This window comes from Prosopis cineraria, unplaced genomic scaffold (assembly GCF_029017545.1).
Source record: "Prosopis cineraria cultivar Desert tree isolate PC_DT_omini unplaced genomic scaffold, ASM2901754v1 PC11, whole genome shotgun sequence".
NCBI lineage: Eukaryota > Viridiplantae > Streptophyta > Magnoliopsida > Fabales > Fabaceae > Prosopis > Prosopis cineraria.
Genome location: NW_026555342.1, coordinates 43,276,815 through 43,348,903, shown reverse-complemented (window position 1 = coordinate 43,348,903; position 72,089 = coordinate 43,276,815). Strand labels below are relative to the sequence as shown.

The following is a 72,089-nucleotide window of genomic DNA, read 5'->3' as shown; positions in this document are numbered from 1 at the left end:
AATGCCAAGATATTGTTGTACTCCCAAAACTAAACAAATATCTAGCTTGTAGTCTGCCTTTATATGAATCTGATTGAAATCCTACATCTGCATGACCAATAAGTTATTATCCAAATTCATTAAAATAAAATAATCTTATATCAATTGTCTCTCAGAGATATCAAAATAAGTGTTTAACTTCACTCCAATGCATTTTTGTTGGAAAAGAACTAAATCTTACCTATAAATTTACAGCAAATATAAGGTCTTATTGAATTGGTAAGATGCATGAGTGCACCTATAGTACTAAGATATGGCACTTTAGGACTAAGAAATTCTTCATCTTTCTCTTGAAGGTAAAAAGGATCTTTTTTCTCATCAATAGATCTTACAACTATTGAAGTAGTTAATAGATGTACTTTATCCATGTAAAATTGCTTTAATATTTTTTCAATGTAAGTTGATTGATGAAGAAAAACTCCATTTGCTAAGTGCTCAATTTGTAATCTAAGGCAAAATTTTGTTCTTCCAGTATTTTTCATTTCAAATTCTTTCTTTAAGCAATCAACTGCCTTTTGGAGCTCTTCAAGAGTGCCAATTATATATATCAAATCATCCATATAGATAGCAATTATAACAAAATCTAATCCATTTCTCTTTATAAAAAAACATATGGAAAGATTGGATCATTTTTATAACCTTCATTCAAAAAAAATTCACTGAGATGATTATACCACATTCTTTTATATTGTTTTAGTCCATACAAAAAAATTATGCAAGCGAATTGCATATTTTTCTCAAGAACCTTTATATGCTTCTAGCAATTGGAATCTTTTAGGGATTTTCATATAAATTTTGGTATCTAAAGAGTCATATAAATAGGTTGTAACAATATACATTAGGCGCATATCAAGTTTTTTATGTACTTTTAGACTAGTCAAATATCTTTAAGTAATTTCATCCACCATAGGAGAATATATCTCCATAATTAATACCAGGTTTTTGAAAAAAAAATCTTATGCTATTAGTCATGCTTTATATCTAACAACTTTATTTTTCTCATTTTGTTTTTGCACAAACACTCATCTATATTCAAGTGGCTCTAATAGACCATTAGATATTCATACTACAAGTCTAAAAACTTCACGTTTTGAAAGTAAATTTAACTTTGCTTGAATTGCATCTTTTCATTTTGGCCAATCATTTCTATTTCTACATTCTTTAATCGATTTTATTTCTAAATTCTCACTTTGATTCATTATTTCAATAGCAACATTATATGAAAATATGTCATCAACAACTATAATTTTTTAGTTCCATCTTTTTCCAATAGTGACATAGCTTACCGAAATCTCTTCATTATCTTTAGGTATGTAGACCTCTTCTTAGGTCTTCTAATTAGTTATACCTTCATACTCTTCTAGAGTATCAGCCTCCTCTACTATGCCATCTTTATTTTGTTCTTCTTTCTTCTTTCTATAAATTTTATCTTTACAACCAATTAGGCTACTATGCTTCAAATGTGGTTTAAATTCATTTGCAATTTCTAATTGTCCTATTGGGACATCAATTCTAATAGAAACATTTTTAGTTGGAATGTGAGACTTGATAATTTTTTTAAAGTTAATAAATGCATTTGACAATTGATTTACAAAATTTTACAGATGAATTATTTTTTTAACTTCAAGTTCACATTACTTTGTATGAGGATCTAGATAAGATAATGATAATACATTTCATGTAATTTCTTTGTGTAGTTGCTTATTTTCTCCCCCTAATGTTGGAAAAATTATTTCATCAAAATGGCAATCATAAAAACGTGCTGTGAATAAATCTCCAGTTAATAATTCTAGATACTTGATTATAGAAAGAGATTCAAAACTAACATATATTCCCAACCTTCTTTGATGTCCCATCTTTATGTATTGTGGTGGAGCAATAGGAATAAACACCGCACATCCAAAGATTTTAAAATGAGAATTATTTGGCTCCTAACCAAAAGCCAATTGTAATGAGGAAAATTTATGATAACTTGTTAGCCTAATGTACACAAGTATTGCTACACATAAAATCACACGTCCCCATGCAGAAATAGGAAGTTTGTTCTCAAAGGCATTGGTTTGGCTATCAATTGGAGATATTTAATAAATGATTTTGCTAGACCATTTTGAGTGTAAACATGAGCAACAGATTTTTAAATTGTTATTCTAGTTGATGTGCAATAATCATAAAAAATTTTGTGATAAAAATTTACTCACATTATCAAGATGAATAGTCTTAATTGCGTAATCTAAAAATTGTTCTGGTAATCAAATTATTTGAGTAAGTAATCTAGCAAATGCTAAATAACGTATTGATAACAAACACACATGTGACCATCTTATAGATGCATATATTAAAACTATAAAATATCTAAGTAGTCCACATAGTGGATGGATAGGTCCACATATATCTCCTTGGATACATTCAAGAGAAGTAAGGGATTTAATTCCCACATTTGTAATTGAAGGTCTTTTAATTAGTTTTCTTTGAGAACAAGTAACACATGAAAAATTCTTAAATTGAAGAATCTTCTGGTTCTTCAATAGATGTCCATATGAATTTTCAATAATTTTTATTCTTCTTTTAGTATTAGAAAATTAGGGTTTTAATTTTAGTAAATAGTCTTCTTTATGAGCCTATAAATATTAGGCATGCTCTCTCTTATAAATGGAAGAAAAATTAAATTAAATTATACATTTTAGAGTTTATAACTCTTCTGAGCCTTAGTGCTTTGTATAACATCTTAGATTTTTGATCTTGAAAATTAATTGTAATGTCATCCCTGACATTATCAAACACACAAAACATATGACACAAGACAATTATGATAACTAAAGCTAATTAAATCCCTTAAGTATAGTTATCATAATAAGGGTTTAAAGGAAGTTTAAGAAATTAGGATCCTAAGAAAACCTTTTTTTAAAATTCATTTGAGCTCAGATTATAATTTGAAATAAATCATGCAAGGTAACAGAAGCATGGAAACTAAAAACAAAACTTAAAAACAATAATAGAATTACTTGAAAATTTTTCAAAAAAATGGCCCATCTGTCAAGGCGCAAGCCTTACCGGCCCAGGCAGATGGGATAGAGAGCTAAGGCTCTCATTGGCACTTGTGTCGTGATGCAAGCCTGCTGTCAGATAGCACTCTGAACTAATTTCTAGAGCATGCTATTTCACCATTCAGTGTCTGATTTGAGTGATTTGAGTGTCTACATGTAGCTTTTTGAGCCACTTAGCTATTGACACCAGTCATACACCCAAATTCTAAATAAAAGGAGAGTTAGATACCTAAACCTAAAATGGTACCTTTTCTTTCCAAAATAACAATCAAGGTGTCCAAACTCACATACCAATTGCTAATAACCGTGAAACTACTTGAACCAACTCAAATGGATAAGAAACAACTTGTTCATACATTCAAACCATAACAATAACATTCTAGACATAATTTGGTCACCAAAACCCATAATGTAGCATAAATTCCCATAAGGGGTAACCACTATTCAATAATTAACTAAATGATTAAACTGACACATGAATCAACACAAAATAACACTTGCACTAGTGTTTCAACTCTCATAGCCTTTACATCTCAAATTACAATATTCTTAGTCAAGTTACCCATAAATTACACCATAGTTCATGCAAGTGACATTAAAATGACTAAATGATCTTAAATTGACATATGCATATATCATTCATTACAAAACCGAAAGAAATAGAAAGGACTATACAAATACTAGCTAGTCCCCTCGATACTCAGTTGCACCTTCCTTTCCCTTACCCTTATCGGAGCCTTCACCTAAAATATGTAATCACGAGGTAAGTCAAAGACTCAGTAACCAAATAGTCTAATCAAACTACTCGTGTGAAAGAATAGATAGTGTACATGTGAAGTGGCATTTAAAACACATAACAAGTTACCCCAACATACATATAGTTATAGAATGATATGCATGATCAACACACTACTTTATAGCCTCCTTAAATCTTTCGACTGAGACTGTGTGCTAACAACTTAATAAAACCAAATTTATATGACTGGAATGGCTTAAGCTCACCATGAATAAGAGGAAGCCTTGGCTAAGAACACCTTCACCCTCTGTAGACCATATATTCCCCCTACTCTTGAATGCTAGGTGTGTCGATGCCCAATCTATCTCACATAGTACTAAGACTTTTAAATAATATAAAATGTACACCGAGGCCTTCATGATGCCAGTATACTATAGAGATTTTCAAACAATATCCCTACACTACATTAAGGTGAACTCTCACTCTCTCACAATAATCATGCCAAACATTTGCTTAATGCTTCCACAAACACACACATATATATAACATATAAATTTCTACTAAAATGTTCATTTATACTTAAACCATAAAATTTCGCAAGTAATTATACTTGAAAATAGAAATTTAGCCTTCAAAACAACAACATTAAAAACAAAACTTTTCATTCCACTTCACATAGTTTTTAAATCATAATCATTTCATATTAATACTATACTAATACAAAACTAAGATATTAATTTTAATAACTCTCACACCACCATCCAAACTGTAACATCTTAAATTTTTAATTCTGCATTAATAATTGATTAAGGAGTGAATTAGTAATTTAATGCGACATTAAGGTTTTGGATAGTGAAGTGTTATTTTAACTCATTGGCATGTTACATAAATAGATATGAGTAGAAGATTGGCATCCTGAAGCAAAGCATGTGAGTATAGTGAGGATTTTTCTTACTGTGCCACACGCCATAGTTGAGGATGAATGTGCCATTGCACATGATACAAAAACTGGCTAAATAGGTGCATTTCTAGCTCTTGAAAACAGAAAGGAAGAGAGGGAAAAAGGGTTCTAGTATGGAGAAGAGGGATATCTCTGTTAGGGAAGCGATTTTAGGGGAAAGGATGATGTTTCTGACCTGTTACTTATTGGGTAAGTCTTGTACTACTTTAATCTCTGATTCTACCCTATTTTTTTTCTTAGTAAAGAAATTGAATTTAAAAGTTTTAAAGAGTTAATTTCTTACCCTATAATAATAGAAAAATTCTCTAGGACTAAAGTAGACCTTTGTGACTAGTTTAAGGTAAAGCGATAAAGTTTTAAAGCTATAAGTTTAATTTGACCTAGTTTAGAGAGAGAGTAATAGGAGGAATTTGATAATGGGTGTATTAATGCTTAAATTGCATAGTAATGCGGAGTAAAATATGGAATGGATAGGAGAAAGGGAAATGATAGTGATTAGATGTTTGATTGTAATAATTAGCACTTTTAATCAATAAAGTAATTGACTTGGGTGCCTAAATTATGTAGACTTCCGTGTATCACAAGTTGAATAGTAAGAGGAAGTAAGATTGAGGAAAACACAGGTAACCTTTCTATTAGACAAAACGGTTGAGGTAACCATATAATTTATTATGTTTATTAACTATTATAACTGTATAAAAATAATTGTATAACTGTGAAATCATTGTTTGCTAGTTTTTATGCGTGAACTTGTATTGTAAACATGAAAGTTCAATGATTACTGATTATGATTGGCATATATATATATATATATAGATATATGTGGTATGGATGGTGAAAAGGCAAAGAAATTGTGTGAAAAGCATGATCATAGGGGATGGGAGTTCACCCAGGGTATGTGTGGATGTGTATGTGTGGAGATGTGAGAGAACAAATCCATATAGTTGGGCTAGCGCCATGGGACATCCAATATAGCATTATATTAAGACTATTACCATGAGATATCCAAGCAATATAAAAACTATGCTTATGTGATTAGGACTAAATGATGCCTCTATCACAAGTGCATGAGAAGAGGGAAACCATAGTTTATAGGTAGGATAGATTACCTTTGGCCGGATATTTTGACCATCAAATGTGAGCTCAGGTCAATATGTGATTAATCCAATACAGTTTATGGTTTTGTGTCGGGAAGCATTAAAGGTTCGGTGGTTAGATGATCATGCTATTGTGGAAATTTTATGGAAATGCTTGAAAAGGGAAAATTCTATATGTTTTGATATATATATATATATATATATATTATTACTTTAGTTTTGTTACTTTGACATGGTTGTTTGTGTTAGTAAGCATTTATGAACTATATTAGTTACTGAAATTTTAATCTCACCTATAGTTATTTATATTTTTTAGGCTTTAGTAGTAGTGGTACAAAAGGAAAAGAATTGGGTCAAGAATAGATATTTCTCTAGAAACCCTTTGTAAGAATTGGTGGAATGACATTAAGTAAATAATAGTAGTTATGTATATAAGTTGCCTTAAGAAACAATACTTGAGCGTAAACTTGTGGTTGTGTATGTATATTTGTGATTTTTGATTTCCTAGCCCTTGTATATATGTGAGTCCATGATGAAACGATAATATGGGCTAGTGGATGGATGGTATTATTTATGGATATGAAGAATGTTTAATGAGTATGTGATATTTGGCCTTAGATGTAAATGCAACGAAAATATGAATTTTGGCCCAAAAGTGTGTAATGGACAGTTCACAGGCCAAATATGTGTATGTATGTCATATTGTTTATGTAATTAGTCTATTTGGTGTTGTTTGTCCATTTAGATGTGGTCAAGGTCCTAGAAGTGGCTAATGACTTATGGTTTCAAATGGTGATGCGCAAATGACAAATTTTAACTTAAAACGGTCAAAATGCACTCAGGTATCTAACTTTTAAATGAAGTATTAGATTAAAATTAAACTAATGTTATTGGTTAGATTATGAAGTAAGCTTCACGTGGGAACTTGAATCACCCTAATCAAACATCGGATGCAAAATTGGCGTATGTCCGAAATTCATATCAGAATTTGAAATTTGGACAATAGATTCTGATAGGTGCGCCATGGTGCATGCCTCAATGAAGGACCACATACCACGGCATATGGCACAAAGCTTATAGCTGGGTTTCTGTGCCACATGCCCTAGTGCATGTGGCACGAGCCGTGGTACAAGCCTACTTTTTTGTGTAAAGTTTTATGTTTTGAGTTGCTATTTGATATGGGTATGTTTGGTACTTTCATTGTGTATTGTTTTGCAACTCGAGTATTGTATAAAATGGTTTTGAAAATATTTGTACTAGGATCCCAACTTTCAAAAATAAATGGTTTTGAATGGATTAGTCGATTGAGTGGAAGATTGTATGGTAATGTTAGTAAGACATTACACAAACACATAAAAAGAGAGTTTAGACAATTTAGTTGCTTCAATCTTTTTGTTACTAAAAAGGTTACAAAGGTCAATACTTAGCTCCATACATGTCCACTAACACCATAATACTCGATCAATAGTTGAATTATAAGATTAAACTTTAAATCATCATTCCTCACTCTAATTAACCCTTTTTTAACACAATTTTGGGTACCTCTATACCTAAAATTTTACTTTAACAATATCAAGTCTCCTTGCACACTTCATTAATTCTATTTAACACCCAAACACATTAATAGCCCTAAAACTCTATCCATATTTCTTTTAATCTCTAAATTTTTACTTAGGGTTCGTCTAAACCCTACCCAAAAATTTTAAATCACTATGTGATCCATAAACCTAAATTTAGAGGCTTGATTTAACTTTTCAAGATCTTAACTAGGTTAATGAGTTCGGTTGCAACCCATGAAAATAGAATTCAAGCCCCACATTGCCCTAAACCTTTGAAAAATCCTCATAAAGGGAGAAGGAGAGATGTAAGAAGCTTATCTAAGGATAAATCTTACTCTAAATGTTCTAAATTAATCCTAAAGTCAAGCCCTAGCAACCACAAGTCACTATCCATTGCCCCCTCATGTTTACTCTTTTCCCACTTCTGATTTTCAATTTGATTCACGAATTTAATAAGTGTAGACTTTGCATATGCGCCACGGCATATGGCGCGTCCATTCCCACACACATTTTTAGTCACTCTCTCCATGCCATGACTTACTCGGACTCTAATCTAGCCCTCTTCTAAAGCTATCTAATTATCTAATAATTACATTAATAAAAAATTTACTTAATTTTACCAATCTACCATTCTTAGTACTTAAAATTCTCAAGATTTAAGATCCAGAATGTTACAATTCTCCCCTCCTTTTAGGAATTTTATCTTTAAAATTTAAAGTCTCATAACCTACATACCTATGGGAATAAATGCGGATACAACTGCCTCATCTTGTCCTCTATCTCCCAAGTCACATTATTAGAAATCATGCCCTTCCAAAAGACTTTAACCAAACAAACAATTTTTCACATCCATAATCCACTCTAGTTTAGCTCAATAGGTTAGATTTTCTTGCAATTTCACCTCTTTCGACTTAATAACATAAGAAAGATCTGGTTGATATTTTTTGAGCTAACTCACATGGAAAACATCATGAACACTAGACAAACTAGGTAGCAAAGCAATCCGATAGGCCACAGATCCTAACATCCCGAGAATCTCAAAGGGACTAGTGAACTTGGGATTCAATTTTTTAGCTTTTATTTGTCTCTCAATTCTAGTCATCAATGTGACCCTCAGAACACATGGTCATCCATCAAGAATTCCAACAGTCTCCTAGACTGATCTGCGTAGCTCTTCTACTGACTTTAGGCTATTAATAACTTTGCTAAATCATTTGGATTTTTTAAATAGTTTGATTTACCAAATAGAGACCTAATAAAATCCTCTCGCTTAATCTCATCCAACACAAAGGCAATTGACGCTTTCTCCCATACAAAGCCTTATATGGAGCCATCCTAATGCTAAAGTGATCACTATTATTGTAGGCAAACTCTGTCAAAGGTAGATGTGTGTCCCAACTACCTCTTAACTCTAGGATACATACTCACAATATGCCTTCTAATGTCTGGATAGTCCTCTCAGTCTAGCCATTCGTTTGTTAATGATAGGCCATACTAAACCTCAACCTAGTTTCCATTGCTCTCTATTACACTCTCCAGAAGTTTGATGTGAACCTTGGATCACGATTAGAGACAATGTCTTTTAGTACTCCATGAAGTCTTACAATCTTATGCACATAGAACTTAGTATACTTCTCTAGTGAATAAATCATCTTCACAGCTTGATTGAGTTCTAGGAAAACCAATGATAAAGTCTATAGATATGATGTCCTATTTTCACTCAAGAATCTCGAGTGGTTGTAACATACTATTTAATCTTTAGTGCTCTATTACATCTTTCTTTATTTCTAGCCACCGCCACCATATTGGCTTTATATCCTTATACATCTTGGTGGCACCTGGGTGAATCATGTACTCACTAAGATGTGATTCCTCTAGGATCATCTTCCTTATCTCCTCATCACTTAGTGTACAGATTTGGTCATGGTAAGTCACATAACTATTATCATTGAATCTAAACTTTATGGTTCTCCTTTCTTTAATATCTTCATGGATTCCAAGTAAATACTCATCCTTAAACTGAGCAGCTCATAATTCTTTCTAGAATTTGTTAGTTATTACTATAGAATGCACATTGCATTACGTCATCTGAGGCACTTTCCTCTGAGTGTCCAAGAAAGTCTTAAGAAATTGATGCTCCTAAATCATCATGTGAGTGACATGTATGTGTTCTAAATTAGTGCATCAGCCACCATGCTAGCTTTACTCAGATTATACTTGATCTCAAAATTGTAGTCTTTTAAGAATTCCATCTATATACGCTGCCTCATATTTAGCTCCTTCTAATCCACTAAGTACTTTAAACTCTTGTGATCGATGAATACCTTAAACATAGAGCCATACAGATAATGTCAATATATTGTTAAAGCAAATACTACCACTGCTAACTCCAAATCATGCATCAGGTAGTTTTCTTCATACGGTCTCAACTGTCAATTTGGTATCAATTTCACGTGTTTTGGCATTGGTATACATGACTGATTATCTTGTTTGTTGCATTCATGTTTAAAAGCTGGCATATATTTTCATTACACTTACCTTCCCTCTGTATAGTTATTTAAATTGTCCACTTACTCTTTTGTAATTACTTCCATCCTTAGGAGGAGAGAGAGGATGGTAAAGAGAAGATCTGCCAAAATTGCTGCTAGTGGTAACCTATCTAACACGAATGTGGTACCTGAGATCAATGAGCTACTACTAGAGAATCACATTCCAGTTGGTCAAAATTTAAGAGAGAGGGCTATTTGAGGTTCGAAAGGCCCTTATAGCTACTAATACTTTAGATTAACAAAATTGGTATTAAAAATAATTAATTGGGTAAAAGAAATATCTACGAAGCTAGTAAGGGATTAATGATTCTAAGTTGCCTAGGACATTTGTAGTTTTTGGCTTGGGAATCTCATTGCATTTTATTCGTTTCACATTTTAATTTTGCTTAAATCAATTGATTCTAACTGTTTTTGCTTAACATGAACAAAAGTGAAAGCTTTATTGCCTAATTGCTTTTATGCTTGATTCCTTATGGGATCGACCTTGATGTACTAATATATTACACTTTGACCCATACACTTGTGGTGAAACATTTTGTTTGCATCATGTTTTTGGCACCATTATTTAAGAATCTAGGTAATTAGTGATTAGCATTAAATGACCCTAAGTAGTCTTCGCTTAAGCATTTATTTTGTTATTTTCTTTTCTTTTTTTTTGTTTAGTTAGATCTTTGATCTTTTCTTGTTCTTATAGGTTTATTTTTGCATGCCACGTAAGGCTAATCAAAAAAGAAACCTATGAGAATAAGGAGTCTCAAAGAAATATTAGAAACTATTTCATCTCAAACTCAACCAACAACCGGTGAAAAAGTAACAAATAAAGAGATGGTTTAGGATAAGAATGATAGGCTATGTGTCATCAATTTTTTGGGTAGACAACCGAGAGGATGCCATTTTAGGATTAAAATACCTAACTTTCAAGAAAAGAACTTTAAGATTAAGCAAACTATACTGAAGATAATTGAGATGAATGGGCAATTTACAGGAAATAAGGATAAGGATGCCAATAGACACTTAGTTAACTTTGTTGATATTTGTGACTCATTCAAGAAAAATAGAGTTCCTCAAGATGTCATCCGCCTTCGACTCTTCCCTTACTTTCTAAAGAGAAAGCTAAAAATTGGCTCAATAATTTGGATGAAGGAAATGTCTCATCATAGGAAGAAATAAAAAGCATGTTTAGATTTAGATTCTTCCTACATAACAAGATGGTTGATGTTAGAGCAAATGTTCTCAATTTTAATTAACAGTTTGGTGAATATTTATATGAAGCTTGGGAATAGTTTAAGTAGCTGGTTAAGCAAAGTACTTGTCATAATCAAGAGAAATGGGTTTTGATTCAAGTTTTTAATAGCCGATTGACTCTTGAGTCTAAGTCTAAAATTAATACAATAACTAATAGTGGGATTGCAAAGAAACCAGTGAACTATGTTTGGAATTGTTTAGATGATCTCGCTGCTGACTATATCCAGAATAATAATGAGAGAAGACCTGAGAGACTACTAAAGAGAGCTACTGATGACTCTTCATCTTCATAAGTGGTAGTCATGCTCTAGACCTTAAGTAAAAGATCTAATCACTTAAAAGCACGTGTCGATAGAAATAATGGTGGGACTATGGGAGCTTATAACATATATGCTCAATGTGATTATTGTGGAGCGCACATGCTACTGAACATTGCTATCTTTCTCAATTGGTTGAGACAGTAAATTATGATGAAAATTATCGTGGGAGCAATCAAGTCAGTCCTTTTTCAAATGCTTACAATGCTAGGTGACTTCAAAATCCTAACTTCTCTTGGAGAAATAGTGTAATTCTTAATGAAGCTTCATCTTTTGGTGCAAAGCCAATTATTCTTTCGGGTTTCCCTCAAGTTAAAATTGCTCCATTCCTATTCAAGATCCAAAAGTTAATTTAGAAGATACAATGGCTAAGTTGATGAGTTCTCAAATTAAGAGCAATCAAGAACAAGCTATCATTAATGCTAGAAGGGATTCATCCCTTAAGGTTTAAATAAGGCAAATTGCAACTACAGTGGCTGCACTTCATAAAGGGGGGTTGCCAAGTAATACAAAGACTAATCCTCATAGAGAAGAATGAAGAGTGCAAAGTAATTACCTTAAGGAGTGTGAAGTAATTATCTAAAATTTCTCCTTATAAATATAAGTCTGCATCTAAGTAACAAGTTGATCGAATTGAGCAAGAGATATCTTATAAACCTTTTAAAGATAAAATTGTGATTGTTAAAGATGATATTGAGAAAGAGTCTCCAAAGGAAGCAGTGACAATATCTAAGAAAAAGGAATCAACTAATGAGCATCATAATTAGGTGCCACCACTACCATTTCCTTAAAAATTTCAAAAGAAGGCCTTAAAGGAGCAATATAAGAAGTTATTGGGAATTTTCAAGCATTTGCATATCAATATTCCTCTCATTGAGGCTTTGGAACAAATGCCTCAACATGCAAAATTCTTGAAAGAGATGTTGAGTAAGAAGTGAAGATTAGGTGAATGTGAAACTGTTGCGCTTACTGAAGTGTGCAATGCTATTCTCTTGAACAAGTTACCTCTTAAATGCCATGATCCAGGTAGTTTCTTAATTCCTTGTGTGATTGGAGATAAATTTCATGGTAAGGCATTATGTGATTTACGCTCAAGTATCAACTTGATGTCACTTTCTGTGTTTGAAAAATTGTAACTTGGTAAAGCTAGTCCTACTTCTATAACTCTCCAATTAGTTAAGAAGTTAGGCTTTTCCTAAAGGTAAAATTAAGGATATGTTGTTCAAGGTTGATAAACTTATCTTTCCCGTTGATTTTATTATCTTGGATTGTGATGAAGATAGAAATCTCCCATTCATTATGGTAGACCATTTCTTGCTACAGCACGAGCTTTCATTAATTTTAAGAGAGGTGAGATCAAACTTAAGGTAAAAGATGAAGAAATTAACTTTAACACATATAAAGCAATGAAATATCCTCAGGATTATGATAATTATTTAAGAATTGATGTTCTAGATGATGTAATTCAAGGGACATTAGAATTCTTTATGGTTAGAGACTCATTACATGCTATGTTACTAGGAAATGATGAGGTTGAATCTGATGATATTATTGAATGTAAGAAATTGCTTCAAGAAACTCCTCAGTTTCTCAATTCAAGATGAGTATTTGAATCTCTAGAGCTGGAATCTAGGCAAGCTTCCACTGAAAGTGCTAAGACCGGGCCATCTGCTATTTATCCAAGGAGGGAGTTTACGAGCTGAAATGAATGAGTTCACCATTGGGCTCTCTAAAACCTTTAATTAAACATTGGAGCTTAAATCCTTGCCATCACACTGCTTTTTTAGGTGAGTCTAAGACATTGCCTATTATTATCTCTTTTGTTTTATCTGATGATTAGAAAGAGAGGTTATTACGAGTTATTTAGGTAACAAGCAAGCTTTAGGATGGACAATTGCATATATTAAAGATATAAGTCCATCTATTGTGATGCACAAGATTCTATTAGAGGAAGATCACAAGAAATCTATTCAAAATTAGAGAAGATTAAATCTTATGATGAAAGAAGTGGTTAAAAAGGAAATACTTAAGTAGTTAGATTCTAGGATAATCTATCCCATTTCTGATAGTGCATGGGTTAAGCTGATACAATGTATTCCTAAGAAAGGAGGAATGATAGTGGTTAGCAATAAATAAAATGAGTTAATTCTAACTTGAACAGTTACTGGATGGTGCATTTGTATAGATTACAGGAAGTTAAGTGATGCCACAAGAAAGGGTTACTTTTCTCTTCCTTTCATTGACCAAATGTTAGATCAATTAGTTAGTAAGCAGTTCTTTTGCTTCTTGGATGGTTATTCAGATTACAATCAGATTGCTATAGCTCCTAAAGACCAAGAGAAAACTACCTTCACATATCCTTATGGCACATTTTCCTTTAGAAGGATGCCATTTGATCTTTGCAATACGCCTGCCACCTTTTAAATGTACATGATAAGCATCTTTTTTGATATGATTAAAGAAATTGTAGAGGTATTTATGGATGACTTCTTTATCTTTAGGGAATCATTTGAAAATTATCTGTCCAACTTGGCAAGAGTCTTGAAACGATATGAGGAGACTAATCTAGTACTTAATTAAAAAAATGCCATTTTATGGTAATTGAAGGTATTGTATTAGGTCATAAAGTCTCCACGAAAGGTCTTAAGGTAGATTAGGAAAAGATTTCAATTATTAAGTAGTTGCCATTGCCTATTAATGTGAAAGCTATGAGGAGTTTCTTAAGGTATGTTGGCTTCTATCATTGGTTCATTAAGGACTTCTCTAAGATTTCAAAGCCTTTATCTCAACTGCTTGAAAAGAACACTCCTTTCAATTTTAATGAAGAGTGTACAAAGGCTTTTAAAGAGCTTAAGAGTTGATTGATTTTTGCTCCCATCGTTATGGTTGCTGATTGGTCATGACTATTTAAGGTTATGTGCAATTCAAGTGACTATGCTGTTGGAGCTATGCTTAGGTAGAGTTATGAGAACATTTTTCTTCCTATCTATTATGCAAGTAAGACTTTAGCTAGAGTACAGGTAAATTACTTAGTTACTAAAAAAGGAATGCTTGCTATTATTTTTGCTTTTGAAAAGTTTAGAGTTTAACTTATGGGTGCTAAGGTTATAGTTCACACTAATCATGCTGCCATTAGATATCTGTGGACTAAAAAGGAATCTAAACCTAGGCTTATTAGATAGCTTATGTTGTTACAAGAGTTTGATGTGCAGATAGTTGATAGGAAAGGAACTAAAAGTCAAATTATTGATCACTTGTCTAAACTTGTGCATGATTCTAGTTATGATGCTGAGATATTGATTGCTGAAAATTTTCTTGATGAACAATTATTTTCTGTTAGCACACGTGATTTTTCATGGTATGCGAATATTGTGAATTTCTTACATGTAGAGTGTTACCTCCTGATTTGAAGTTGTTTTAAAAGAATAAATTCTTGCATAATGTTAACTTTTACATTTGGGAAGAACCATTCTATTCAAAAGATGTGCTGATTTAATTATTCACAAATGTGTTCTTGAAATAGAACAAGATGACATATTGAAGGCATGTCATGTATCTGCATGTAGGAGATAAAAGACTGCATTTAAAGTTCTTGAATCTAGATTTTATTGGTCTTCTTTATTTAAAGATGCTCACCATTTTGTTACCAAGTATGATAGATGTCAAAGGACAGGTGATATTTCAAGGCGACATGAAATGCCTCAATCTAGAATTTTAGAAGTAGAATTGTTTGATGTATGAGGGATGGATTTCATAGGACCATTTCCTTCTTCAAGAAAAAATTAGTACATCTTTGTTATTGTGGAGTATGTAAGCAAGTAGGCAAAAGCTATGGTTTGTCAATCTAATTATGGTAATACTGTGATCTGGTTCTTGAAGAAGAACATCTTTACAAGGTTTACACTCTTAGAGCAATTATTTCCTAGAGCAATTATTATTAATGAGGGAACTCATTTCAACAATAAGCAATTCAAAGCTCTTTTGTCAAAATATGGAGTATACCACTGGATGTATCTAGCTTATCATCCAGAAACCAATGGTCTTGTGAGTTAACTAATAGAGAGATTAAGCAAATACTTGAGAAGACAGTGGGACCTATTAGAAAAGATTGATCAGACAAGATGGATGAAGCTCTTTGGGCATACCATACTACTTTCTGGACTTCAATTGGGATGTCTCCTTATTGCTTGGTATTTGGTAAGGTTTGCCACTTGCCTTTTAAGTTGGAATATAAGGCCTGGTGGGCCAATAAACTAAATATGGATACTAAGCAACCTAGTGCATCAAGAATTTTGCAACTGAATGAGTTAAAAGAGTTTAGATACTATGCTTTTGAAAGTGCAAAGTTACATAAACAGGGGACTATGCGATGGCATGATCAACATATCTTACATCAAACTTTTGAGCTAGGACCACTAGTTCTTCTTTTCAATTCTAGACTAAGGTTGTTTCCTTAGAAGTTGAAATCTCAATGGTCGGGTCCTTTTAAAGTGATTTCTATTGCACCATGTAGAGTTGTGGAAGTTAAGGATGAGAAGGCTGTAAATCAATTTAAAGTGAATGGTCAAAGACTAAAACATTACCATGGGGGTAAGGTGGATAGGCAGACAACTGTTCACCATTTCTCTCAACTTCCTTGATTTATTTACAAATTCTTTTTAGTTTTTGTTTTTTTTTTGTGTTGTTTGGTTTTGTTTTCTTTGATTTTGAATTATTTTAATTTTCTTGTAGGATGTTCAATTCTTAAGGTGTTAAGTTGTTTAAGCAAGTCAAGTTAGAGCAAAGCACAAATCAAAATAGAGCATGGGCAAATTATCTTTAAGGAGATCTCTAAACTCAAATTTTTTCATTATTTATTTTGGATGATGTGATTCTTATGGTTGAATAATTGTGGATTGATTATGTTTAAAGAAGTTGAATGCATTTTTTGGAGTTTGGATTTGGGTTTGATGTATTGATATTTAGGTTGGTAATGGTTTTCGGATAGGATTTTGCTAGCTATGAATTTTTATGCGCAAATGTTGTGACATCTCATTTTGTGTACAAATGAGTGCAGTGACATTTAGCATCTAGGTTGCTCCAGGTTGGGTCCCAAGGGTAATAGTACTGCAACAATGCTTCAATGTATTGTGGGAGTGATGCGTCATCCCTTATTCATTCTAGTCTTTGCTAGCACCTAAGAGCATGGATGTTGTGACATTCTTGCACCATAACATTATGATGTCACGACATTACTAGTGTCAAGACAATACTTGGAAGCCACTATTACAGTTAAAAAAAGTTATTTTTAATTTTAATTCTAGTTTTCCCTCATATGATTACAAATATTCTCTTAGTTGTTGGAGTGACTATTGAAGAATTTAAGCCTCAAACCATACTTAAGGTTCCCATTAAGTATGATTCCTTTTACAATCCTATTGGTCCTGACGTGCATAATGAAGAAGAAAAACCTTAGCACAATTAAGGAGAGAAATTTAATACTTGGGTTAGTGAGAATTTGCCCTTTTATATGAGCAGAACCAGACTATAAGAGAGCAGTTGACACAAGTATTAGCTTAACAGTAATAAATTTTGGAGGCTCTCAAATACCTCCCTTTACATGTCTTAGCTGATCCGAGTTCTTCTCTTAGTTTGGACACTTAGTGGCTACTACACTCGGCACCACCCTTGACTCCTTTTAGTTTATTTTCTTTTTCTTGTTTCTTTTGTTTTTAGGATTTCTACATGTTTTGTTGAAACTATATGTAGTGATATATTTTGATTCCTATAATTGCTTCTGCGTTCATTATTCAGTTTGTAAATTGGTATTGACTATCTTGTCATGCTAACTTGACATATTATGTGCAAGTAACTTTGAAACTTATCCACTTTCTCTATTATTATCTTGCCATAGGTGCAATGTCTTCTCCTACTTAGGTTATGTCTGTTGTCTACTGCCTCTCAATCTGTGTGTTTGTCAGCCTGAGTTGTTTAGAGAATACTAGTGTCCCTTTCTCTCTTTTTGTTTATGTGTTTTACACATTTGGGACAATGCGTAATTTAAGTGTAGGGGAGGGAGTAATTGCATTCACTTTTGTTACATTGCTTGTCGTTGATTTTTTTTTTGTCTTTTTATTAGGAGTTATTATACATATTTGTAAATAGTCTTAAATATTTTAAAATCTAAAAAATATTTTGCTTTGGTCTTTTTATTTGTCTTTAGTGAATTTTGCTAAGGTTGGATTGATTTAGACTTGAAAGAATTAAGTTTAATTAGGAGTTGATCTTTCCTTCTTAAAATTGAGTAAATAGGCAAAGAATTAAGCTCAAATAATTAAATATAGATTGTCTAAAAAGCTTGTAAGAAACTTGAGCCTATATGTCATTTTCCTTTGAGAGAAAGTACATTTATTGCAATTCCATCTCTAGAACTTGTTTTGAATCTTTATTGAGACTTATCATAGCCATTTACATACACAAAAATGATTTAGGCATTCATTTTCTTAGTTAATATGGGCAAATATCCATCCTATTTCATATTGAACTTTTGTTTCACTTATTTGAGCCTTGGCCTTATTAAAAAAAATCATTATCCTTTTTGCTAAGATTTACCCACTTTCATCCATTTTTATTCCCGCTTATTACTTTGGTAAGTGCTAAGTGTTACATTCATGAAAGAAAATGAAGGAATTAGAATTTAGTTGGGGTTTAAAAAGTGGTTCAAGAGAAAAAAGAAAAAAGAAAAAAAAAACAGATAACAAAAGAAGAGAATAGATTGAAACTTTAAAAAAAATGGTAAATAAAAAAATATTTCTTGAAAAAAATATTCATCCTTATCAATCCTCTTGTAATTAAAAGTGGTTGTCCTTCAATTTTTGTTTTTCATTTAAGATGCTTAGCACTAAATAGAGTATGTAATTTTGTCCTTTTGAATAATTTCCTTTCATCACCATATCTTGACATTACAACCTTTGAAAAATCCTTTTGATTTTTGTGTACATTGGCATAATTAAGCAGAGATTAAGATAAGAAACAAGGCTATGGTAGATTATTTGCAATAGATGGAATTGAGTGAAACACTAACCTGTAAACACCTTGAGTGCAAAGTGAAAACATTTAACTAGTGAGGGACATCTTGTTGAAGATTATCTTGTCTTAACTAATTACCTTGTTAATTTTTTTTTTTGAAGGGGAGAAAGGTTTTTAGTTAGACTAAGTTCTTGAAAGTTTGGATTGTATTTGACTTTATAATATTCACAATTTCTTTTGACTATTTTGTATAGTGATTTTCTTTCACTTGAGGACAAGCTAATGTTTCTGTATGGGGGTTTGATGACTTCCAATATTTTAATGAATTTAATAGTGTTTGTAATGCAATTAGAAGTCATTTTGTAGAATTAATTAGCAAACATGTGATTAATTGGATAATTATTTGTAAGATTGGAGGTAAATAAAGTTCAAGACAATCGTAGAAGTTATTGAATCAATTATGGTATTAAATTTAGGTTTTATTCATATAGAAAGACCCAATTTATGGGCCCAACGCTGATAATTTTAAAGGCCACAAGAAATTAAATTCTGCCTAGTGATGCTACAACACCAATTTTGGAGGTTGTAATATCAGATCATTTTTTAGCAAAACACATAGCTTCACTTTAAAATATTGTTTTAAGGGTTTATGGCCATCATTTTTATTCTAGTTCATCTTCAACTAGCATTTGCATGTCTAGGGAGCATTCTAAGGTGGAGAAAGAGTTGAAGAAGCTTAGAGAACACTTGGGTCTTGCAATTTGTGATAAAAATCATCCTTTCTAAGCTTTCTTCTCCCTTTTCTCTTCATTTAGATGTATATTTTGTTGAGTTTTGATATTTTATGCTTGCTAGTGGCTAATTCTATTTGACCTAGAGTAACTATGAATTTGTTGGTGGATAAAAGCTTATTTTACCCATTAGTTATGCTTAATATTGAGTTTGGTTGCTTAATCTTACATTTAATTATTTATTTAATGTTTGGCCACCGTTAAATATGAATTTGGGCATAGGGGTTTTTCCTTGACAAAAGAGAATCTCATTTAGACCCTTAAATTGAGTAATATAGGATTAGATTATTATCTAATTTGCAATTATGATACAAATATACCTAAGTTTTCCATATAATTAAATTAGAATGAGTTAGAATTGAAGTTGCCTCTTAGATAATTATGTTAGAAATGTCATAACTAATTTGAGATAGGGCAATTTGAGATTCGAAAGGCCCTTATAGCTACCAATACTTTAGATTAACAAAATTGGCATTAAAAATAATTAATTGGGTAAAAGTAATATCTATAAAGCTAGTAAGGGATTAGTGATTCTAAGTTTCCTTAGACATTTGTAGTTGTTGGCTTAGGAATCTCATTGCATTTTATTCATTTCATATTTTAATTTTGCTTGATCAATCGATTCTAATTGATTTTGTGTAATGTGGACAAAAATGAAACTTTATTACCTAATTGTTATTATGCTTGATTTTTTATGGAATCAACATTGACATACTAACATATTGCACTTTGACCCGTATAGCTGTGGTGAAACATTTTTTGTGCATCACCAATGCCCTTTCATACAACATCGATAACATTAATTTTCAATAGCTTTTAAAGGACCGTGCCCTTCATTATTTTTATTCTTTTGATGGGTATTAGGATAATAATTAGTCCCTTATCACGACCACATTTATGGCCACAACTGTGATTGCAACTATGGTAATTAGTAATTACCATGTATAGTCATATTCATTTCAGAGAATGGAGCTGATCCAGTAGGACAGATTTGATGATTTTTCATTAGCAAGTCATTATTTTATTCAACCACAAGAAGATATGGAATTAATTCAAAATACTTTTTAAAAACCTTTTTCACAATATTATTGCTGCAAGAGCACATTTGAAGTGCGAAAAGTTAAAAATGTCTTCTCCACTAAGCCCTCATCATTTATTTTCTCACCACATAATTTTAATTAAAAATTTATTTTAAAAAATGATATATTATATTCATTTACATTTTTAGAATCTTGCAATATCAAATGCATCCATTCATATTAAGTTTTAGGTAAAATTACCATTTTTTGGTGATCATACATTTCTTTCAAATTAATCTAGAATTTTAATGGATCTTTTACTGTTAAGTATTCAACTTTTAGCCCTTCATGAAGATGATAACAAGAAATGTTATTACCTTAACCTTATCTTAACTATGTTTTATTTCTAAGTAAAATTGCATTTCCTAAACTTTTGGCATCTAGGTGAATTTCAACATCTAACACTCATAACAAATAATTCTTTCTTGTCATATCAAGAGTTGTAAATTCAAGTTTGGTAAAATTTTCCATGATTCAAACTAAAATAATAATAACAATTAGAGTTATGACAAAATTAATAAATAAATATTATAGTAAAAAATCACACACACACACACTAAAATGATAAATAACCATAGATAGATTATAGAATATAATTAATACTAAGGCACAATATAAAGAAATGCAAATATAAACAACAAAACTTACTAAACAAATAAATAATGAAGATAAAGAAATGCAATAAAGAAAATAAATTGATCAATAAAGCAAACAATTTATATGATATTAACAAATAAAGAAATTTATATTAACAACATAAATTGATCAATATACACACACACACATATAAACAAACACAAAATGTATAATATGTATATATAGTTTTAATTTAGTGGAGGATGAAAAAAAATGACATCAAATACATAAACATAAAGAAAGAAAAATAAATATATCAATCTTCATAAAAATATAGAACAACAAATAATAAAAAATAAAACAATGAATGATTAGTGAGACTTGATTTAATTAAATCACTAATTATATGATTATTTTCAAATGTATAAAATGGAAAAATATAGAATCACTTTGTAGCTAAGAAAAGAAAATGATAAGAAAATAAAACAATAAAATATAATGTAGTAAATATGTAAACAACATAACCATGCATGTTAATAGAACAATAATATAAAAGTTATACTATAAAAAACACATTAATCTAACTAAAATCACATATACCTTATTTTCAAAGCCAATTCATGTTGATAACGTGTTAGAAAAATAAGGAGAAAGAGAGAGAAGAAAAAAGAGAATAGCAAGGTAAGAATTGAAAGAGAAAACAAGGAAGTATATTTTATTCATTTGAGTGCCCAATATTTTGTACATGGCCTCTATTTATAGATATTCAATTATTAAAGCCTAACCTTAATGTTACAAATGAATAACGAATGACATAATAGCATAGTATGTAACCTTTAGAGGTTATAAGGCATTAACTTTGAGAAACTCCTTTTAAGTCATTTATTAGGAAGTTATAAGAGATGAAGAATCCTAAGTATTAGGAGTTATGGACATTCACTCATATAATCATATAATATTTATAATAGTTATTACAACTAAGCATATTTTTTTAATAAATGAATCATTATACTCTTGTTACAATAGAAAATTATTTTTGTTAATAATTTACTTTTAAAAAAATTATTTTTTATTCACAATAATTAAGATCTTAACTGGAATATTGTTGTATTCCTTAAGGGACTGTTAAGTTTAAACACTGTTAAATTTACTTTGCAATATGTTTATTTCTTCTTCATTTGTATAGGCAACACTGTTAAATAGGATCTAGGTTAGTTGATATCTCATTCTTTTTATCAAATTGCATCCATCACTATATGAGTGTGTGTGTATGTATCTTCAATTGTATCCGTTACAAGTTTGGAATTATAAATTTAGATAAATTGAAATCTCTTTTCTTTTCCCGAAATGTGTATTCACAACTGCTTCTATGTATCTCTCTTTAATTATTACTTGATGAATTGCTGTATGATGATCTTGACAACTAAATTTGCTTTACTTCATAATCTTTGACTAACACAATCCCAGTTTGTCCAATACTATACCTTATGTCCTTGTTACAGGACAATTTCTACTATAATTCTTCAATCCTTACTAATATAATGATTAAAGTATATATTTAATCTATTAACTTTATATAACTTTTTATTTTAATTTTTTAATTTTAAAAAGTATCTTTTCAGTTTTTTAACTTTAATATTGTTAATTTTATTATAAAAAGTTTTTATATTAAATTTTTAAATATTGATAAAACATTTTCAAATATTGATATGTTAAGTTTTTTTAAAAAAATAATAATGATTGATACAAAAAATAATTAATGTTATCATTAGAGGATTGAAAATATACTCTTAAAGTTAAGAGTCCAAATTAAACTGTCTATAAAATTAGAGAATCAAAAATACACTTTAACATAATATAATATGAGACACATGGAAGGTTATTATATTATCATTTTCTAATTTTACACCAATTGTAAATTTAATTTTATGATTTATGTATATGTGTGTATTTTTTTTTTATTTTTAATAGAGGTAATGTTAAAAAATTCACTTTAATTAAAATATATTTAATGAGTTAAATATTGTTAGTTCTTACTTAGTTCCAAGAAGTAATTAAAAATATTTTATGATAAGGACGAGAGGGAGCATGATGCAAAACAACATTAACCTTGAAAAGGAAAGTCACCACTCAACTTTTATAGCCTAATTCTCCCTCCCAAAGCGTTCAAAAATGATAATAAAATCAAAGACAAGAAAAATGAAATGCTCAAAACGAAGTTGTGGAGGCAGGCTCCTTTCATTGATAGAGACACGTATACAAAGAATATGGCATATTTGTGCTTTACAAAGGACAAATTCAATCCTATCTATATCTCAACTAATTACAAGATTAACAAATAATCCTATTCTCTAACTAAAAATGATGGCAATCTCATTTTGTGGGGCCAGCCAAGATGAGCAACTAGTTAATTTTGTTATTTAATTAAATTTTTCTCCAATTCTAATTATAGAAAAAGATAAGTATAATGACAGGTTGGTTAATTTAATTTGAAAACAGCAACGCAAACAAGCAAAGAAAGTTTAAAACCAAAAGAAAACGAATAACTAGGCAAAGCTTGACTTGGCATTATCACTGTAAGCAGAAACGACACACATGTGCTCTCATGCTTCATAACTTTTCCATATCATGAACGACACAGAAACTGGGCAGATCCAAGATCATGATTCAGTAGGTTTTAACGAAGAAATCATCATCACAAATTAACCCTATCCTCTCTAATGTAACTTATCACTGATCTACTATGTTTGGATTACCACTGAATAAGTTTTTCAGGGGTTCTAACCTTTGTTTTGAAGAGTAAAAATTCATTAAGTGATTTAAAAATATGTTTGAATGAAAAAAATTCAAAACAGCTTTTACTTCAAAAGGCCATTCAGGTATTGGCTTAAAACTTTAGCTTATGATGAAGGTGAGTGCATTGCACATTATACGAGGCAAATGAATGTTAAATTTTTCTCTTTCCTCCTCTCTTCCAATTATTAGAATACAAACGTCATTATTTTTGCAATCTTTTTCAGATTTAGACGGGGGAAGCCCTGATCAGATGTTTTATTCTTGTTTATTTTTTCTTCAAAAAAAATGAAGGAAAAATTAACTGTAATTTTTAATTTATTTTTATAAAAGAATAAAAAAACTATATATGATACAAATCATGTGAGATTGTTTATGTATGTTGTATAAAGTCTAAAAATCAAATTGTATTATTTTTAATTTAGTATTATTCAATGTTTATTAATTTTATATTTTATATCAAAAGAATATTAATATCAATAATTAATTTTTAATCTATAAATTTATTTTATCATTTCGTTCTACCTTTTTGCTTAAAAATTATGATTTTTTATTTACCAATGTATTTTAGATTTTTTAATTCTGTCTTTCTTAAAAAATATAATTTAAAGTTTATTATTTTTCTTAGAAATACCAAATGAGTTACAAAATATATTTACATATAACAAAGTTTATGTCTATTTTTATCATATTACATTTTAATTAATTTTTAAATTAAATCATCCAAACAAATTTTAATTTAATAAATATTATTCAAATATAAATCACATTAAAATTGCTGACCTTTTTTTTAATCTCGATTTACTAACTCTGTTGATTCCAACTTCAATTGTGAATTATTTTTAATCCAAACACACTAAGTTCAAGGCTGAAACTCATCTGCGTTACCCTCAAACCCCTGATTCTGATATGCTTCAATGGAGTTATTATTCTCATAGTAGTATTTTCCACCTTCCATAAACCTAGTATCACTCATTCATTGCCTCTCACCATTATTGTGGTGATACCTATCATCATATCCGCCATTGTTGCAGTTATAGAACATCTGGTTCTTCTTCCTTGTCATCGGATTCTTCGACATTACAGGCTCGTATCCTCCTTCTGTGTGCCTTGTATTGTCCAGATCATTGCCAATTTGCCATAAGCATCCTTTTAGTAGTTTGTGTTATAAGCATCCCTGTTGTAGTAGGAATAATACTTATTGTTTGGATACTTGCTCATCATGTACTCCTCAGACTCAGTCTTGTACGGCGGGTACGGCGTCATGGTGGTGGTGGTGGTGGTGGCCGGAGGGAACTGGCCGGCGGACTCGTGGCCGTAGAGGCCATAGCTGTCATGAGCCTCAGGGACGAAGACAGGCTCTTGCCCTGGCTGCTTGTTCACTGGTTCTTCTTCTTTGCTGGGGAGATCAGTTTCTTTGATCCCATTAATATTATTGTCGTTGGCATGTGTTACTTTGCTGAAGAACTGACTGTCTCTGGCATGGATTTGCAGAGACAGGAAAAGTACTGTGAAGAACAGAAAAGAGAAGAATTTTGAGAAGAGAGCCATGGAAGTGAAAGGGAAGAAGAAATTAAGAATATGTGGAGTAGTTTGTGGAATACTGACAAGTGTTTTTATATATAGAAGACCTCGAAACAGAATCTATGTAAATAGTCAGACAAACTCAAATGGGACTGAGGCTTTGGTGATGATTGTGGTCCCTATGGACTGTGCTTGATGAACTTTATTATATAATTGAAATGGGCCATTTCTTTTCCTTCATGATTTTTTTCTAAAATCATAGTATACGATATATATATATATATATATATTTAATTATATAATCTTGTCAGGACTCTGCCAATTTCTTCAGTGGAAAACATCATTACAAGTTGCTAATCTTTGTTATAGCACAATAAGAGAAGGCCTCTAAAGTTTGCACGCTGCGCTGCTCAGAGCACTTTAGACGGGAGAAAAAATTACTGTTGAAATAATCACGAAATTCCAGCAATTTATGCTTCAATAATTCACTGACATGAGTCTTTGACGTTGCATCAAATTTGAAAAATGAGCAAATAATATACCGACCGAGTCAGTCACCTCTGATATACCTTTTTTTAATATCTTTTATAATGTTTTAATATTTTAATTTCTTTTTTAAATTATTAATTTTTATATAAAATAAAAGATATTTCAATATTTTAAAATCTTCAGTGAAATGTTATATTTTTTATAATTATTTAAATAAAAATATTACAATTACACATTTTTATTTTTAAAAAATCATAAAAAATGCTAAACTTTACCGTTTTGGGTTTAAAAATAAAAAGGTGTGCTTGTGATATTTTTATTTAAATAATTAAAAAATATAAAATTTTACCATTTTGAGATTTCAAAATATTAAATATCTCTTATTTTGTATAAAAACTAATAATTTAAAGAAAAAAATGAAAAGTTGAAATGTTACAACAAAAAAACATTAAAGAAAAGTATGTTAGAGGCTCATAATCTCTGGTTTTTATGGTGCAAGCAGTGTGTAAGAAGAGAGGAGTGAAACTAGAAAATAGAAATAAAAAGTCTCTGTTTTTGTATCCTCGTTCATATTCCTTACCTTGCAAGCAGATCCTTTTGGCTATGGAGGATTTTAAACAATTGCCAGAAGTTGCACAGTTTTGCCTTTTGCTTGGAACACCATGATCATAACCTCTAAAGCCAGCAAAAGAAAATCCCGAGGTTGATTATATTCATTTATTGTGCTTGCTCACTTGTAAAAACCAGTTGGTAAAATCGATCGACAATTGATTATGTCCCATGAATGGTGGGGAAAATGATGGTCTTCTGAGAAGGATAAGGACAAACGAAAGAATTGTGAATGTTAATATATTAACGAGTAAAAAAAAAAAAAAGCAGAGAGAGAGAGAGAGAGAGAGAGAGCGCGTAAAAATAGGTATGCCAATTACAGGACTTGGGTTAATTTCTAAATTGAATAAAAAAATTATTACTAAAATAACAGTAAAAAAAAAGGAAAATATTATTTTTAAATTTAATATTTTGCTTGAATTTTAGTATAGGTACTTGTATTTTTTTTCAATGTTATGTGCCCCTATACTTTTCTCCATTTACAATATTGGTTTCTATATTTTTAAAGAAACATTGACATGGCACAAAGAGTATTAATAATATTAACATATCAATTAATACTATTGATTTTGTACTCACTTATCAAATTGATACTGATATGAAATTTTTAATAGGCATTTTTTTTAAAGTCTACATGAAATTTATGCGTTTCATTGATCATTTAAAATGTCTAAGTTATTACCTTTTTATTTCATCTGATATAGATTTTCTTTAATTTTTGCTTATTAAATAATTCCATATAAACATTATTGTGACAAATGGTATTAATTGACATATGAGCATTATTAACACTATTTACGCTACATCAACATCATTCTGAAAATCTAGAAATCAATATTGTAGACAGAAGAAAATATAGAAACATAAAACACTAAAAATAAAGCATAGAAATCTATATCAAAACCTAAAAAAAAAAAAATATAAGGACTAAAAGTATTTTTTTTTTCAAAAAGTACTTCAAAATGGTCTAATCATTTTAATTTCATGCCTGATCGGACGGTCACGTGGAGCACATGGTCAGATACAGTATTCCTATATGATTTTTGGATGAGTTAAATGGTAAATTTACCATTAAATTATTGGTTGATTTTATCTAAAACCCTAAATTTATTTTTTATGCAATATTTTCCTTCAATTTAAAAACAATGCAATCTTGCTTACACCATTAATATATGTTAATTTTGACCATAAATTGACCACAAGATTACAACAACAAAAAATTCCTCAAAATTATAGAAAATGATCAAGAAAATTTTTTAGCCTTTCCTATAATTTTTTTGATAATTTTCTGTAATTTTAGGTCTTTGTTATAATTTTTTCTCATTTTTTAAAATTTTTAAATTAATTAATAATTAAAGTTAACTTTTATTAACAATAATAATGATATTATATCATTTTTAAAAATAAAAATAAAATATTTTATCAAAAGTAAATCCAGAATCCTCCTAGATTTAATGTTGAATGGTAAAATTGTCCCGTTTGACCCTTTTCTTCCCATATCATTTTATTTTTCCTTTAAAAAAAAAAAAGTTGAGTTTATATCAAGTCATGTGCACTTGTGCATATCTGCGCATGACTCCATCAAAAACTGTTCATTATGCATTTAGTAATGAGAGCTAGAGGGTGCATGCATGACCCTCCATCATGTAATATTTGATCATCTAAAGCAAAATAATATAATCTCTCCTTTGATTGCTTGTCTAAAACCAATATATATATATATATATATATATCAAACTCAAAAAGAAAAGGAAAAAAAATTTCATAACTCAAGTATTCTTTTATATTGACACTGACTCTTCCCAAGCGATATGTGATAATAATTGGCTAAGATTTTTTATGGTAAATAGAGTAAATCAAGGTGAACGGCATTGTAAAAATGTAATAATGAAGCATATGTAATTAAAGCAAGATCCTTCAAACTTATGAAGTATTATGCCTATATACGTAGATTAATTATCCTTCATAATCAAGTTGATATATATATATATATATATTTATATATTTAAAGACCTTGATACTATAGCATATAGGTGTAGAACAAGAAGCATCCTAGGCTGAAGTCACAGGCATTTGTAAATATGTGCGTGTGAGTGTGTGTGTATTGACATGCAAAAATTCAGGTAAGTTAAATTATGCGAGCGTCCCAAAACCAGCACTACAGGTGCAAATTAAATATGTATATTTATATGATTTTGAAACAAACTAGTGACTCAGTAAATGAAGGAGATATAACTCTAAATGAGAGCACATTTAGTATTAAAGGTGAAAATTAGAGCGGGTTTAGTTCTTAAGGGCTCAAGCTCTTATGAGCCCGGCAACCTAAAATTTAATTTAATTATAAGATCCAATGTTTATTTATGGGACTCAAGGCTAAGCCCTTAAGCTTTTTTTTTTTTTGAAAAAAATCCAGCATTTTAATTTAAACATAATATTTTAAAATACAACATAAAAAAAATTAAAATCTCACATAAAATTCAAAAAATATTTAAAATTTTAAATTTAAAATAAAGATTAAAATTTTTATCAATGTAAATATAAATCCTCCTTATCATCATCTAAAAATAAAATATCAAATCCCTCATATGTATATTCACTTGTTAAAGATGGAGGTGGAGATTTAATGTAAATTATCTCTTCAACTTTTTCTTCATTACCTACAATAAATATTAATCAAATTGTGTCATTATTAATTAAATACATACGTGTGTGTGTTTGTGTGTGTGTGTGTAAATATAAGATAACCCCATATATTAGGGCTTAAAGGGTCGCTTGGGCCAAAATTCTTTTTCACAGGACTTATTAGGACTAGATCCTCAAACTCGATTACTTTAAAAAAATTAATTTTTAAAGCCTAAACCTTTATTAAAATAGGACCTTCAGGCTCGACTCTTATTCTCGGCTCTATTCCGTGCTAATTAGAGGTGATGACCACATGCCTCTGAAATAATTTTGAGGTCCAAATTTAAGAACTTTTTTTAATTTTTTTAAAAATAAAAATTTATATATAAAATTTTGAATAAATTTATTAATATCAATATGTATTGTTCACATTTAATCAAATCGATCCAAATTTAATATTAATTTTTTTACAATTTTTATAAATTAATTATATAAATTTCTCCTATACTATTCAGATTCAAAAATTTTAATTTATTATACTGTCATATTTAAACATTTCAAAGTAAATGTATATAATCAATTTATAAAAATTGTAAAAAAATAATATTAAATTTGAACTCTAATTAAATATGAATTATACATATTGATAATTAATAGATTTATTAAATTTTATAATTTTTTATTCAAAAAAATAAAAAAAATATTTAAATCTGAATCTAGACAATCAAGATTATTTGAAGGGTGATTGATGAGCACAAAATGTGCTCCAACACTAACTCTAACCTACACAAAACATGCAGTTGAACAATCTTAATAGAGAACTAATTCAAGAAGTACAATGGGTATATATGTTGCGTGCCGATCCGGATCTCTTGCAGATATTCAAGAATGCAAATATACAAATCGTGCAAATCAAATCTCATCATTTCATTTTTCTTAAAAAATTATTAAAATAATGGGGAAAAAAACCTTTATAAAGAAATGAACGAGACAGGGAATTGATAGGATCCAACCCACGATTGCCACCAAAACTTAAAGGGGAGAAGAAGAACGAAAAAAAAGAGAAGAAAGTGAATAAGCAAATGTAGGCAGGCAATGATGAAGGGGTCATGAGTGAATTCATAAAAGAGATTAGCAAAGAAGGGTGAAAAAGAGGACAAAACAATTTCCATCAAGTCTTGGAGGAGAGAGGCAACCTATCAGAAAGTTGGAACCTTGTTACATTCTTGAAGATTTACCTCAGTGTATTAATTTTGTTTTTGCCATGCATGTATTTGGACTAATGATTTTAGGGTAAAAAAGTAAATTGATTTTTAAACTATAGATATAAAAAGGTTTGACATCTAAATTTATTTTTTATATAATATTCTCCTTTAAATTTTAAAAATAATATAATATAGTCTGCTAATAAATATTAACTTTGACTATTGGTTGATTGTAAAATAAAAAAAAACCTCAAAAATTGCATAAAAAACCAATAATTTTTTGTCTTTTTCTGTAATTTTTTTGAATTATTGTCTATATTTTTTGAGTTTTTTAACTACAGTTTTTTGTTGTAATTTTTGATATATATTTTTTGTTATTTTCTAATAAGCTAATTGTTAAAATTAACCTTAATTACTGGTAGAAGATAGGTTATATTGATTTTAAAAGTTAAAAAAAATATTATCAAAAAAAATGGGTTTAAAATTTCAAAAGCTACTAAATCTATACTTTAGAGATTAATTTACTATTTTATCCTATAAGTCCATGACTTTATGACCTAGTGATACTAAATTACCAAATTACCCTTCTCATCTAGGAGGCCATCAATAACACTCATTTCGATTACACCAAAGTACTTATGATAGTAGATGCTCTAGTTCATCCGTTCAACTTATGAGCTGATGTTCTAGCCTGCAATCCAAATTCTTCACTCATCAGTTTATAGTCTCTGTTGTTCAGTGTATTGTAGCAAAGGTATATCCATAAGTAGGCTTCGCATCATTTGGAACATTGTCACTGTATTATTTCTTCTCTAGATACTTCTCGTGCTTAGAGGTGGCTTCATCTTATCATTTGGAGAGCGCACTTAGTCTTCATCAATATCAAGTGCTCATCACCGGACAATTTAGATTGATTTAAAATTTCTTTTATTTTTTATTTTTATCAAAATAAAAATTTATAGAAATTTTGAACAAACATAATCTTTAACTCATATACTTTATCGGGTTTTATTTTTAAACTTTATAGTTTCTTTTCAATATTTTTTGTCTTTACAAGGACTAAAAACACTGAAAAAAAATTATAAAAATTTAAAAAATAAATGTCACTTAATATTTCTAAAACTATAAAGACAAAAAATATTAAAAAAATTATATGAATTAAAAGCAAAACTTGATAAAATAATAGGAATTAATGATTGTATTTTTCATCAAATTTTTAATAAATTTAATCATATCAATCAGAGCAGTCTATATTTAATTTAGATAGTTTAAATTTAATTTAATTTTTTTATATTTTTATAAATTAACTATGCAAATTTACTATTAACGGTTTTAAAAAAAAATTGGGAAGAGCTTATCACAAGATTATCTTTACTTTTAATATTGTATTTGCCAAAAATAATTTTAAAAAAACTATAAAAAAGTTAATATTAAATATGAATTGTTCAGATTAAATATGAATAGTTAATTTGTAAAAATTTTAGTATTAAATTTGGGTAATATGGACAATCTAGCTTATTGATAATGAGTATATTTATTATAAAATTTTTATTTTCATAAATATAAAATAAAAAACTTTAAACCTGATCCGTCTAAATTAAACTAAAATAATTTGGATCATATCAAAAGTGATGAGTAACATATTATCCCTATTACTTAAATTAAAACTTTGACTTTTCTCCCAACCCTTTAACTTCGGACAACCATGCTTTCGTAAAAGAATATGCAAGGAGAGAAAAATGAAGGAAAGAATCACATTAAAATTTTACATAAAAAAATTAATTACTATAAGATTCATTGACAACTAAATCAAACTGTATTGACAACTATTTGTCAATATAGTTCAATTCAATTATCAATAGATCTTATAATAATTAATTTTTTTATGTAAAACTTGATTGTAATTTTCTCAAAATGAAACCGTTAAAACTATTTTATTTTTGCAATTAAACATGATCTAATCCAAAGGTGCCTTGAGTTTACCAATGAGTTTTACATAATTTTTCCATTGTCTTCACCATTTAGAAAGCCTTTTTGTTGCTATTTCTTGCCTGTTAACTAAATTTCCCTGAAATATATATATATATATATATATCACATCAGAAAATTACAAATTTCAACCCTGGTTAAACTAAAGGTGTGATTGCGATCATTTTAAAGAAACATTTGTGTCATTTTTCTGACATATCATCAATGTACAAAATAATATACTCCTTAAGAATCTATTTAAAAGGAAAAAAAAACGAAGAAATATCTCAATATTACCTTGTACACATGTCCAAGGCCTCTTTTCTTTCCTCAATATATTAACAGAAAGTTATCAGTCGCAATGACATGTGACATATATACTTTCAAGTTTCAAATTCATCTGAATATCTGATTGCTTCTGCTTCAATCTTTCTTCAGCTTGATATACATACGGTACATCAATCTAATGTAGTGTGTTGTTTCATTCTTTCTAATTAAATATGACGTCAAACCCAATTAGTATGGGAATCATCAAGCATGTATTATTGACTTATGACCATTCATCTGCAAGTATAACATTGAAGATGGCATCTCAATGAACAGACCCCATACAAAGGATAAAAATCATGTGAATAGGTTGTATAGCAAAAGCAAGAAATACAGTATGAATTACACAACCATAAAACTGATTGACCTGAAAATAATATTGAAGAGGGACGATTCAAAACTTTAAGTGTCTGAGCATACTATTGAGAAGAAACTTTGTAAATAGATAATAAACATGCAGCCAAGATGTGTGCCATTTGTTGTTTAACTTCAACAATTTATAACATTCAGTGTATTTTTAAACTTCACAGCAATCCACATTATTTTAATTTTTATTTATGTATAGTTTATAATTTAGTGTATATAGATTTAAAAAAAAAAAAGGTCTCTTTGCGCCTGATTTGATTAGGGTGCACAACAGATTTGCTCGTCTGCTCATTTGACTTTATCTATACAGGGAATGTGTGACTTCTTATAAATTGATAGTTATTGCAGAGATCGTACTCATATACTTATATACAAACAAGGAAAATAGCACCAAAACATCAACTACTAAGTTGCACTTCATTACACATATCAAAAGGAAGAAATCATAAACACATCTTAAAAGACTAGCCTATTAGATGAAAAAATTTCCCACACTTATAAACCTCATTCAACTTATAAAATTTCTCAATATGAAACTCATGACAATGCCACCTCGTTTGAGAGCCGACGACTTCACTTCACAATACTTTACTTAGCCTCCTGTTGGTCAAAACACTATGTAGGTAGCCCTTTCTATAAGGTCGCTCTCCCAATAAAAGCACTATTTGTCAAGAGCATAAATCTAAAGGGAGAGCCCATTTCAAAAGATTACACTATTGAGTGGGGGAGCCCTTCACATTTATAAGCCTCACTCAACTTATGACCGAAGACAGAAGACAAGGAGCATTAGACTAAGGCACAATGCATACCAAACGTACAATGTACATACTAGATATTTCTCTTTCTTTCAAGGTTTATCCATACATAATACTGAATTACCACTAAGCAGATTATAATAAAGTATAAGGCTGTGAATGAAAAGAATCGATCTTCAGATTCAATGTGAATTAATCAACCCCCCTTTATCATGTACTGTCATGCCAGGAACACTGCCATATACCAGAACATAGATATAACAAGAATAACTGGCATTTCTTATAGAGATTGAGTTAAACAACAACGATAGGTGCTTGACAAGATGCAGCCCAAGCTGATTAGAAATAAACACAACTTTCACTTGATTAACTTCAAAATTTTTATCAGATGTTATGACACTTACCTAAAGTATCAGGACTGTACCAACAGAATGTTTTCAGTAAATGACTTCAATGGATAATAGAGGAAAAGCTTACATTGATCATATGTTTGAAAAACTTGCCTTCAGAGTATAGTTGAATTACTACCTAGCCATGAAATTCTTCCATCCTAAACTTGAGATCATGACAAGTAGTTATTCTGGCTGATGGAAAACTAAACATTCTCTATGGGAAAACTTGATGACATGTATTTACCAAAATTTCAACATATATTCCTCTGCAACGTCAGAAGGTCCCAATTCATGAATGTAAACAGGAACTGAGATCCTCTGGGCCATGGTAGGACAAGAACCAATGTTTCAACAAAATTCATAGTGGGAGTCAAAGAAGAGAGGTTTAAGTCATTCGGGGACAAATTTACAGACAAGAGAGAAACTTAACAAGTCATACCAGTCATGAAACATAAACGACATACTCATTTTTCAGACTCTCACATTATTTAATTCAGAGAAGAATTAAGAAGCCCTGGGCAAAATATGTTTTAATGCTAATTGTACAAGTACCACTTCTTCCAACCAGACAGAGTAGACGCAGTTTCTTAGGTGCCAGCATGAGAAATAATACTTTCAATTTGGACCATGTTAATTTCTCTCTCAATCATGAGATATTCATTCTCCTTTTCTCTCAGACAATTAGGGTAAGAAATCATATGGGCGAAATTAAGAGGAACGTTTCTATGGCAGACGGTTTATCAGCTTCTTTCTCATAACGTAAGCACCCTTTCCTGGATATTCAGAGGACTAAAGTGCCAATGATTAAGCTTAAAATTCAGTTAAGGTATATGCTTCCTCTTCAATTTTGATCATCAACTCCTAAAAAATTCAATGTTTTCATGAGCAGAGTTATCAGCAATCCACACGTTCTTTAGGAGAAAGAAAGAAATTTTATTTAAATCATACAGAAACGCCTTGAAGGTTTATTTTACAGAGAGAGCGTGTTGAAGCCTCTGACAATCGAGCAAATAAGCAAACCCATAAGCCATGTTCTTCAAAGTGGCCTCGTGGAGTTCCGAATTCGATGTCGCCGTGGCATCCGCAGAGAAGAAAACCCTAAACCCTCTCACGAAAGCCTCGCGCGCCGTCGTCTCGCAGCACAGGTTCGTCATCACCCCCGTCACAATCACTTCCTTTACCCCCATCTCCTCAAGCTTCTCCTCCAAATGAGTGTTCCTAAACGCGCTGTAAGTGTTCTTCTCCACCACCATGTCCGCCGGCTTCCGATCGAGTGTCGGTATAAGCTCCGCCTCCGGTGTGCCGTCAAAGACGAGGTCGTCGTTCCACCACTCACCGAGCATGCCGTAGTCGGCGGGGGATTTGTGGCAGTGGCGCGTGAAGATGACGGGGATGGAGGCGTTCCGGCAGAGACGGATTGTGGTGGAGAGATTGGAGAGGATGGGTTTGGCTATGGAAGAGAAGTAGTTTTGCATGTCAATGACCAAAAGAGCACATGATTTAGGATCTGGGTTCCTCTTCCTTATCTCATATTTATTGTATGGAGATGATTTGTTCAGAGAAGACGCCATTGATGAAAGCTCCCTCTGGTTCTAGTTCTGGTTCAGTGTTCTCTCTCCTCTTCCCTCAGCTGCTCCTTTGGAATTCAAAGGAGTTTTGATCACATTAAATCAACAAATTTAATCCAACAGACTACAGTCAAACAAATAACATGCTTCCTCTGTCAAAAATATATATATATATATATATATATATAATTTTTAATTAAATGTTATCTTTTTAATAAAATAATTATTTTTTTTAAATTAATTTTATTTTTTATATTTATTTCTATCAAATATTCTATAATAAATACATAGTCATTGATTAATAGAAGTACTTTTAAAAAAAAATAATAATTATATCTCGAAAGATTAAAAATATTTTACATTTTTGAACATACAACTCCTAAAAAAATACCTTATATTTTTAAACGGAGAGAGTAACTTTTAGGAGGATGACACTTAGGTGGCAAAGATGATTTTATTTAAAAGAAAGGATAAATGTACAAATTAACTACTTACTATTTTTTTTAGGAGTTTGTGGTATAGTTAAACTATGATGTGGTATAAAATAAATCCTTAATTTTAAAAAACGCAACATCAAGTAACTTATCATTAATTTCACCTAACGAACGTTATGTGAGACCCACAAATGACATGTGACGGTGCAAATTTAATCATATGCTATTTTTCGATCTACATTAGGTAGCCTCTACTATAACAAATAAACCATCCAATATCTTTTCATTAATTTTGATCAAATATCATTTATTTCTAAATTTATGAGACCTACAATGTGTCGATCTTTTCAATTTTCTGCCTTTTTTCTTAGTCTTTGCTTGAAAAGAAGAGATTCAAAGAATTTTCATTTAAAGACATTAACAAGGAAGACATCAACAAAATAGAAGCAATAATTTATGGCTAAATTAAGCTAGAATCAACCTTTTTCTATACGTAGTAAAATTAAGCTTTTATTTCATTAACATCGTTTTTATGAATGTTTTTAGATATGAACTCTTTGAACATCTTTTTTTTAAGTTGAAAATGAAGATTAGAAAGATTGAAAATGAAAGCAAAAAGATTAGAGAGATTGACACCTTATGGGTTTTATAAGTATGAAAATAAATAATGTTTGGTCAAAATTATCAAAAAAATGTTGGATGGTTCACTTTTATTATAGCAAAGGTTGCCCAATATTTCTTAAAAAATAGTTTGAGATTATATTTACATCTTTACACATGCAGACATGGAGTGTTAGTAAAATGTCACATGTCATTTGCGGCCCCACATAATGTCCATCGATTGAACTTAATTGTGGGTTGCTGGATGTTCTATTTTTAAAAGTTGATGATTTATTTTATACAACCCGATATTTTAAACGACCAAATAATTTTTAAAAAATAGTTCATAATTAAATTTGCTACTTTAACCCAAAATAAATCCCAATAAATTTTAAAATATAAAATAAATTTTTAAGTTTTTAATTGATATTTTTATATAATGTAATTTATTTTAAATTTTAAAATTAAAAAAATAAATTACAAGTTAAAAAAATAAATTGTAAGTTTAAGAGGTAATGTCACACATTTTTAATGCATCCAATTAATGACATGTTATTTTTCATATTTAATTATTAAATTTGTGTTTCCTAAAATGGGAAAGCGTGCTACAAATTAAAGATTATGAAATTGTAAACTTGAGAAATAAAATTATAAATTAATTAAAACACAAAGCTTGATGATTAAATAAATTAAATTTGCAATTTTGTTTGCCTTCAATTTGCAGCTCACTTTTTCATTTTAACAGGATATAAATTTTAATAATTAAACATATCATTATTTAATATTTTCAAGAACTTGTAAATTTATCTCCTAAATTTATATTTTTGGCTTAGTAAATTTATAACTCATTTTTAATTTTAAAATAAAAACATATAATATTATATGAAAATATCATTTAAACATAAAAAAAAATTTACTTTACATTTTAAAATTTATATAAAAATTCTACCCTAAGGTTCTAATTTCAATTTTCAAGGTCACTGCTTTCCTAATTTTTGTTTTCTTTACACCCACAGGCCTCAAGCCGCGCTCTTCTCGTCGCGCTCTCGCAGAAGGGAGAGAAATATCCCCGAGGTCCTATTCTCTCTCTCGTGTAAAGTATCTCCTTTTAATCTACATATCTCCTTCTGGTTTCGGTTCTGCAGTTATCGCCGCTGAATCTCGTTCTTTGTTTCTCTTTGTCAATCTACGTCGAAGATTTTATCTTCAAGTGAAAGGTCCTGAATCCTGAGGTATGCAGCAATATGGTCAAACGGTGATAAACTTGAGGCCTGGTGGTGGTCGAGGAAGAGGCGGTGGCGGCGGAAGCAGGCTATTCGGTCCTCGATAGGTTCGGATCTCATACCAACTTCATTGAATTTGATGCTCAAGTTGGTTTCTTTCCATTTTCTTTAATACTAATTTTTTTAGTTATTATGAGAACAAAATCATCTGCTGAAGTAAATTAAAACTTGTATGCATTGCTATTGTGCAATATATATAGTGAAGGTGACTAGCTTTAATACTATAATGATATGAAATTTAAATTAAATGATTTATTTGGAAGTTCCTCCCTCATTCGAATGTGAAAACCTAAAGAAAATCGCTCGAACAAAATAAGAAATAGAACTATAGTCAGTTAATTGAGAAAGATATTCCTGACAATTCCTGTGTTTTTTAATTGTTATATTGTAGCATAATTATAACTAATATAAGACATGTAAAATGAAGAATTAACTCAGTTGAATGTCCTAATTCTTGGTGGGGCATTGAGTACAAAAAGTTACACGTGAACTTTACGTGGGCTTGATTAAGTCATAGATTGCCCATAAAGGACTCACATACATTAAAACTCCTTTTATTTTTGCTAATGCCATTGGAGTTGACTTATAGTATTCATTTAACTAAAATCAATTTTTTCCCCGGTTAGTATCTTGTTGTATTCCTTCATGAGTTTATCTGATTTTATGGTGAAAATTCAACTGGCCAGTCGTGGAGGGAGGGGAGACCAACAAGGGCTGTGAACCCCCAATTTTTTAAATTTTTTTGGTATTATATAAATGTTACATACTTTCGACCCCCCAAAAATTTATGAAAATTTTGTAGTATATATGTTTTTTAATCTTGGCTCCCATTATTCTTAAATCCTAGCTCCACCCTTGCAACTGGTAATTATACTTAGAGACTTATATTCTTGTTCTTCTGCTTTTGTAGGCTGGTGAGTTTACCAGAGATCAACTGTGACAGCATAAAGAGGTAACTGCTATGTATCCTTGATCAATTATCCTTTTCTTTGTTATTTAGGAATATCTGATCAGCATTCTTTCCTTGTTGCATATATAGTTTTATCATTTGTGTGCGCTCCTGGGTTTAAATTCTGTTTTATGCCATTTAAATGGCAGCTGTAAGGAATTTGTTTCTGAATCTGATTCATCAGAAAGCTATCTGTGATATTCTTGAAGCTCCTGAATAGTTGATCTGTATATTCTAATGTTCATTCCTCCCCTCTGGTTGGTTGCTGCTAGAACAGCATAATGTTGCTTTGGATACTTTAATAGAAATTCTGATTAGTAACACTGATATCGGGTTAAGTACCTTATTTTCTCGCCTTTCCTAAAGAATTGTAGCTTAAAATTGAGTCTTTAAAACTAAACTCATTTTAGGTTAATTATCTTTACTCAAATAATTATATGATAATTTTCATTTATCATGAAATAATTTTTTCGTAATATTACTTAAATTATGGGAATAAAATTGAGTTGTTACACCAGGAACAACCTATTTTAAAATAAATAAATTGTTATTTATGTCTTTAATATCAATGGACAAAACAAATTTTAAAATAGAATAAATTATTATTTAGATTTTAATTTAAATAGATAACAAATTATGAGTATACTAAAATAAATTATTTTTTTAAATTTTTACAATTTTATTTTATATTTACCTTTCAAATGTTAAAAAGTGTTCACAAGTTACATGTATAATATGTCCCAAACATAATTCTTTAACACTTATGTACAAGAAAAAAATAAATTTGACCCCTCTCGGTTCTTATTATTGAGCACTTTTAGAAGAATTAAAAATAAATTTGACCCCCCTCGGTTCTTTTTATTGAGAACTTTTAGAAGAATTTTTTAAGTCTTAATACAAGATACGTGGAGAATTATTTGTTACAATTTTTCAATTTCATAACTATTGTAAATTTAATTTTATGGCTTATATTTCTCTCTCTATATTTTTAAAGGCAAAGTTAAAAAAATTATTTAAAAATGTATATAATGAGTTAATTGTTATTCATAGATTCTAGTAAAAGTAGTTCTTGTACCAGGTACAGCGCAGTTCAGGATCTCGAACGGGGACAAATCTAGTGTAGATTTTATATTATGTATAAGAATTTTAATTCTTTCAACTTGATTGTTGAGAATATGATATTTTGGTACTGAATATAAGTAAAGAGAAAGCAATGTGGACTACAGAAGAAACTAAACTCTTTATCAAGTTAGCTCTACAATAAGTTAGAAAAAATGAGCGTAAAGGGTCTACTCTATTAAAGAAGGGTTGGTAGGTGCTAATGCAACGTTTCAATGCATTAAGCTCAAGAAGTTATGATAAAAAGCAATTGAAAAACAAGTGAAATAATTTGAGGAAAGATTGGAATTTATGGGACAAATTGTTGAACAAAAAGACTGGCTTGGGATGGGATAGGAAAAAGAATATTGTATTAGCACCAGAAGAGTGGTAGGATCATAAGATTAAGGCATACAATTTTAAATGCAATGTTCTGTGTTTGATGTTTTATGCCAATAACAGACCTACTAAGTTGTTATAAATGTGCAGGGGAATCCGGACTGCAAAAAGTTCAAACAAAAACCACTTTCATATGTGTATGAATTGATAGAGTTATTCCTGCTTGTTACAATGCGGGGCACATACATGTGGACACCTACAGTTGATGATCATGAGGATGTATATAGGCCAAAAATGGATTTAACTGAAGGATTTGGAGATAGTGATGATTTAAGGGATACAAGTGGTGGAGCTATTCCTGAAATTGGACAAATCAACTTGAATAATATCAGTGTACAAAATGGTGGTGCCAGTTATGGGAGTAAGCGAAAGAGAGGTAAAAATAGTCAGAACAAAAAGAAACAACGTCCTACGTATGTCATGGCTGATGTAGTGAATCATTTGGTTACTACACAAGACGATAGGATTACGGCAATGAAATCAATTCTTGATTCAATGGAGAGTGCAACAAGACCAGTTGATCAAACTATTTTGGATGTTGCAATGGAACTTTGCCAAATCGAGGAGATTGCAAGTGATGAGGTGCTTCTTGGAAAGTGTGCTGTGGCCTTGCTAGATAAGACTGCAAGGGAGATGTTTGTTGGGCTTAGGGGAAATAGAAAAGCATTAGTATCCTATTTAAAGTGTTTGGCTAAGAAAGCAGCATAGATCAATTTTTGCTTGCCTTATCCATGTTTTAAAACTTGCTAGTATTGTTTATGTTATTAACTTAACTTTGTTTTCAAATTAATTGTGTTGTTAAACTCTTGTTTTATGTGTTTTTATTTTAAGTTATTAATTAGTGTAATAGTTGTTAAATTATGTACGCAGTTTTTGTGTATGATAATAGACAGTCTTGCTTATTACAATTACTTTTACAAGAAGATGAGGTTGAAGTTGTCACTGTAATAGTAGCTAATTATTCAACATTATATTTATTTAAAGGACTTTGTAGGACTTGCGTGCAATCCAATCATGCATAAGTGCAATATGGAAAGGCATCCTTAGTGTTGTTATAACATGTTTTACATGGAAAAGGATATTTTTTTTTTCCAACTTTGTGATAAATTGGTGCAACGTAGTTACAACCAACTAGAAGAACATGGGTTTATGAAATTGTCAGTATGTTTTTAAATATTGTTGGACCATGAGGTGGGCAATAGAATGGTACGAAAATGGTGTCAACATTTAGTAGAGATTGGTCATATGCATTCTAAAAACGCATTGCGTGCTCATAAGAAGTTGACAAAGGAATATGTCAAGCCAAAAGATCTCACATTTCAAGATACATATCCAAAAATTTTAGACAATCCACAATATTGGCCATCCTCCAATGATTTTAGAGGAGCAATTGATAGAATATATATTCCATGTCCAGTAAGTGTTGAAGAGCAGGGAAAATATATTAGAAAAAAATGTATTCTGATACAAAATATAATGGACATATTTGATTGGGATATGTGTTTCATATATGGCATGGTTGGATGGAAAGGAATTGCTCATAATGTTCATATATTTGATAATGCACTCACAAGGTAGGACATGAATTTTTCACATCCACCTAAGGTATATTTCATATTTAACTAATTTAAAATAATTTGTTTTAATATTTAATTAATTCTTATAATTTTTATTTTTTATTAGTAGGTAAATATTATTTGGTAGATACTGATTATCCAATGCCATATGGATATTTAAATCCTTATAGATCCCATTGGTATGACCTCCTAGATCTTAGACATTTATTTGTATTTGCAAATAATAATGAGGTTTTTAATAATTATCATTCAAGTTTAAAGACCATGATTAAAAGGACTTGTGGGATTTAGAAAAACAGAGTCACAATCTTATGACACATGTCTAGTTATCTATTTGTGATACAAGTTTATATAGTTGGTGCGACAATGGTTATACATAATTTTATTAGAACCAAATTTACAACTCATTCTGACTTTAGATGTTTTGACGATAAAAATATGGTTAACTCTCATGATGATATTAACGAGTATGTATTTTTATCATCAATCTCAAGTGCAATTTCAAGTTTGGCTTCTAATGGAGAGATGAATAGGGTTGTGATTTTATTAGACATCAAATTGTATATTATAGATTGAACTGTTAATCATAAGATTATTTAATATTAATGAATGTTGAACTATTTATTACATAATTTTTTCTCAATATTAAACTTTATAGTTTTATTCGTATTATTTAACATATTAAATTTTATGTTATTTTAAATTTTTTCACATTTTTTAAACATTTCTAATATATTATATTTGTATAATAAAAATTATAAATTACCATAAATCAATGTCCTTTTTAGTCATTGTATATTTAAAACCACATTTCAAAAGCATAAATCATCATTAATCCAAACAATTTTTAATTTATTAAATTGATTTTTTAAAAAAATATATTCAAATATAAATTTCATTATAACAATTAATTTTTATTAAACTAATTTTCGTCAAATGAAATTTTAACAAATATATTTTTGACAAACTAAAACCCAAAATACAATCTCTCAACTCACTCAAGCCGATGCCCAAATCATTGTCAATGGCTTCAAAGAAGCTATTTGAAATGGACTCAGAGTGTAGACCATTTTGTTTTACTCTCTAATATATACTCCATTGAGAGAAATTTTTTGGGCTGCTTCAGTATGAGATGTTGTAAAGGAAAGAAAACTGGCAAAAACACCAGGGTGTACTCTAATTGAGGTTAATGGGACCCCACATGTCTTTGCATCAAGTGATAGGTCCCATTCTCATGCAACAGCCATCTATGCAATGCTCAAGAAGTTAAATGGAAAGAGGAGGGAGCATTAATATTATTCAGAGACTATCACTTTTTTGCATGATGTGGAAGAGGAAGAAAAGGAATTCATGGTGAATGTTCACAGTAAGAAGTTAGCCATTGCTTTTGGTCTTATTACAGTTGAGCCAAATGCTGAAATCAGGATCATTCAGAATCTTCGAGTTTGTTTCGATTGTCATACTGCAATCAAATTTATATCAAAGATCACAGAGAGAGTTATTATAGCAAGGGATGCTAACAGACTCCATCATTTTAAAGATGGAGTCTGATCTTGCAGGGACTACTGGTGAAGCAGAATAATTGTTCACTTCTTAAGCTCTACAAGATGAGAGTGGCATCTAATAACCTTTTGGGTTCATATTCTTGTATTTCAACAATGTGGTCTTGATTTACACCATTAAAAGAAAAAGAATTATCTTGAACCTCTTCCTGACTCCTGAGCTTTGGGTTGTTGATAAAGTTAGTTAACAAGTTCAACATTTGCTTACTGTCTTTCACATAAAGATATGCAAATTGATTTTCATGAAACCAAGTGTGCTCCTGCATGTTTTCAAACACATGATTGCATTTCATTTTTCTTTCTACATCTAGATGTTCTGCCCTTGAAAATGCACCAGTGGTACAATTTATGCCATTTATTTATTAAATTTTTTGTAGTACAGTTTTTAACTGACATTTTTATTATTTATTTTTTGCACAAAAAATGAGAAAGTTACCATGTCACACCTTCTATCCAGTTATTTGGCACACAACATACTTTACTTTTAGTTTTTCATTTCTAGGTACACTGCCTAGTATTTTCTCTAGGGTCTAGTTAATTGATTAAGCGTTGAAGTATTATTGAATATATATGCCATCAAACATATCAAAAGTACAACTTCCTCCCTTATATTCACAAAATCCAATGTGCTGGTCTTTGCTTTCTCCCTTCATTAAAAGGAAAAAGAGGGGGAAAAAACAGAGAGAAGGGAAATAAAATGAAGTACTTGTTGCAATGCTTCACAAAATTTTGCTCTTACTTTATTCATTTGGAGCAGCTAAGGCTTTGTTGAATCTTGTTTTCGAATTGTAAAAATAAATAGGACATGCAATTTCAGGAGATGTAATTAGTGAAGGAAGGCCAACTAATTCCACACTGCTTAATATCAGGCCCCCCCCCCCCCCCCTTTTTTTTCCTTTCAACACAAAAGGATCAATTCTTACCCAACGCAAGGAGAAAATAGAAGCCAAAAGCACTGACCATATGTTAACAAAGGTTGATGTTCGGTTCTGTTTAGCCATCAAACCTTTAAGGAAAGGGTAAAGATGGACAAGAAACCAGAATGAGAAGAGTTTCCCTAGTAATGCTCCCTAAGAATGTCTGTCTCTGTTTATGGAATCTGTAAATCTAGCTACAATACCAACAAGGTTAATGATTATGATAGTGGTTGGAGGTATTAGCAATGTTGTCCATCTGAAGGTGTACAGATCATAGAATTCCCATCATCTGGTACTTTCGACACCACGCTGAAGTTAATATCAACTTCAGACACAGACACAACGTTCAGAAAGTTTCTCACAATTGCAAAGAGATGTGTTGAGTGAGAAGCTACCAATAACCCAGAATTGTTCATTTTTCCACCATTCCTCTAGATTAAAACTGGACTCCATCTCAACTCAAGTATGCTTGATGCAAAGATTGAGATGAACAATGCAATAAAGATAAGACTTGCGAAGGTGCTTATCTGGACAACGACTAATTGAGAATAGTTAGGGCAGACTAAGAAAAGAAATGTTTAGTATGGTGACAAAATGGAAGAAACTGAACCAAAAAGCTTAGGTTTTGTTTCTAGTTCATAACGTATAGACTACAGGGAATGCATAGTGTTTTGTTTATTAATTTTAAATCGGCGATGTTTGGCTCGCTATTTTAGAGAGCATTATATTCTTGTAATCCTCTTTGTTCGTTACAATGTAGCAGAATTTTTTTAATTCTGAAAGGTCCACGATTATCCAATGGTCTAACTGTCCTTTTTTTCTTCCCTGTTTTTGCTTGAAAGGGAAAATGATTATTACCGATGGTGTGATGAACTTGTCTGTGAGCAGGCAAACGGCAGGCAATATATTAGAAGAGGTATTGAGCTGAAAGGGAGACTGTGCTATTGATATAGGCAACTTTTTGAAGCCCCTAAGGTTTTCCTTCTCCTAATGTGTACCATATGGGGGAGTGGCGGCTGAAAAGGAACTCAGGTTATCCAATTGCCCATCTAAGCACTTGGCTCAGTCGATTTGAAAGGTTGAATGGAGCAATACCCTTGAATGCAGTTTTTTTGGCAGGCAATAGCAATGCACTGATCTCCAACCAAGAGAGTGCATTTTAAAACTTGTCAGAATATTTGATAAAGGTCCATAGTTCTAGCCTGCCTGCAGATGAGAAAAATGGTTAAAGAAATGCTTCAATAGTAAATTAACCTTTTAATTTGCAGAAGACTGGGACAAACCAAATGGATATGCTGGTAGTACCTTGTATCCCCGTAGGTTTTGTCTTCATAGCTACTAGTCTACTACTCATGACATGGATGGCTTCTTTAAGCATGGTTGCCTGATTAGAGGTAGAAGGAACACCACGCTCTTTCGTTATGGTAGAGCTCACAAAAACTGCAGATTTTCCAAATTTATTTTCAAAATTTATCTCTGATGTTAAAAATTGCTTGTCTTCATATATTCCTGTCAGATGAGGTAAAATTGGTGTTGAGCTAAAAGAAGGAAAAAAAGAAAAGTGGGTGCTGTGTGTGAAGAATTTTGATCACCTGTTATGGTCGGGTCATCTTCTTCATTTCCATCATGCTTAGACTGCACTTGTAGCTTCTTTCTCGATCCAAAACAAGGATAGCAGCCACCACCTACCATTTTTGGGCACTGAAGTCTTCGGAGGATCATTGCCATTCACCTGCATATTGCACACAAACAATTTGAAATTACTATAAGAAGAAAAAATGCTGATGATCTTTCTTTTTTTCCCTTTCACCACCTTCAATTCCTTGTATCAAGCATTAGACTGTAAGACTAACCTTGGCTATTACTACTGGTAGCGGTTTAGCATTCTCGTCATCTTCTCAACGGCCTATCATGAACTTGTACTTTTCTTCCGTTTTGAACTCATGCTCAGTATCATCCATGTCGTCTTCATTTTCATCTCCCTCAACTCTTGGGCTTCCTTTGCACAGCCAAAAAACGACTATTAAAAGCTAAATCAGGGGAAAAATTCACTTCCACTTTTTTTTTTTTTTTTTTGCTGTGTTCTTGTAAATTATGTACTTGTAATCAATATTAAGGAGTGTTAAAAATTCACATGTTCAGATGTTAATGCCTTTGATACGCTCGTATCTGGTCTGTCACTAGGGGCAAACTTGAGTGCCTTCCCTCCTTTCATGCTCATAGCATGGCCTGCAGACAAGGAAACCGCATTCCTTGCAGGCCACAAACAAATCTCCATCCACAGAATCACCACATGTCTCACAAGTGTGTTTGGATTAAACAATGGGTTACTGTGTAATTTTGTCTTTAAATTATTCTCAAAAAAACAATGTTGTCCTTAAACTACTTACCGCAACAATATTTCCTCTAAACTAATTAAATTAGAGCAATATTGCTTCTATCATTAAAAAATAATAAACATCCATTAATTATAGTTAGTGGGACTCATTTTTTATTATCGCTATCTAGTTAACGGACATTTATCATTTTTTAACGGTAAGGATAACATTGCTTCTCTTTAATTACTTTAAAGGGAATATTGCTACGATGAGTAATTTAAGAATAATATTGTTCTTTTGAGGATAATTTAAAAGTAAAATTACACTTTAACCCTTAAAAAATTTTCATATGAGATTAGAATGAATTGAAACTTGTAAATAAAAGTTAGGATGAAAATATGTGACTCTAACATAATTAATGTTTGGATATCTTTTTGGGTTAAAGAATAACTTTGCTCCCCAAGTTTTTTTTTTTAAGTCACTATTTGTATCCTAAAATATTTAAAAGCACGATCCCATCCAACCATTTTTAAATATCAGTTTCTCTCTAATCTACCAGACTCTTGGGTCTCTCTTCCCTAATGTGTTTTAGAAGAAGGTATTCATCGAATCATGGCTTCTAGTGGTCCTTATTTGAATCTCGGTGACAATGCACTTTTGCGGGATACAGAGCTTAAAGCCTCAAAGGGCGTATGATTTAGCTTCTGCGCAAACCTTCTTTACGTATCTTGTGAGTGTTCATGTCATGTCCCTGTTGTCGGATCTGGGTTGTTGAATTTTGGTTCTGGTTTTTCTAGTTTTTCTGGATAATTTTCTTTGATTTTTTTTTTTTTCCGGATGTTTGGGTTTGAGCCATCAATTTCTGGAATGCTGTAATTACTGGGTTAATCTTTACCTCTTGGTTCTTTGTTAATGCTGTCAAAATCGTTGGTGCTTTAAGTTGCTTCAGGTTTGTTGGTTCTTCACTTCCTCCAGATGAGAAGATGAAGATTGAAACGAAGATGAGAATGATTCTTGTTTCTAAAATCTTTTTTTTTTTTTTTTGACGCATGCTTCAGATGAGAAGAAGATTGAATAATATGATATTCAATTTAGATGAGAATGAAGAAGACCAGAGAAGAAGGCTGAGCACGTGGCAATTTGTCACAATTTCTCTAGCTTACATGACATTAATGTGTGGGACTGAATCTGTTAACATATGGTTAAGTTGTATCATTTTAAAAAGTTGTCACGATAATATTATATCATTAAATATTTTAACATATTAATTCTGCCTTTCAAAAAAAAGTTGAAAGGCAAATTTGTACTTCATTTTTTTAAAATCAGTTAAATAAATTAAAATTTATTTAAATAATTTAATTTAAAAATCAGTTTAGATGAATAACAACAACAACAAAATCTAAATCTTATGATATATATTTTTGTGATTAATTTGGTTTTTTATAAAAATGCTAAACTTTGAATTAAATTTTTTTAAAAAAATATTAAATTTTGAAAATTTAGAATAAATTGATAAATCATAGAAAATTTAAATGATTATAAATTAAAAAAAGTGACGAATAAAATAGCAAAAGACTATTGATAAAATTCATGTAGTGCGAATCATAAGTTTTAAATTTATAGACGTTTTTACTAATTTGTTATTGTTGTTGTGTAGCATTAAAAAAAAAAAATCAAAACAGTAAATAATATTCCCGCCAAAATATTCTCAACGCGCGCTTGCAACGTGATACTATATCGCGTTAATCATGCTCTCAGCCACTGACACTGTTCAGATCCCTGCACCTGCGCCCGACCGAAGCTATCTCCAAAGCTCATTTAAGTTGGAAAAATTGTAATTTTAAGTTTAATTTTTTTAAAAAAATATTAATTAGTTACATATATATATATATATATATATATAAAAGAAAACACATATCCATTTTTGTTATTATGCACTTTAATTATTTTTAAAATTAAATCATTCAAACAAATTTTAATTTATTTCACTAACTTTTAAAAAAAAGTATTTAAATATAAATCACATTAAATTCATAGATTTTTCTTTTATTATTAATTTGCTAACCTCAATTCAAAAAATAAAGGTATCCTAAACATAATCACATTATAGTTACAAATTTTTTTCCCTAACATTAGTTTGTCAACCCTAGTTGATTCCTAACCTTAATTATAAATTTTTGAAAAAACATAATATTTGGTCTCTATAGTTTTATTAGAATTTTCTTTTTGTTCACATAATTTTTTTAGTTTTTTCAGTCCCTATAGAAACTAAAACTACTAAAAAATAGAAATTATAGAAATCTGAAAAATAAAAGTTACACAATCTTTTTAAAACTATGAGAATTGAATATATTGAAAAAACTGCAGGAATTAAAAATAAAACTCAATGAAATTATAAAGATCAAAGATCATACTTTTTTAATTTTTTAAATTCAAGCACACAATTATTTAACTTCAGCTTAAATGAGCATTCTCTACCAAAAAGCTCTTCTGAATCATTTTTATCTAAACAAGATTTAAGATTTTCTAATGAGCTTTCAACACCCTAACTGAAGTTTGGGTGAGGGTTTATCCAAACATGCCTAGTAGTAGTCTTGTTTGGCACCCTCCATCGCTTGATTTGTTAGAGTAGGCATGGACGGTTCAGTCATGGCAGATTTGTACTGCGACACGTGGAAGTGTGATAAAAGATACTCAATGCAAAGTAATTCGACTTTTGGCTTTTGATGGAAGTTGTGGAATTTTCCTACAGCCATTGCGGAACCACTTACTCGGAATCAAACTTGGTTTGGAATTCTGCTGGTGCCATAGTTTCAACAACGTTAAGGTTTTTAGTGACTTTGCTGTAGCGATAAACATTATCACAAGGGACCAAAACTTCAACCGTCTGTTTCAAGACATGATAGAGGAGACAAGAAGCTTATTGAGCAGGCGCTGGAATGTCCCTGTTAGTTTCATGTTTGAGATGTCAACTGTATAGCCAACTCTTCAGCTAGGAAATTTTCATAATTTAGTGAATGATTTGTACATCTATGATATTAAAAAAAAAGCCACCCTTTATTTAAATTTGTTAGGTTGTCCATGAAATTTTAAGTTAAAATGTGATTTTTTTTATTATTATTTTTATCTTCTTCCACCCGATTCCTATGCAATGATATGTGATAAAAGATTCTGTTCTGCTGCTTTTCTTGGACTTGTTTCTGAGTTAATAATATTATTAACATTTTTCCTTTAACAAAAAAACAAATAGTCTTGTTTGGTTATTTTATTCTTTACTTGCATTCGTCTTGATTAATATATTTACAATTATACCATGTCGTCTTGCTATTAGATCTGTATAGGATACTCAGTTCCACCATTCTAGGTATAAAATTTGCCATTTAATAGCAAGTCACGATTAGACCTTGTCGTCTGATTGGAGAATCATATCTAAACACAATCAATCCATAGAAGCTACGCACTCCATAATTTTCTTTACATTTTCCCGAAAAAAGTGAACTCAACTTCGAAAGATTAACAAGTTTAATGTCATCTAATTACAAGCCTTTTTTAGGTGAACTTTAACAATCACTTTGTCTAGCTTACCTATAATGATTATAGGGTGAGAGTCACATTGCATACCCAAAAATTTCGTCATTTCATTTGCAATTATCTTTGAAATTATTTTATTTCAGAAATTGCAAAGCCTTTTGTTTTTTAGGGGGAAAAAAACGGAGAACTTGCAAAGCCTTGTGTGATACAATCATGAACCCTTTTTAACTCTGAGGGAAGTCAACTTTCACGGCCATCACCAAATTAAAACTGGAACACTGGTTACTGCAAAGAGTTCATAAAAAAAAAAAAATGGATAGAGAAGTGGCCCGGAAGAGCGGAGGGGAGAGAGAGAGAGAGAGACTGGATAGACAAAAAAACCAATAAAATAGGACTCCTGAACAAACTTACAAATCGCCAACAGTGTCCCATGCATGCTGATAGAACAAACAAGAAAACCCATTTGAATCTGATGCTGTTAGTACTTCCATTCCATGCGAAAAAAAGTTCTTAAATATCGGTTTAACTGCACACCATACATGTACTCCTAAAATGCAGGGGATCCTTCTGGTACCAGGGAAAAAAAAAATGTAGGGAGACTTATTGATGTAACTTCGTTTTAATGGTTTTTCCCCCATAGATAAGAAATTAAATTTCAGTTCCTTTAGTTTAGTTATATTGCTTTCCTCTACATCAAATTATGAAGAACTGCACTGCCATAAGACAGATCCATAGTTGAAATAAACCCAGTGTGTTAGTTAATGTACAGCTCGGCCTATATAATGCAAATCCATATCTAAACTGAACGTTGATTCCTATACCGTAACTAATACTTTGTTTTACAACATCATCTAAAATATCCTTTGCCAATGTTAAAACATAGGAAGAAAAGCAAACAAGTTAACAGAGCAGTGCACAAAATTTTCTGATTTACATAGGGCACAGTGTGTGTTCTCAGCACTTTTAAACTATATGGGAATTCAGCGGGCTCAAGTCAAGAAACTATGGCTTAATAATCAAGAGAACAGAGTATACAAGACTTTTACCTAGATATATCAGATTATCTGCCACTCATGCCACCAACATAGGAGGGAGTTTCTTCGATTTGGGGAAAAAAAAAAAATCAAAAAATGAAGGGAGGAGATAGAGTAATGCTTGGACCCGATGGTGTATCAAAAAGATGAGATGACATCATGAAAGCAATACAGGGCCATTCTCAGCTGCGGTGTGGGCATTACCACGGTGGTGGTGGGGGTGGGGATGATGCTTTGTCAACTGGATGTCAGATAAATGCGTCCTTGCTTTTGCATAGGGAGCTGCCCTTGCTGCAAGAGGCATTCATGAGAACAAACTTGCATTCAAAATTAAGAAACACTGATATGGGTATATACGTATCAAATATGACAAGATGTAATACGTGAGATATGGCAATTTTAAAAATTTTGGAACACTGGCACAGATGTATGTTATATAAATTATATACATGTACATTCAATAAATTGATACATGAAAAAATAGATGATATCAAAAAATTGAGTCTTGTGTAAGTGTTTTAGATATAAAATAACTGTGAATGAGCTGCCAATCAAGTTATAAAACAAACAAAAAACAGAGTTTCTATTCAAAGCAAATGTGAATTTTCATCTCCATTCATATAGCTAAGCTTTTCTTAAAGTTCTTGAACCATTTTGGAACTCGTTAAGGTTATTTGCTTGGTTTGATCTCTTTCCATTGCTTGGAGTTCAAATTTTAAATTATGTCCAGAATTCAAAATTTTCACTTAAATTTGAATCCTTTTCTCAGTAAATTCTTTTATTCTCTCTCTCTGTTTTTTTTTTTTTTGGGGCGGGGGTTTCGCTTGTTCACCAGTAGAGGAAATTAGATGGTACTTGACATGCAAGACAACATTGATACCGTGATAAACCTTTAAATGGGGCGCCACAGTGATTTCAATAGTATGAAGACATCTATAGGGATACCAATTTGATTTGATGGTATAATGCACAAATGATGAACGTCTTACCTGCAATTTGTTTAGCTCGGAGAATATTTTGCCGCCTTTTCCACCAGCAAACTGAACAGGTAACAAGAAGTAGAAATGCAACACAAGAACCTAATCCAATGCCAACTTTAGCACCAGCAGAAAGGTGAGCTCCGCACGTGGGTAATCCAGGTATACCACACAGACCCGGATTGTCAGTGAAACTGCAGAATTCGCAAGCATTGCACACAGATTTAGCAACACTTATAACCCAGCAAAGAAAGGATAATTAGACAAATGGCACAGGCATATGATATATCCTTTAATTGCGTTCATATTCTTTTAATTTAAAGCTTCTAAACCAGACAAATAGCCTGCTTGACCTGTGGAGAAGGAAAAAGTTGCTTGTATTTAGGAAATGCACTTGTGTTGCTTTTTTTTTCTTTTTTCCTTTTTTCGGTTTTCTGGCCAAGATATGAATCTGTTTTTAAAACCAAACGCTCTATTTCCTCTCTTACTCATTTTCTATAAGAATGAAACTTCTAATGCAGGTTTCACATATACTGGGATTTAGTCTGTACATTGTGATGTGATATAAATTTAAAACTTAACTATATAGTCATGATGGATGAAATTAAATTCCCGTTCAATGAGTATTACTTGCTACAGTCTTTTAAATATGTAATTTTTTTAAATTTGATAGAAAAAGGTGTATTTTTGGCATCAACAAATACTAACTTATGCATTTTGGAGAAACCAATACACATTTTTTACAATGAACTAACTTAACTAAATTTCTTTAACTTATGTAAATTATTTATCTAGCTCCTACATTTAGGACCGGAGGGAGTCCTACGTTACAACATTTTTGGAGAACTTTATTGTAAGAAAAATCAATTTTTTAAACATGCAAATTTAAAACATGTCAGACGGGCGCTAAATCATTGAATACATACTTAAAGCTAGCTCTATGCAAAAGCCTTCCTCCAAGTGCTGCTGGAACTCTTCCAGACAGGGAGTTTCCATTAAGATTCCTGCATGAACACATCTTAATTCAGGCTGAGATGCGTAAGACATCTTAATTCAGACTTCTCAGCTTATTCATCCCTCTGGTTTTTTACAGACTGGAGAAACTTACAATCTTTTTAAAGATGTCAACTGCCCAAGGCTTTCTGGAATTGATCCATTGAAGAGGTTGTAGGACAAGTCCCTGCACAGTACATCACATCCAAAGATGACATTGCGTGGCAGCTGAAGCCAAGACAAACCAATGATGGAATAAAATAAATTGTTCATTCATCAGTATTTAGAAAGTGAAGTCTTAACTTCAAGTTCTGGTCACTGAAATGAAAATTCGACAATTTCAAACCTTAATCGTATCTTGCAAAAGATTGCATAATATGCTGGCATATCTTGTTCCTTGGGTCTTGCTATAGATCCTTTGATTTCTTATTCCAGCTAAGGGTTGATTCTCATGACAGAAATTAAGACAGGATTGGGCTAGCATTAATCCATAACCCAACTTCTATGTGGAAAAAAATAATAAGGTAAATATGTATATGGATAAGTTAAATCCACCTAAATAAATATGCAAGATCTTTTCTCTCGGTAAATTCATACATAACTAAGAGGTTGGTGACCTAAGCAAACGTGAGGAACCTATCCTCAAAACTGACTTGGAAGAAGAGAAGAACCCCGCCTCTTAAGTACTTCATTAAATAATTGTGGTTCCCCCTTGGGGGAATCCCAATTATCGACACCGATAGATGTTTTTTACCTATTTACTCGGCAAAGAGAAAAGTGAAAAAGGCAATCATATCATGAGTAATAGAAGAGTGAACATGCATCTGGATAATGTCTGTAAACCACTAATACATTTTTGCTAAAATCATGGTTTCCTTTTCTTTTCTTTAACATAATAGCAAAGGCAAAGGAGAGGAAAATATAAATCTCCTCTGTGCGTATTAACAGCAGAAAACTTTTCAAGAGGTTGTGTTCAACTCTAGCCACTTTTCAGGAGACCTTCCTCAAAGGCTCAAACGAATGACAACTGACCGTCCAGTTGAATTTTAAAAAAAAAAATTCTAGATGGCCAGAACCAATAAACATTAACTATGAGCCAGCCACACACAAACAAGTGCATGAGCCACCAATAAGATCACTGTTCTCTTTAACCCCTTCCGACTATACAACCTTGGCTACTCAATTCCAAACAATTGCTAAAGTCAGCGATCAATCTCGTTCTCTTTCCCCAGTATCCTTAAATTCTATCATTCTATACATGAAAACCCATTTAACTTTATTTTCGTTAGTCCATTGATTGCACAATTAATTGTTTCCTATTTAAGATATGACTGGGTTCATTCTGTTTCTTTCCCTTGCTCCACTCCCAATCCCCCAATATCATGGACTACCACACATGTGACTAGAAAATGTACTTTATGGTAAACATAAAGACTAGCTTGCCAATTAATTATTGTACATTTCGTAGCTACTATGGTAGCACAAGCTGTGTACAGCTTTGTTTACAAGTACTACTCTAACTATTGAGAGTTGCTTACAGAAGCTAAAAGAACTTTAGATTTTTAAAAAAAAAAAAAAACAAGAAGAATAGGTGCACTTACAGCACTTCCAAACCGGTTATTGTTCCAAGTGAGGATGGAATAGCTCCACGAATGCTGTTTTCACTCAAATTCCTACAATGCATGAGTGAACCAACTCACAAACTTGAGAATTAGGTAAAGAGCCTTTTGCTCTCTTTTTCTTAAGAAATCAGTTCAAAATAGGGAAAATCAGAAGGTCAAACAAATTATTCAATACATCAATGCATTTATATAAACAATCACAATTATCCTTTTGAATTACTGAGTAAACTGTCAAGAACTCACAAGGTACGTAGATTTTGCAGTTTGGATATGTCATTCGGCAAGAAACCCTTCAGACCTTGATTGTTAAGATCACTGTCCATCAATAGATCAAGCACAGTAAACAACCAAGACATTGATATTGAAATATTCAATAAAGCAATCAACATTTACTTTCACAGAAAAATAAACAATCATTTTCAGCCTTTATTAAACGTAGGGCAGAGTTTTCAAGTTGGCTTCACATAAAAGCAGGGCGTCTGGTAATCTAAGCAAAGGGGAGGCTCAATGTGATAATTAGTTTCTCATATCCCCAGTTGATATCAGGAAATTTAGCAAAACTTGACACTGATTCACAATCCCAAAGGAGTGAAGAAAAACATGCTTGAAAATGTAAAACATATATTGGGCTACATTACTCTAATGATCCCAAGAGTTTAATGATACTAACAAGATTAAAAAATTATAAAATTATAGACCCAATTACAAACTTTAATTGTGTGCACAAATGTATATGGGAAAAGAATTAAAGTTTCCTAAACTTTTTAAACAGAAAGTAAGCAACTTCCTTCCTTTGAAAGTTCTGATGCTGGAGATGTGGTTTGAAATTTTTGTGCAAAGAGACATGAATAGAATGAAAAAATAAAAACTACTAAAATATTTAATGAGAGGTGACATTAATTATTACCATACATTCAGAGATCAAAATCCTTTAAAGTTGGTTGTCTAAAGTTATGTAAATTTGAGATAATATTAATCATTGATTAAATCAAGTGGCATAAAATTGTCACGTAATAAAGAATTAGAGATAATCTTTTTTATGAGTTACCAATTAATATTGTATTGAAATCACTCAATCTCTCAAGCAAAGTATTGTTTCTTTTATTAGGAAGCCGATCATGAAAGTTTGTTTAATTAACACACGAGGATAGTAAAAACCTACAGTCCATCAATGACCCATTTGCCAATACTTCTATTTAATTGGCAATTCACCCCAGTCCAAGGATGCTCTTGAGGAACACACGGATCACCATTCCACCCAAACCTGGACGGAAGTACCAAAGCCATCTTCAATGTTTGTAAAGCCCTAACTAGAGGAAAAGAAAAACCATCAACTTGCTAAAGCTTGCACATATACGGTTTAAAAGAATATATATTTGGTAGAATACAAATAGATAGCAGGTGAATAAATCAAGCAATATCAGAAAGGGAAACCAATACAAAATTATACTTCGTTTCTGATAGGTGGAAGCTTTGGAAACCACGGCAGAAATCAGAAAGGGAAAGAGACCTGACAAGCATAAAACCCATCTAAAAATAGCAAGTTATAGTTCCAGTATCGCTAATACACCAGTTCCTGTTGTCCTTTACGTATAGACAATAGACACATTAAAAGGCTCACTAGTGACGTGTTAATAAAAAGAAAAACAACAGCCACAAAGTTTGCATGAATAACATAAACTCTACGTATGAATGTGAATATTATGCTATTGCTCACTTGTCATGCCTGACACATCCAAATTGCATGTGGAGATTACAAAGCCATTCATGTTTTCAGCGAATTCAACCTAATTTTCCTTGATCAATAATGAATACCACACCATTTTAACAAAAAAACAACGCATACCATTATACGATTCATTTTCAAAAGAATTGTAACCTGAAAATGTAAACTGATTTCAGGCACTTAACCTATAGCCATCCACGTGATACCTTGAAATGCAAATAAAATGTTGAGATTATTCAATTCTTAATTTAGAAAAAAATGTAAAAGCCAGATTCAGCATAAGTACCTTCCTCTGATAAAGTTTTTGATTCGGGCATAATAATCTCAAATATCTCAATGGCACTGATTATGGCATCACTATCTCCTGTTGGCTGCAAGGTTATCGTTAAAGTCCTCCCATCAATAGAAACTGTTGTATTGAGAACAAGGGTGGTATAACGATCGCCACTCATATTTATAATGTCTACATCTTTGAGGACAACATGACCATTAATCAATATGTCGAACACTCTTTGCCCTGCAGCAGTCACTGAATTATCAATCTCCGCAAAATGTAAACAAATAGAGTAGTTTCTGTTGGGATCCACGTCCATTGTATATGTTAAATCAGGCTGACTATCGGTACTAACGAGCGCAGATTGATAAAGGGATTCTGGATAGAAGTTTGGTGGAAGTGAAGCCTCTTTGATCTTAGTTTCAACAGATCTGGGTTGGTCAGAACCCTGGCCAAAAGTTTGAATGTGTTGCCAAAATCTGTCCCCTCCCCAGGGATCCCCTCCGTAATCTATGTCAAATTTTGACTGTCCATAGCCACAACTCAGTCTTTTAACTGTTCTAAGCATTATCCCTTGACCCCTTTGCGGACCAAAATAATAAGCTTTTTCATCAATTTCAAGAATCTCAATTGAAAGGATTGCTGGATCTCCATGACCAGTGCTATGAAAACAGATAGAAACAGAACCGTCAGGAAGAAAGACAAGAGCTTCTGAAAATACTTGATCGTCCTCATTGGTCCAACCTGGTTTTAAAGAATGAGTTTGAGTGCCATCAATTGAGATATCAAAGAGTGGTTCGCTGATAACACTCTGCTGTATAACAATTCCAAAGAAGATCCTGATTGAGTAGTGCCCCTTTGGCACACCATTGATGTCGTAGCAATTTTGAGGACCTTGGGACAACGGGAAATAGCGGAGAGTTTTAAGCGGAGGGGTGATATAACTTGGACGTGTTCCATTAACGGATATTCCTCCAGTATATCCAAAGTCTTTACGCCAGCGGGTCTTTGTCGGCTTTGTTTGAGAATCCTGTTGAGCTCCACAGCTTATACGCATAGCAAATGGAGCTGCAATGATTTAGAAATGTCAGAATTTTTAACCCCTTTTTGCCGGGAAGGGAGGAGGGAACTGTATTTTAAAACACTAGATTGACTAAGAAAACAGCAACCATCTAATAGAAACTGCATCTTCACGGTGAAATTGGCATTACTAAGATTATCAATAAGAAATGAAATTGCATCTCTGACGCAATGTTAAATTACTTGCAACGGTCTGTGCGATGTTTGCTAGTATCAAGTGCACGATTAACTGGCGCAGTGAACTCACTGGCAACGGTCTGACGCAATGTTTGCTAGCACAGTGCACTCGTTATCACTTGGAATGCTGTTAAAAATGGCTTTCCCGACTGAATAAATAATCTCAGGGTTGACTATTTTATTTTCAAGATGAAAGTATTCTTTCAGCCATCCAAATTCCCTAATCAAGCTAAGTTCTTGAGGTTAATTGGATGATGTTGACTATTTATTTTCACTTGTGTTTTTGTGACTTTGCCGTTTCGAATATACAATCGAGCCTTAACTTTTTCAATGGTTTAAATTTTAAAACCAAAAAAGAAAAAAAGTTGCCCTGTTCACACCTTTCCCTTTTCCAACAGGGAATTCTCAGAAGCAAGACGGAATCAAATAGGCATTGTAATTCAAAATCTAACAAAACTGATAAAACATCAAATGTCAAGAAAGCTAAGCGAAGGCGGCAATTCATTTTCCCTTCCCAATTTTCCTCGAGCTTCATCACATTCATTACTCAACCACTCAAACTTTAATCCACATGCGCAAAGCAACAGAACGTGAATTCCATTACTGAATCAAAATCAAGCGTACAAAAAAACAACACACATTGCTCACCAACTCGATCGAATTCACAATGACGAGAAATTCAAACTAAAACATTCAAGTATCCACCCGAATATACATTATAAAACCGAAGCTCACCTCGTCCTGGACGAGAGAAACACAGAGTAAAACCCAAGCAGGAGATGATCATCCATATCAGAAGATATTTCCACATCGTGCTCTGTTCTTTGACTCTCTCTCTCCCTCCCCCCTCGATCGACTCCTTCTTTACACTCAGTCTCACATCATAGCTCCATTTTCGTCTGTAAAGCGAGAACGAGAGAATATGCAGAGACGTGCCTGCACTTTAGACGAGCAACTTTCTCCTGCACACCTGGAAATTTACTAGTCTTGAAAATCTTCTTCGGTTCTGTTGACTCTTTGAAGGAGCTAAGTGAGATTATACTAACCTACAACTGAGGCTTATCACGGATGGTGGAAGCTCGATCGGACGGTAGAGGTTGCGCCGACTTGGTGGGATCTTTATATTGTAAATGGGAAGGTGCAGTAGGTACTACTAATTAGGCTGGAGTAAGTGGCCATGGACATGCACTATATTGCGTTGGCATGTGGAAGTTGCTCCCCACTTCATGATTATTAAAGTGGCATGGCATGTAATTAATTTTTTTTAAACAAGTCGAGTATTAAATATCACTGAGTATTTAAATATTGATTATTATCTTGGGATTAATCGCTTCCATTTGATTAGAGGTAAAAATAAGTTAGAGCAAGTTAGGTTTTGAACAAATGGACCTGATCCTATATGATAAATAAAATATTTAAGCTTGACTTAAAATTTGTGTAAAATTTTTTTTCACCACTCATGCCTAAATCTATTTAAAGTCTAACCTGGCTTAAAAAGCTTACTTAAAAGTAAGTCTTTTAAATAGGCTTATATTTTAGTTTTGAATTCTCAAATATAATTTGAAACTATTATAATATACAATAGATAACCTGATTTATCAACTAGAAAGAATAATAATTGAGAATACTTACCAACTACAATATAAGATAATAATAAAGTAATAATATTAAGATTAATATATAAAGTCTAATATGATTGAAAATATAACTAGAAATAAGAAAAAGAATATATTAATCAAAAATCAAATGGTGCAACTGATATGTTTGTGATATATTACATAATATATACTCCCTCTGTACAAAAATATAAAACATTTTTAATCAAATCTTACTCCCCAATAAAATAGTTATTTGTTTTCAAACTAATATTATTTTTTCATATTTATCCCTATTTAATAGAGTGTTTTACTGTAAATAAATATAAAGTGATTTATTTATTAGAGGTACTTTTGAAAAAAAAAAGATAATGATTACATCTTAAAACACTAAAAATGCCTTTCATTTTTTAATATTTAATCCCTCAAAAAATACCTTATATTTTTTAACAAAGAGTGTGTGTGTGATATAAAGTGATTTATTTATTAGAGATACTTTTAAAAAAAAGATAATAATTACATCTTGAAACACTAAAAATGCTTTTCATTTTGTGTGTGTGTGTTGAATAAGCCAGTCTATTAAATTAAATAGGCTTAATTAAAAATCTAAATCTAACATGAGTTTATTTAATAAGTAGGCTAGACTAGGCATAAAATAAGTCAAACTGTAAGCTTCTAAGCTTCTAAAAGTCTGACCTATACCCTCTTTTATATTTGACCTAACTCATTAGTGGCATGTAATTAATTTTTATAAAAATATATTTTTTTAAAATTAAGGAACTTAAATAAAATCTTATATAAAGTTAAATGATTAAAAGTATACTTTAGCCTATGTTTTTTAAACAATTATACTCTAATCATTGTAATAATTATTTTAAAATTTAAATAATATGTAAATAATTTTTATTTCTCAAATTTTGAAGATATACTCACAAATATTTTGTACATGTAATTTTGTATAAGTCATGTGCAAGGGAAATATGCTTGCTTAAATTAGTTCTTGAATTCTATTTTATCTTAATATAATCTATGAATTTTAAATTATGCAAAAGAAGAGAGAATCTTTTGATGTATTGTATTCTGATTAGTGAAAATTCATTATCAAAACCTTATACCACATAATTTAATTTTAAATTAAATTAAAATAATTTTATGTAGTTTGAAGAAGGTACTAAACTAGTTAGATAATCATTCCTACCCACTCTCAACAAATCCCTTTTAGGGGGAAAAAAAAAGTTTATAACCTGGAAAGAACGAATGAAAGAATAAGTTTATAAATTTTATGCGTAATTATATAGTTTAGTTCCAAAATTCTTCTGTTGATGAATTCATTTGCACGGAAAATTCCATTACTGTTATAAATTTTAATATTTTCTCTTTTTTTTTAAAAAAAGTTTGTACAGGAAAAAATTAAAATTCCTATTATTCATTGGTTTTGAGGACTTTCCGATAGATCACTCATTTTAGTACTATTCTTATCCAAACACCCTTAATTGCAAAGTTTTGAAAAAATCAAGTGCATTAGGATTGGCATAATTAGAGTTGGTTTTCCTTCGTTGGTTTTCCTTCGCTGAGAGAAGCCTTCTTTGTCTTCTCAGCCTTCTTTGTCCTCTGCCTCTTTACTGAGATAGAGATAAATCTGAGCCATTCAGATTTAATTCAAAAGGTTTGGATTTAATATTTTTAATTTTTAACTTATATTTTTAAAATAAAAAATATATAAAAATTATAAATTTTTTTAATAAATATATTTATCAATTTGACAGTTTAGATTTAATATGGATGATCTAGATTTAATATTAAAAATTTAAATTAACTTTTTAGATATATTCTAGAAAGTACATATATATTATGAATAGAATAATAAATTTATTAAAAAATTAGTATTAAATTTAAATCATCCATATTAAATTTAGACTGTCATATTGATAAACAAATTTTATTAAAAAATTTTAGAAATTTTTATTTTAAAAATATAAATTAAAAATATTAAATTTAAATTATTTAAATTAAATTTAAATAGCTTAAATTTGCCAGAAGTAGAGGAGGGTTTTTTTCAATAGTGGGAAGCCGATCATCCAAGCACGCTTAATGGCTTTACATTATGACAATAAGAAACGTGACCATGATGACGGACTCAACCTTGAAAGTATCACGGATGATATCATGATCTAACGGTCCAAAATGGTCTGAGACATTTGACCTTTGTACTTTTGACTTTATTTTGAGCGGGAATGGTTGCGCAATCATCGGCACGCTAAGTGCCCGAAACTGTCCTCTCATTTTTCTACCATGTGGGGTCTAGGGTAGTCGCATCCGCATCATAATTGGTTGCATAATTTAAAAAATAATAATAATTTTGTGGTTGTTGTAATTTTAAAAATACATAAAACACTTTAAATTTCAAGACAGTTATATATAATTCTTTTTATTTTTAAAAATTTAAAATTAACTTTTTTAATCTTTAATTTTATTTTTAAAATTCTCTGTTGTTAATTGTATTATTTTTTATGAGATTTAAAATGTCATTCAATTCAAAAAATATTATATTGTATAACTATTTATAATAAATTTTTTATATTTTTTGAATAGTTGAGGCATTGATAATAGCAAAAAAAAAATTATTATCACCATATAAAATTTTAAATATTTAATTTTATGTTAGTTTTTTCTATTTTTTATTATAAATGGTGAATAGTTTTATAGTATTAAAAGATATATTAATCTAATATGATAATATTTAAAATTTTAAATATTTTAATCATATGTATTACATTAATCTAATATGAAAAAATAAATAAATAATTATTTTTTAAAACAATAAAATCATGCACCATTGATAATAAAAAATATGGATAAAACTAATGTAAACATAAATTTTTAAAATTGTATACAGTAGTAATAATATTTTTTTGTTATGAATGCCTCAACTATCCAAAAAATGTAAGAAATTTAATCTAAATAGTTATACAATATAATATTTTTATTTAATATTTTTTAGTTGAATGGCATTTTAACTCTCATGAAAAAAATAACATAATTAACAATAGAAGGTTTTGAAAAATAAAATTAAAAGTTAGGAGAGTTAATTTTAAACTTTTAAAGGTGACGGGTGTTATTTGCAATTATTTCAAAATTTAGAAAAATTTTATGCATTTTAGCCTTGACTTAATTATAAGTTTATAACTCAAATTTTCAATCATGACTTGATACAATTCATTTCATGTAATTCTAATTATTTAAAATATTGATCCATATATTAAAATTAGATATTAATTAAAAATATTTGTAAATTTTAGTCTTTGTAAATATTAAAAGTTTTATTATTTTAAAATATTAGTCCATAAATTTTAAAATAATTTTAACCTTTACAATATTATTTTATAAAATATAGGAATTAAAATTTTAAATGGTTAAAATTATAGGAACTAAGTTACATTGAGTCAAAATTTAGAAGCTAAATTATAACCTATTCAAAATTATAAGTCCAAGTTATAATGTCTCAAAATTCAAAAACTAAATGACCACTAAGTAAAAACTACTATAATCAAATAATCAACTTTTCCTAATATATACACACCAACATTTCAAAAACCAGATTGGATGATGAACTGAAAAAGTTAGCAAGTCACAATTTTTATGGTTTAATTGGTTAGGTCAGTAGTTAGACCAGTAACATAATAATTAAATAAAAAGTAATATTTAAATAAAAAAAATTAGTTAAACTATCAAATCGTGTCGAATCTTGGGTTTTTCTTTAAGTATTTAATAAATGCCCAGGTGAAAGCAAGCCAACCCATGTCAATTGTTAGAACCAACCCATGTCAATTATTAGAAAGGGTCAAATGGTTGAACTAGATCTCTTTCTTCTCTAGGTGATGGTCTGACCATCCGAGCTAATCAAAGTCTAAAAACACTAATATACACACAGAGGCAAATAGGCATTACTAATTTATCTAAACATACTATATAAACACAAAATTAGATCTAACACCACTTAGACTATGAAAAATTATAGATCTAACTCTAAGATCATACTTGTTCATGTGGCCATTGACAACAGGGCTTGTACTTTTGAAGTAATAATGATAATTAAAAGTCTTTTGTCCCTTGCATAGTGAGCCCAGAAAGAGTAAGCCACCAATCTACTGGTTCGGCTTTGATGAGCACCATTATGTGATGAACATCTAGACCATTTAGATTTACAAGTTTTATTTTATATATTAAAATAAAAATTACAAAATTTTAATAAATGTACCTTATAATCAATATGTACAATGCATATTTAATAATGGTCTAACTTAATATTAAATTTTTTTATAATTTTTATAAATTGATGATCTAAATGTATTCTAGATAGTTTAATTTAAAATTTTCAACTCACAACTTTTTTCTTAATTTTTTAAGTTCCATTTTGGAGATTATCTTTATTTTTAATTTTTAATATGATATTTTCTAAAATAAAAATTTATAAAAATTCTTAAAAAATTAATATTAAATCTAAATTTTACAAAGTACATTTGAAGATTCAATTTATAAAACTAATAAAAATATTTAATATTAAATTAGACCATCCAGATCAAATTTAAATTATCCAAATTGATAATAAGGAAAATTTATTAAAAGCAGTAAGTAGTGTGGTGGTGGATGTAACATCCAAAGTTTGAATATGAAATTTATTGCTAATTAGATAAAAAAATATTAGTTAAAAATAATATGTAATTAATTTGACCATGTTTTCGGGTTGTTAATTGATGTTTTGGATCATTGGATAACTTCAAAGTTGAGCTAGGGTCGAAGTTGGATCAAATTGGGACAAGACAGCATGATACAAGTGAAATTGGTCTTATTGTGTATTATGGCATGGCATAAACAAATTACGCCGCAACAAAATGCTAGTTTTGAAAATAAAAGGTGTGCGAATTAATATAAAATTTCAGATGGAATTTTTATGAGAGTGGGGAGCATGAAGAGGGATCTTGTGCAGCTATGCTAGGGCTTCCATATAGGCAAGATTGGAAGTTGATTTGAATTCTTAATCATTTGGGTAAGCTTGCTTACTCCCTCTCCTCCTTCTCTAAGTCATTTTTAAAAGGGATGGGAGATTTGAAGATTTCCCTAAGGATTAAATGGGATGATTGGAGCTTAATTAGAGTTTATTTGACTTGAATAATTGTTATTGTGAAGCTTAGGGTTTGTTTAGAATAAACTGGATCAAGCCCTAGTTGTTTTATAGGATTTTGAGCTATGATAATTTGAGATATCAAGTTATATATTGTAATAGAGTTAGAGAGAAGCTTGAGGGGATGGTGTGAGCTAGCTGTAACCTTGACTAACTTCCTTGTATTGAGGATAGGAGTGAAAAGTGGGAGATTTAAGGTGATATTGATGCTTAATAGTGCTTGTGTTAATTAAAAATTAACATATGGTACTTGTTATTATAGATTGAGGTGTGGAGAAAACTTATTGTGACTTAAGAGGAGATTTAGTACCACAGGTAACCCTTTTTATAATAAAAGAATTGAGGTAACTAGATAATTTATGTTATTTTTTATCTTGTATAAGTTATTCACCAGTTGTTTTTGTATAAGTGGTTGTATATACATATATAAATTTTGTAAAAGTTAAGTATTTTGAAAAATGTGTGGAGTATTAATTTATGAAATTTTCTATTTTTAAAGTAAGTAGTAAGATTCATTATATTTGTTTAGAAAATGGTTATGCATAATTAAGTGAAGAAATGTAGTGAAATGTAGCATGTTAGAGGGTGGGAGGTCACCTTAGTGGAGTTAATGAAAATTAAGTCCATATGACACTGGTGGCACTTTGGGACGTCAGGTGCAGCTTATATTTCTCCTTAATGCCCAAAAAGGATGCGGTGTTGGAGAGTTATTCTCTTGAGTATCCAAAAGGGTGTAGAGTTGAAGACTTATGCTCCTTAGTATTCGTAGGATGCAGTATTAGAGTAACGATACCCCAATTACTTGTAAAGGAAACTGATAGCTCAGTTGTTTAGGATGTGCCTTGGTCGGGTAGTCCCATTATGGATAGTGAGCTTGGGGACCATACATGTGGTATAGTTTCATGAAATAGCCTACTGGTTCAGTTTAGAGTATTGGAGTATCAGATAATTAGCGATCATGCATTGTAATTGTGATAATTTGTATATGGTGTATTCATCATACATATTTTAAAACTTGTTTATAACTTGGCATGTTAATTGATAATGTAGATTACTAAAATTTTCATCTCACCCTGTGGTTATTATTTTACAAGTTCTGCAACTAAGTCTGAGCAAGAGAAGGAATCAAGCAAGGGCTAGCATATTTGCTATGTTGCAATCGTAATGCTAAATTTTGCTTTGGGTTGTGTGTACATAAACTTAAATATAAGACAATATGAGTTATCAACTAGGAATGCATAACATTTTATGGTTAGCACTTGTATTATACTATGTTATTTTGTATTTTAGCCTAATGTTGTATATGATGTGAATATGTGGTGATTTTTTTAAAAATACTAATACAAGCACAAGAAACATTGTATACGTGTGGTGATAATATATATGTGGTATATTATGTGGCATTAGGGCCAAATGATATGTGATTGTGATTTTATGCTTTTAGCCATAATGGGTGAAACTGGCCTTAAGTGGTAAAATTTTGTGTTTGGCGTGTTATTGTGTGTTTAAATGGTCAATTAGGTATATATTGGTCCATTGGACTTGGTTCAAGCCTCAGAATAGATTAATGGTGTAAGTTTTGAGTTTTGGGTATTTGAATGCTTGAAAACCATTTTAAAATTTGATTTTTACATTTAAGTGTCTAAATTTCACATACAACATCAAATCAATGAAACTTATACTATTAGTTAGCTTATCGAATAAGCTTCATGTAGACATTTGAATTACTCCAATCGGATATTGGATGCGAAAATGGTGTATGTCGAAAGTTCAGTCAGAAAAGTTGCCATAACAGTTTTTTTTACTGCCATGTGTTCTACAGTTTATACTACAGCGTATTTTTCTAGAATTACTATTTTTGCACTTTTAACCCTAATTTGATATTGTCTTACCTTTTTTGATGTCCATACTTCCGTATACAAGTTTTTCTCTAATTTTAATTTATGAAATAATTTTATAGTATTTTAAGTTTTGAAATCTTGAGATCCCATTTATGTAAATTTTATAAACTTGATAATTCATTTAGGTTGTTCTCTATGATTACTTCAAATTTTAAAGTTAATTGTGAATTAATAAGGGAGACCTTGCAGTGGAGCTTAACCATTGTCCTATGTTAGCTATAAAATTAGCACAAGCTATGCTCTGCCAACACTTGTACTGCACTTCAATGTCTCAGTCACCATAAATTGAGTCTCTAGTCATTTTGATGGTCCTGTTATTAGGGTGATCATGTCCACTGTCTATGAACCAAAGATTTAAGGTGTATATGGAATTAGAAAAAAATATGAAGTTTCTGAAATTGTGGGTCTTGCAAACCTCCAACCTAGTCATATTAATTGCATCAAGCTCAGCATCATACATTAGAATAGGGCTTAGTTTCCTTTAAAGATCCAATTTCAAAATTGTCTCAAAAATTTTACTCATATGGAATACTTGGACTTGCATTATAATATCCTTAATATATTAATTATATATATCTAAAATAATAATTGTGGGGCATAACATATAATATATGATAAAATAATGATATAGTACATTTTCTCATTATTAGTCTAAATAATATATAATAAACATATTAAATAAAAAGTATAATAGAATGTATAGAAAAAACCAAGAGTACTTATGATAATTGATAAGATAAAGTTGATAACAAGACAAGTTGGCTTGGAAAACAAGGTAGTAAGTGATGAGGTAAAATGTATGAAGATGATGAGAAGAGTTGAAAAATAAGTTAGCAAGTAACAAGATGAAATTTATGAACCAGATTAGATTAAAATCTCAAACATTATCCTATCCATTAAAACCATTCACCACATATATAAATAGTTATGTATACCTTTAGGCCTTATTTAGTACAAAGGACTAGTAAGGTGGGACTACTATTAAATTTGGCTATTATTAACTTTTCATGTTTGGCATAAGGTAATGGAAATTTTGATCCTAATCCCAATTCCACTAACATGGGATTATCCAATACAACCTCCCTTAGTATTGGAAAATCAGTCACAGGACTAGATTTTTTGAACCAAATTACCCCCTTCCCTATTTGTTATCCTCATGTCACAGTTACTCCTAAAAGGATTAACATCCTTGATTCTCTACTTATGTGAAGTGTGAATGACATCTGCTTTCCACTCCATGTCTTTGCTTGTCCTCAATGTCCTTGGAAGAATATATATGGTGAGCTTGTTGTAACATCCTAATTTTTAGATTTTAATTAATTGTGGATTATGGTTCTATTGGAGAAAATAAGTGAGGATCCTAGTTATTTTGAAGTTGATTAGGATGACACAATATAGGGTGATATTTGAGGCTTGCTCGAGGAATGATTTGTAATTGAGTTTATTTAAGGTCAATCATATACTTGGGCTTCAAACTATGACTAAAATTGGATCTAGGTTGATATGCTGAGGTTAAATATGGTCTAAAATAGGTATTAGGTCAAATTGGACCTAAATAATTGGGCATAAGTAAAGGGGTCCATTTTTCTATCATGCATCATGGCGCATGACACGAAATCAAACTTAAATATCTATTAAAAAAAGGGTAGAGAAAATAGAAGAGGTGGGTGCAAAATTAATTTCATCTGTTAGGGTTTAGTGGCTAGCATTGATTAGGCATTATGTTGAGATTTCAAAGGGTTCAGATAAGCATTCTAACTTCTTCTCTACCTTTTTCTCTTCATTTTAAGCTAGATTTCATCATGGGTGAGCTAAAGTTTTCATTTTTGTTAGTACCTAGCCCTTTGATCCAAAACTAATAGGTGTTATGAGGTTAACTAAGTGTAGTTTAACTTGTTTTGAGGTTGTGTATGGTAATTTAATGGTTAAATATGAAATCTCATACATTTTTGGGTGATTTTAATGACAATTTGGGCTGTATGAAGGTGAAATAGGTGTTTAGCAAGTATAATGATAATGATTTCAAGTGAGTTTAAGGTTTTAAATGATTGTGACAAATTAGGATTAATGAGGTTAATTAACTTAACCCTAGGATTATGGTGTGATTAGTGTGTAGATACTTTATTGATTAGCAATTTATTAACTATAATTATTATTGTATTGTATGTAGATTGTGCCAGAAACATTGAGGAAAGTGACAATTCACTTGTTTGAGGAGCTCTATTAGTAAGGGACAAAGGTAACCACTATTAATATGTGATAGTGCGTGTGTGTGATTAATTGTGTGAAGTTTTACTGTTTAGAAAGTTACAATGTTTAAAAATAATGTATTTTTTTTGAAAAACTATTTTCCAAGTGGGTGTGAATATGTACATGAATATTATGTTGACATAAATTATTGTTTAGAAGCATGATATTTATTTGGTTGTGTTTATATCCGATTGAGGTAAAACATGCATGACTTATTGGGTTGTTTTGTAATATTGTGAGGTTGGAAATTTTTCTAGAAAAATTATTACCATGTGGTAAGCTCTCATTAGACCTAATGAGTGGCTTGTAGTTTGGTTTAACTCACTTTTGGTCGAATGATTTGGCTTTCGGGCATAAGGTATAGAGGGATATAAGGTATAGTTATACAACTGAACAATTCAAATTGTTTAGAAAGATTTGATATGCCCACTCAACAAACACATAATTAGTTACATTACACGCATCTTTGCATATTTATTTTGGTTACTAAGACTTTTGTGTCTCACTCTCTATGGCTAACATTTTTTTACAGGAAATAGTTTGGCTGAAGAAGTACTAAAGGCATAGTTGGTGTAAGTAGGCACCATTTGGCCTTATCAACCCTTTTTGATTAAGACATTTATGCATTGTCAACCATAGGACATTATTTTGGATTTGTAAGAAAATGACTCTATATTTAAGCTAACATGTAATTAAATGCTATGAGTCTGTTTTTGGTGACATTCATAGTCCTTCTATATGCTTAAAAGTTGTTTAAATAATTTAATGAAAAGGAGAGTTTTACACCATATGTATTGCATCATATCTATATATTATGTTAGGTAGTTGTAATCCAATTATGGGAATTTCACATGCTTGCATTGAGATAATACTGTGAAATTGTTGGTAGAATGTGTTTGAGTTAGTCATGCATTCTACATAATGAGTAGAGGATTTGGTGTTGGTTTGTGAATGGTATAATGTTTGGGGAAGTTGAGTTTTACTCTTAATTAGGTTTCTCTGGAAAAAATTATTGTTCGGATGAGTGTTTGTGCAAAACCAAAACTATTAGCTAGATTTTTAAATAAGCTTCATATGGACACAGAATCACTCAAATCAAAGTTATGCATGAAAAGTTATGTATGTTTGAAGTTAGAATTTTTGATAGATTTTGCATTATGCTAATAAGGCACTATGTGCTTTAGCACAAGTCTTATTAGTTACAGTGCACATCATAAAGAGAGAAGACCTTATTTATATCATGCGCTGTAGCGCATGATGAGTAAGCCATGATGCATGACCCCTATCATGACCAAGGCTTATTGTGCCTTAAATCTTGGCAAGCACCATGTGCACCATGGTAGAAGATCTTAAATTTCTAAAAATGCTCTTGCTCTATGATTTAATTTGCAAAAGGATCCTTTTTAGTCTTTTACCCTTTTCTAAGTTATGTGTGAACAACTTAGCCCTCAAGAACCATGCTTCACTTTTAAATACACTTTTTGTTTCTTTATTGTTTAGAAATTGTTGATCATTCAATGTAATCCTATTAGGTACACTTTAATATAAGTATTTTCTTAAATTACCATAATAAAGTTGTTTACTGTGTTACTTTCTAATATGGTAGATTCTTTTCTACCATGGTAGCCTCTGTGAAAAATTTTAATATTAGAAAAAAACTATTTCTACTATGGTACATTTTATAAAAATGATTTTGATTATTATTTATTATAGGAGTGTTTTTAAAAAAGTATGTTTTATTCTTTAATAACCATGGTAATCTTTTTTTTTCCCTACTATGGTAAGTGTTTATCAATTATAGTTTGGTTTAATGAACTAATAATTATAAATCTATGAAAAAAATCAGTATGAAATTTAGAGTGTTACACTTGTCATCGTCGATGTCCCTACATTTGTTCACATTTGCTTATGCAATTTCAAATTTTGTGAACTTGACACAACCCCTCTTCTTCCTTGGTCTAAATTTGTTGACCTTGATGGTGACCCTTTTCCCTCCTTAGTCCAAATCTGGTGAGCTTGATAGGTGGCAGAGGTAGTGGCTAAGGAGGATGAATCTAGAAGCCTTTTCTCTCTCTCTTTCACTATATCTAGTAAGCTTGTCATTGTTGGATGATGAAATGGCTAACTTGACCCCCTCTCTATTGCATCCATTTTGCAATTTCAAGGGTTTTGTTTGATAATTTAATTTAGTATTGATGGTGGAGGTAGCTGTAGGAGCGGATGATGAAGAGGAAGAATAGGGCTGTGCATGGGCAAGGTTGGGTAAGGCAGAATGCTAACTTGATGTCTTGCCTTAAATGTCTTTGTGCAAAAAAATCATGCTTGTTGCCTGACCCTACTTGAAAGATGCCTTTCTTATAGGGACAAAGTAGGCAGGGTCAAGAAGGGATTAAGCATGTTAGGCTGGATATCATGTCCTATCCTTTTTTAGGCACTTGGGAGCCTTTTTTTTGTGAAAAGAAAAGGCCAAAGCCTAAAGCAATTGTCAAAAAATAAAGGACATCAACTAAAAAAAGAAAGCAAAAGCACTTGAAAAACAATATACCTAGAATAATAAACATAAAAATATACCTAACTAAAGTCTAATTCAAACAAATAAAATAAGATTTCCTCAACTAATTGATCCATCATGCCATTAATGGGAAAAACAATATACTTGGAGTCCTGAACAAGAAAATAACCTAAAACAAAAAAAAACCATTAAATAGATCTAATATCACTAAACAAATATAATATCAAGCCATCAACAAATACCACTAGACATATCCATTATTCCATAAACAAAAATAACCTTTTAGAAATTAAAAGGCCACAAATCCATCATCCACAATCACTAATTAAACATATCCATATCCATAATTCTTTTATTGACTTATTTGCTAATATCAAAATGACATATTAATATGTGTGTGTGTATTACCTCGAGCTAGGTAGGGTCAATTGTTTGGACACCTTAAGATTGGGTTGCGTATGACCATGCCCATTTAGTTT

At 30.8% G+C, this 72,089-nt stretch overlaps 4 protein-coding genes and 1 pseudogene across 7 annotated transcripts; 1 reads left to right on the top strand and 4 right to left on the bottom strand.

The window, feature by feature from the left end:
- Positions 1-24,554: 24,554 nt before the first annotated feature.
- Positions 24,555-25,379, bottom strand: LOC129284766 (protein E6-like). The gene is given in 2 exon segments (XM_054920227.1): positions 24,555-24,926; positions 24,929-25,379. Coding segments are annotated over 2 exon segments (573 nt in total). The 5' UTR covers positions 25,346-25,379; the 3' UTR covers positions 24,555-24,770.
- Positions 25,380-34,841: 9,462 nt separating this feature from the next.
- Positions 34,842-35,734, bottom strand: LOC129286957 (nicotinamidase 2-like). Its single transcript, XM_054923068.1, has one exon. The coding sequence runs from the start codon at positions 35,620-35,622 to the stop codon at positions 35,017-35,019; it is 606 nt and encodes a 201-aa protein (XP_054779043.1). The 5' UTR covers positions 35,623-35,734; the 3' UTR covers positions 34,842-35,016.
- Positions 35,735-37,630: 1,896 nt separating this feature from the next.
- LOC129285266 (uncharacterized) lies at positions 37,631-41,216 on the top strand. 3 transcript variants are annotated; one of them, XM_054920863.1, is made up of 4 exons: positions 37,631-37,727; positions 37,851-37,983; positions 38,847-38,888; positions 40,473-41,216. In XM_054920863.1, the coding sequence occupies exon 4, from the start codon at positions 40,554-40,556 to the stop codon at positions 41,088-41,090; it is 537 nt and encodes a 178-aa protein (XP_054776838.1). In that variant the 5' UTR covers positions 37,631-37,727; positions 37,851-37,983; positions 38,847-38,888; positions 40,473-40,553; the 3' UTR covers positions 41,091-41,216. The 3 variants fall into 3 exon arrangements, with proteins under 3 accessions (XP_054776838.1, XP_054776839.1, XP_054776837.1); XM_054920864.1 differs by having other exon boundaries at positions 37,634-37,751; XM_054920862.1 differs by having other exon boundaries at positions 37,645-37,983.
- Positions 41,217-44,261: 3,045 nt separating this feature from the next.
- Positions 44,262-46,166, bottom strand: LOC129286527 (cellulose synthase A catalytic subunit 7 [UDP-forming]-like; annotated as a pseudogene).
- A 5,033-nt stretch (positions 46,167-51,199) lies between these two features.
- Positions 51,200-59,353, bottom strand: LOC129287253 (receptor-like protein 4). Of its 2 annotated transcripts, XM_054923450.1 has the most exons (11): positions 59,217-59,353; positions 58,906-59,140; positions 56,926-57,981; positions 56,364-56,423; positions 56,076-56,223; positions 55,157-55,228; positions 54,893-54,964; positions 53,407-53,478; positions 53,225-53,302; positions 52,311-52,492; positions 51,200-51,612 (listed from the first exon to the last, which is right to left on the bottom strand). In XM_054923450.1, the coding sequence occupies exons 2-11, from the start codon at positions 58,979-58,981 to the stop codon at positions 51,479-51,481; spliced, it is 1,950 nt and encodes a 649-aa protein (XP_054779425.1). In that variant the 5' UTR covers positions 58,982-59,140; positions 59,217-59,353; the 3' UTR covers positions 51,200-51,478. The 2 variants fall into 2 exon arrangements, with proteins under 2 accessions (XP_054779425.1, XP_054779426.1); XM_054923451.1 differs by lacking the exon at positions 56,364-56,423.
- Positions 59,354-72,089: the final 12,736 nt, after the last annotated feature.

Coding starts and splice junctions, on each gene's coding strand:
- LOC129286957 (XM_054923068.1), bottom strand. CDS start 35,622: ATGGCGTCTTCTCTGAACAAATCATCTCCATACAATAAATATGAGATA.
- LOC129285266 (XM_054920863.1), top strand. CDS start 40,554: ATGCGGGGCACATACATGTGGACACCTACAGTTGATGATCATGAGGAT.
- LOC129287253 (XM_054923450.1), bottom strand. CDS start 58,981: ATGTGGAAATATCTTCTGATATGGATGATCATCTCCTGCTTGGGTTTT. Junction 53,303..53,406: donor TTGACATCTTTAAAAAGATT/GTAAGTTTCTCC, acceptor GTGTTCATGCAG/GAATCTTAATGGAAACTCCC. Junction 51,613..52,310: donor CCGAGCTAAACAAATTGCAG/GTAAGACGTTCA, acceptor TGCCTCTTGCAG/CAAGGGCAGCTCCCTATGCA.